This window comes from Nicotiana tomentosiformis, chromosome 1, assembly GCF_000390325.3.
Source record: "Nicotiana tomentosiformis chromosome 1, ASM39032v3, whole genome shotgun sequence".
In the NCBI taxonomy this organism is placed as follows: Eukaryota; Viridiplantae; Streptophyta; class Magnoliopsida; order Solanales; family Solanaceae; genus Nicotiana; species Nicotiana tomentosiformis.
The window spans coordinates 135,155,409-135,227,497 of record NC_090812.1 but is presented as its reverse complement, the minus strand read 5'-3'; positions in this window follow the sequence as shown (position 1 = coordinate 135,227,497).

Genomic DNA, 72,089 nt, shown 5'->3' with positions numbered 1-72,089 from the left:
GTTCAATATTGGGAAGATTTAGTGATTGCATAGTGGTTGTGGGCATGAAATGTGGGTTAAAGATATTGCAATTTGAGTTTGGATCACTTGAGGAAGTTGGCTTGACTGTCACGAGGATGAATATGAGTGTTGCAAGTGATTTGATGCCTTTTTATGATTAGTGCTACATGCGTTCATGAAGTGTGTGTTCCTGGAAATTATGGAGTAAGGGTATTGTAGGATATCATATGTTATGTTCTATGGCTTTGAGCAAAGCGGCGGAGCTTGCTATCGATGATCTGATTGCCTGGTCATGTGTAGTTTTGGTCTAAGGTCTACCTGTGGATTGGTTATGACTTGAAGAGGTTGGTTTTGAGGGTGAGTTGAGCAAGGAAATTTTTGGATGTATGATATATTACACTCTAAGGATATATGGAAATCTTGGAAATGTAATGTGCTATGAAAAAGGGAGTCACTTGGTTGCGTTATGGTGGGGTTACTTCTTTGGATGTTGGGGTTCTAATGAGCACAAATGGTTCGGCTCGTTTGAGCGGTGTAATTGAGATTAGAGCAGACTGGATGACTTTAGAGATGGTTCTAATGGATCCAAGATTCATATGTGGTATTTGAAGAATTTATGGATTTGTAAATGGCAAAAATCTAAGACTTGCATTGGATAGTGTTGGGACTCGCGGTATTTCTATATCAATATGAATTTTACATTCAGTATCAGAGAGGTTAAGGAAACAACTTCAGATTCACATAAGGTCTTTTCAGAGTGGGTATCTCAGATGCAGTATTTTGGGTTCTTATGAGGGAATACAATAGTTTATGGGGTTTAGGGGCAATGTGGTTTCATGGTAGGATCTCTTGTGGTGGGATTTGGTTAAGGATCGTGGTGTACTGGCAAGAGGAAATGTCAACTTGATGGTAATACAGAAGGAACTCGAAGAAATACGACAACTTGGTAGTAGGTTGGATCAATATGGTAATTGATATGATCGGTGCTTTTGGGTCATATGATGTGGTGAGGCTTTGCTGGTGTTTTGTGGTAATACTCTTGGGTTTGGTGACCTGCGTGACTTGGTTGAGTTAGAGGGATTCAGTTCTGATTGCTTGTTTATGTGCATATGGGTTTCGTAGAATTTTTGACGGTGTCGACCTCAACTTGAGATGATTATTTTCTACAGGTATGTGGGGTATGTTGCGTGTTGTGATTTTTTTTGCAAATGGAGTATAGTGGTAGGTTTCTGGCTGATGGAATATGTATCCTGCTAGTGCTTCATAGTTGTTAATGAGATTCTCATACTTTTCATATCATGGCATGATAGATGCGGTGGGACGTGTTGGATTGAGGTTTGCATGTACAAGGTTGCGGTTCAATTTTATAGGGAAAGTCATGAAATTTAGATTGCATGGATGGTCTTAGAGGTTTAGATGAATGCTAGTACTACTTGGTATTACCTGAGAAGAGTGCACGTTTCAGAAGTCGAACTGTGTTTTGAGTTACAGATGCTTTAGTGGTATTATAGTACTCGCATGGTTGATCGACTGCTGATATTCAGATTTTTCTATTTGGCACAGAAGAATTATAGAAGTATTTCTCGTGTGATGATTGTGTAAGAGAGATGTGTTATTCATTCGAGTGCTAGAGTTAGGATCAGATATGGTGATTCATGTATTCTAGGGATTTGAAGACTGGGACTTCTCAGAGGCTGATTGTTCCTTGGTTGTGTCTTGTGAAGGTATGGTCAAAGTTAGACAGCTAATTATATGTGTTATGGTTAGGTTATTGTGGACTTTTGGAGGGTTATTTATTTATTTGTGGATCATTGAAGTTGATTTGAGGGCCCATGGTAGGCCTAATGAGGATGTGTATCCTATACCGGGTCAAATTTGTTGACTCGACACTGCTATTATTAGGGGATGTGTCATTCAATTAGAGTTGAGCTTGCTCGTGTTCTAATGTGTTCTATGTGTTACTCTTCTATGCTACAATGGGTTGTGATATGTTGGTTATTTGTTCACAAGATGCGTTTCTATTTGGGCCTTGTGGAGAAATTCGAACGAGATGGTTCCTGGGTGTGAATGGTTGATTGTGCCTTGGTTATGGTCTTTCCCATTTGAGGTATATTGTACTATCTGTTTCTCCATGGTTATAGTCACACACTTCGGGCGTTTGTTATTGATTTGCGTATGGTTGTTGATTTTGAGCATTATATCTCGAGGTATTTCATGTGGACTGATGTTTAGATTGGGTCATGCACTGCAGAGGAGTAATTCTGGGATATGATCCTTCATGTTAAAATAGTGTGTCTTGGTTCTACTATGTGTGATTGGTTCATAGCATTGCGCTTGTGGTTGTACATTATGAGCTCGCAAGATGGTTCTCTCATTTGTTTCACTTTACATTTTTGTGTACATTTGAGTTGTTTTTATTGGTGCACGGATTGCACGGTTTATGGCTCTAGGTAGTATTAGTGTGGCTGTGAGTAGAGCATCTTGTATTTTATGAGATTAGGTCATTGGACCAGGAGTGAGTGCTATCGAATTTGATTATGGTATATTTGGAAGAATAATATCAGAAGTCAGCTTAGAATTTAGGCTATGGTTCTTGTTCGTCGAGAGATCTACATGACTTGTTGATCTGATGAGTTCTTATGAGTTTCTGCACGTTTCTTTCATCATTGGTTATGTACAAAGGTTTAGAATTAGGTGTTATTCAATATGAGGTTTGTTACCGGTAGCAGGTTTGTTAATGGGCAACTGTTGTGGTCGGAAGTTACTAATATGGGTATCTGAGTTATGCGGTATATCATATGATTATATCTTGGGTTATTTATGGTTATGACTTGATACAGCTTGTTCAGGATTGCACATTATTTAATTGTGAGAATTGGGTCTTGTAATGGATTCCGGATCTTGGAGATTTGATTCTAAGGTTTATGGGTTAAGGTTGAAGGAAGGATCTTCAGTTATGTTATATTGTCAAGCTTACATGGATTAGGGTGACGTGGGATCACCCATGGGTATGTGCATGGTGATTTTATACAGTGGTATGATGGCTTTGTTATGGTTATGACTCTTGGCACATTCGAGGACAAACGTATTTTTAACTAAGGGAGAATGTAACGACCCGACCAGTTATTTTGAGCATTTGCACTCAGTTTAGTGGTTTGAGGTCATGAGCAGCTTCGTATGATATATTATGACTTGTGTGTATCTTCAGTTTTGGTTTTGGGGTGATTCAGGATTGATTTGGAAGAATGATTCTCATCTTAGAAGCTTTAGGTTAGAAGAGTTGACCAAGTTTAACTTCTGTGTAGTTGACCCCAGTTAGAGTTTTGATGATTTCGTTAGATGCGGATGATAATTTTGGACTTGAGCGTATGCCCGGATTTGCATTTGGATGTTTCTAGAAGGTTTTGGCGCTAATTGGTTAAAGTTTGCAATTTGAAAGTTTGAAAAGTTCATAGGTTTGAGCGAGAGTTGACTTTGATGATATCAGATTCAGATTGTTGTTCTGAGAGTTGGAATAGGATCGTTATGTCATTTGGAACTTGTGTACAAAATTTGAGGTCATTCCGAGTAGATTTGATATGATTCGACACGAATTTTGGAAGCTGAAAGTTCAAAAGTTCGTTAAGTTTTATTCGAGGTGCGATTATTGGTTTTGATGTGGTTATGTGTAATTTGAGTCATTGAGTAGGTCCGTATTATGTTTGGGACTTGTTGGTATGTTCGGACGGGGTTTTGAGGGGCTCAGGTGAGTTTCAAGGTGGTTTTGGTACCTTTTTAGGCACTTATCAACTGTTGTTTTTTAGCTACATGGGTGTACATGCATTTTGTGTCTAGTTTTCAGAAAAGCAAACCGTTTGTCTTTTGATGTTTTGTACAAAAACTTATGGTCGTTATACTACAGGCTGTCTGGGAAGAGTTGGGAAGGGTTAATGGAATTTGTTCATCGTGATCGCGGGGACATGGTCGCGATCGCGAAGGGTAAAAGATTTGTGCTGGATATTTTTGGAATCATGATTGCGACGTTGGTTACTGCAATCATGAAGAATGACCACTAAGAGTGCATTAAAACATAAAATTTTAGGATTTTGAGTTCATTTTCTTCACTTTTTGAGTTCTTGGAGCACAAGTAAGACGAGATTGGAGGAGCTAAACACCCAAATCTTGAGGATAAGTAATTTTATCTTTGTTTTGATTATATATATATTTTTTTTACATGAATTATTACACCTAAATTAAGGATTTGAATAGAGGAAAATAGGGGTTTTCGTCTAAACTTTCCTAAAGTGATTCCAAGTCGGATTTGAGTGAAATTAATATGGTTGGACTCGTAGTTGAAAGGGTTATCGAAATTTTTGAGTTTGTTCGGGTTCTGAAATGCGGGTCTGGGTTAATTGTTTGGTTGACTTTGAGTATTAGGTTAAAGATTCAACCTTTTTCGTTTGGGTTGTTTCCCTTGTCATTATTTGATGATTTTTAGTTGCTTTTAGCTAGTTTCGAGTTGTTCGGATGTCAATTCACTCGGATTGGCATTTCTAAAGTATTGTTTGGCTGGCTCGGCATTTGATTTGGCTTGATTGAGGTTATATTGGGCATGTGACCACACCGGGTGGATTGTCATATCAGCACGTGAGTTGTCCGTACATCACGTGAGTTGTCTGTGCGGATCTAGATATTGATATTATTGGCACGTGAGTTGTCCGTTCAACATGTGGATATGGACCCACTCCCCTAGGGTCACCCTCCCATGTTTCTCTCTTGATGATGTACACACGGATTGTGAATAACCGATGGGTTTCTGGTTGATGTGAGCTCTGGGATGGCTGGCCACTAGTTTGATTTGATTACTGAGATTCTAATCTGGGCCTGAGAGCTGTGAGATGATTTCTATTTGGATCGGGTTGTGTGCTGCAATAGATTGATATTTGGTTATTGCATTTCATCTTTAATTGCAATTTTCTTGATAATCTACCTTATTTACTTGTATATCTTCCTTATATGCTGGCTTGTTGACTAAGCAGAACAGTTTGAAAAGAATTGTTAGCACCAAGATGGTTTTACATGTGATTTCCTTATTTGATATATACTAGAAGCTCCGCGTTTATTTACAACATTAAAGACTCATATCCAATTCTTTTAAGAAATCAAGACTCTTTCTCTCTCTTCGAGAATCAACAATAACTTTCGACTTTCTGGTCAACTTGCCGGAGCCAGCACTCACTGAGATGCCCAGGTAGGCATTCTTTCCCCTATTCTTTCTCTCTTCACTCTCTGCCTTCCATCCTCTTTTCTATCCCCCTTTCTTCTTTTTCCTTCCCTATTTTGTTTTCTCCCCCTCCTCTCTCTAAAACATAGCAGGGGTATCCATAGCCGGTGATGGTCACAACCGGCGTCCCCCTTCCCCTCCTTACCTGTTGCGCCGCCCTACCTGTCTCCCCACAACTCTTTCTCCTTTATTATTATTTTTTTTCCTGGTATGTCAGCTCTCTATCTCTGCACTCGCCGACGACGTTTGGCGGTTTACGGCGGCATTAAATTACTAGGTAACTTGTGGCACCGACAACATCCCCCTCCCCCAAACCTTAGTTTCGTAGTTGTTTTGCATTTTTTTTTATCTTTGGCAGTGGTTTTTGGGAAAAAGCGGGAGACCTATGTACTAGCAGAGCAGAGCATCCCATGTTGGACATAGCAAGGGCCTTTGAAAGTGAGCCGTCAAATCCGCATTTTTGGGTGTACGCTAGGACTAGATTCCAAGTTCTACTTTCAAGTGTTGGTATCTCCAGCATTCTTGCCCCTTTTTTTCCTTTATTTCTTGTGATTTATTTAATATATTGCCATATTAGTTCCCATTTGGCCTAGATATACTACTAGCATGCCTGTACCTGTATCTTTTTTTCTTTAAAGATGGTCTGTTGCTTGTTTTTGCATTAGCAATTGCCTAAATTTACTGTAGATTCTAGGGGCTGTGGTCTATTATGGTAGATTAAAGTCATGTCCATGGATGTGGTAGGGGTGGGACGGGGGGCAGGGTGGGATAGGGGTAAAGGGGTTAAGGGGAATAAGAGAGTCTATATAAGTGGAATCTTCAAACAACCTCAAACCTCAAATTTGGATCAATACAATGTTCAAATAAATTTCCATATTTTAAGTCGGGTTTGGTGATACCCGGATCGTAAATAAATTTTGGAGAAGTACTTAGCACCTTGCAATTGGTCAAACAAATCATCTATCCTTGGCAGTGGGTACTTATTCTTGATTGGGATCTTGTTGAGCTGCAGATAGTTGACGCACATTTTCAGTGACCCATCTTTCTTCCTTACAAAGAGAACCGGTGCATCCCAAGGTGACACACTCGGCCGGATGAAACCCTTTTCTAACAAGTCCTTCAGCTGCTCCTTTAGTTCCTTTAATTCTTTCGGTGCCATTCTGTAGGGTGGAATAGATATAGTATGCGTGTCTGGCATCACATCAATCCCAAAATCAATCTCCCTATCTTGTAGGATCTCAGGGAGTTCATCCGGAAAGACTCCCGAAAATTCATTCACAACAGGCACGGACTCAAGTGTAGGTGCCTCAGCGTCGGTGTCCGTTACCCAGATCAAATGGTAGATACACCCCTTGTTAATCATCTTTGTGGCCTTAAGGTAAGAAATAAACCTACCCTTCGGCTCTACATCATCACCCTTCCACTCAATAACTGGCTCTTTTGGAAATTCAAACCTAACAGTCTTGGTTCAGCAATCAAGCTTGGCAAAACATGAATAAAGCTAGTCCATCCCCATTATTACATCAAAATCGACCATTCCCAATTCAATGAGATCAACCATGGTGTCCTGACCACGCAACGTGACAATACAATCCCTATAAACCTGCGCGGCCAAAATAGACTTACCAACCAGAGTAGATACAAAGAACGAGTCATGAAGTTGTTCCGATTATATACCAAATTCCATAGCAACATAAGGATAGACATATGACAAAGTGGAACCTGGATCAATAAGAGCATACACATCATAAGATTAGACAGTCAATATACCTGTGAAAACATCTGGAGAAGCCTCTTGAACTCTATGCTCCATAGCATAGAAACGGTCGAATCCTGGCGACCCCTCATAGCATAGAAACTGTCGAATCCTCCCGAACTCTATGCTCCACCCCTATCTGCACCACGCCCTGCGGGTGTTGGATCTCCTCGAGCTAGAAGAGGTGCTGCGGATGTAGTAGCTACAGAACTGGCTGGCTGTGACGAGCCCCTGCTTGCACCCTGACGGGACGAACGACAATCCCTCTCAATGTGACCCCTCAATCCGCATCCGTAGCATATGGGTAAGTCCATGTATCATATTCCTAGGTGCATATTTCCATACCTAGGGCATGGGGGCCTCCTCTACTACTGGAATCTACCACCATAACGACCTTGCTGGTAGGATCCCCTGTTGCCCTGACTAGGTCTGAAACTACTCCATTACTATTGCTGGCTCGGCCCTGATTACGGTGCACTAATCGAAGACTGAGCAAAGGACTGAGATGGCCATGATGACCCTCCACTGAATGTTGACTTGCCACCACTAGAAGAACCACCCAAGTCGCCCGCAGACCTGGCCTTATTCCTACCCTCTCGTTCCATTCTGTTCCTCAATTTGGGAGTCTCTGTTGCTTGAGCGAATGCCATCATATTTCCATAGTTCATATCAGAATTCAAGGTTGTTGTAGCGGCCTCATTAATTACCAAAGGACTAAGGCCCTATAAAATTGGCGCACTCTAGGCTCCATAGTGGGCAACATGTAAATAACATACTTAGACAGGTACGCGAATCTCATATGGTAATCCCGCACACTCAGGCTACCGTGCCTCAGGCTCTCAAATGTAGCAGCATGGGTTGCTATAGTCTCGGCAAGCAAAAAATGATCAATGAAGGAATCGACAAACTCTCTCCACCTCGTCGGAGGGCTCCCTTCTTCACGGGACTCCTCCCATAGTTCAAACCAAGAATATGCCACCTCTTTCAGGCAGTAAGAGGCCAATTCCACTACCTCCATCTCAATAGCACGCATAACTCGGAAATTTTTGTGTATCTCATCAGTAAAGTCATGTGGGTCCTCCTCTGGGTTAGTACCCGTGAATACTAGAGGATCTAACTGGAGAAACCTATTCACCTTGGAACTAGTAGAATCTCCTGGCTGACTAGAAGAAGTGGGTGCAACATTTGATCTCTAGGCCTGGGATGCCACTATTTGAGCCAACATTTGTATGGCTCCACTAAGATCCCGATCAAAAATATTAGAATCGGAAGCTGGAGCTGAAGGTGGAACTGGTATATCAGTTGGAGAAACTGTTGCACCCTCAGTAGGTGTAAGGACAGGTGCGGTCTGATCAGTTGTAGTAGAATCAGGGAGTGTAGTAACTGGTGGAATATTCTCACTCCTGGGGTGCTCACTCGCATCATTAAATATAGAATCAACTGCCACTCCTGGGGTGACATTGGCTCTTTGGCCCATTCTTTCCTTCTTCTTAGGCACCATATACTGAAAGTTAGAGCAAAGCACGAGTTAAAGGAGGAATAATCTTGCAAGCAACTTTATCGCACGATCGATAGCATAAAAGAAAGTTATTATTCCTAAATGCCCAAAAATAATCCTAATTATAGATCTGGTCGACAACACACCAATAAGAAGGACTATAATAGACACGGCTCCGAGACATCCTAGGAAACATTATAACATTAGGCCATGATACCAAGTTTGTCATACCCCGAAACCGGCGCTTAACCGAGTGAACCCGGCTGAGCAGGCCTATTAGATTTCCTTCCACCCAAACTCATCCATGAATAAATAGGATACACATTTTTGTTAATTAGACAATAAGATGATCATGTCTGCAATACCAATTTCTTACCATAAGTTACTTTATTTTAAAGTCTCAAATTACAAACATTTTCATGGTCCGAAGTGGAATAAGTAATTCAAACACAACATAAATAGTTTGACTTCCCCAACACCAATATACAACCCACACCATGTCTACAGAGCCTCTATAGATACAGAAGAGTACTATGATAATGCCGGCAATAAGGCCCCAGCTATACCTCAAACACAATGCAGAAGGAACAAAAGATACATGACCCCAAAATGAAGTGGGGCTCACCAAGTCTGATTGGAAGAGGGTGTACCGCTATCACTGATCAGTGTCTCCTGCTGTGGAACCACCTGCATCCATTGAAGATGCAACGCCCCTGGCAAAAGGGACGTTAGTGTTACAACCAATATTTGTGTATGTTAGATCACGCCGTAAGTTAGTCGACGTAAATCCAAGAATATATTATCTTTGAGATTATAAGAAGTTAATCCTATTGGTCTTAAACGATACAAGGGTGTATAAGAGTGGTTAACAAGCATTAGAAGTTAGACGAATCAAGGATGTTATAATCCATATTTTCGGGTGAAACTAGAGGTGATTAATATTCCCAAGAAGTCGTATTTTAATCATATAATATCCGTATCATTATTCTTGAAGTCAAGCGGGTTATGAAACAAAAGTTGTCGTAACTTACGTTCATAATTTTACATAAACTTTAGGTTATATGTTACTAAGCTTTTCTCCCATTTTAATTGGAATAACGGGGTGATCGACCCAAAGCATTGAAGATCTATGAGTCTATTTTCCAACACATTAAACCGTTCATCAATACGATCTCGGAGTAGAGAGATATTCGCGGTTTTACGAGACTACGCCAAGTAGCTCTCTATGGGGCCCACATAGGCGGTTGAGACATATGGATATATATAACACGCCTCAACCGCGTTGTAAGTCATTCTTTTACAGTATATTCAGACCTTATAACCCTATAAACACTCTCTCAAGATTCTCTCATGATCCAAGACCAAAACAAAGGGCAAACAACACAAATCAAGTGTCGGGAATCCCGTGGCGCTTGTAAGTTTCTTGTTCTTCTTGTTGTTGCTGATTTTTGTGTTGTTCCAGCTCGTGTGGGAGGTTGTTTTAAGTGGTTTAGGTTCTGTAAAATACTCCCTCAAGTTTTTAATATCAACCCTAAGTTATTTCAAGTCTTCTAAAATGATTCTAGTACCGAAAAACCTTAATTGATTGCTAGTTTTGCTTCCTTGTTCTTGTGGCAGCATTGGAGGGATATTCCGTGGTCAATTAAGTCAAATTGGAGTTGTTCTTTCTGTTTAAAGGTATGTAACATCTTACCCTACATGTATTTAATATTATCCAAGTTACGGCTAAGTCGTTGAAGCTAGAACTTGTGTGATATATATCGAAAGACTTATTAGTAATGTTATTGGTTGGTGGACTGTTTAGTGAGGCTCAATATGATTATTATTGATGTAATTTGGTCTGTTTGGTGGTTGTTTTAACTTGTGGACATTCATATTAATAGGGGAGGTTCTGTCTCTTTCATCGTAAAATAGTTTGCGGTCGATACATAATAGTTGTGACGCTTAAACGATAACGATAGTGTCATTTCTCTTATTGCAGACTAAGGAGTCATGACATTTGCATAGCTTGAGGTTGGGAAGTATATACAAGGTATTTGAGGCTATCCCTTTCCTTCTTTTGCACAACTCCGATTGTACATAATGTAATGAACGAGCTTCCAAAGATACTCCACTCTTAGAAGCTAGCAGTACTTACATTGTTTCCCTTCTTATGGAACGATTGATGTTGATGTTACTTCTCTTATTATTATGTTATCAATGTTGTTGGTACTTCCTGATTCTTATAGGATTCTTGATGAAGAATTAATCCTAATAACGTGTACGGAGGATACCGACCTTACGTAACCCCGAAAGGTTCAAAATGAGATTCTAATGAGTCCAGCACGCATCATATATATGTATTTATTTTACTCTACCGAGCCACTCTATAGTCGGCCGGGTACGGTACCTATTGTATAACCACTGATCAATTGGGTTTCACCGAGCTCCATGTGGTCGGGTACGGTTCTACCGAGCCTTATGATGGCCGGGTACATTTTTACCGAGCCTATTACGGCCGGGTATGATATGATGATGATGATGCCCACAGAGGTGTATGTTTTATGAGTTTATGTGTGTATATATATATGTGTGTGTGTGTGTGTGTGTGTGTGTATATATATATATATGTATGTATCATGCATTTTATGTCAGTAGCCCTCAGAGGTACCCAGATGTTACAAGTTGTAGATTCTCTATCCCTGTTTATATTACTGTTCTTACTTATGCTTTCCTGCCTTACATACTCTATACTTTATTCGTACTGACGTTCTTTTTCTTTGTGGACGTTGCATGTCATACTGCATGTCCCAATAGACAGGTAGGCGAAGCTCCCCCAACATAGTAGGCTGCCCAGTTCAGCGGTTATTGGCGAGATCCCTTCTCCGGACTTGTCGTGGTCTTGGTATGCATTTTTGTTATAGACATTATGGGTATGTTGGGGCCCTGTTCCGGCAATGTTGTAGCAATCGTTTAGAGGCTCATAGACAATTGTCGACTCATGTAAATTTTTGATTGCCTTGTCGACTGATTTTTGTTGTATAGTCTCTCATGGCAGCTTGTCAGCTCGTACCTTATACATAACCTCATGTTATATATGTTCATGCCATTACTCCATCAATGTTGGTTGTTTAGGATTCATGTCTACCATTTATATTGATCTCGTCGACCCTTATAGATAACAAGAAAGGTTAGACAAAATGTGCGTTGGTGCTCGGCAGGTATGGCCAGAGTGCCAGTCATGGCCCTCCAGTTTGGGTCGTGACAGTTAGTACATATGAAATAGTAATAGTATGAATGATAAAACACCCTCTCAATAGAATGATAAATAATACGAGCAAGTACATCCATAATATCAGTGGAATCTTCAAACAACCTCAAACCTCAAATTAGGATCAATACAATGTTCAAATAAATTTCCATATTTTAAGTCGGGGGGTCTCTAGTACCAATTTGCCACCATTCACAATTCCAATATTTACAATACCAGTACCACCGTACTTTAAGCACGGAGTCCAATCACGACCTAATCGGCTAAGCCATCTCATTAGAGACATAAACCACAATCACTCTCAATACCAATACCACCGTACCTTTAGCACGGAGTCCGATCATGACCCGATCGGCTAGGCCATCTCATTAGAGAGATCAACCACAATCACAATTTCAATTACAATTTCCAGCACAATCACCACCATGAGTGCAGCATGGTGTCCGATCATGACCCGATCGACTAGGTCATCTCATTCGAGGCATCAACCTTTTTATATTAGTCATCTCATTTCATACTTCTCTCACATCCTTTTATTTCATTGGCACTAGTGGCAACAATTATAAAATCAATATTGGCACATTGGACGTATTTAGTATTTCATGCTCACCTTTTCACTTTCTAACATCTTCATCATCAACAACATCAACAAAAATTCAAATCAAGGTATGTAGTACATATGTGAGAAATTAAGAGTCTATGGCACATAGAGATTCTTCACAAAATTTGGCTTAATAGCCTTCGTTTGGACTTGACTTGAAGTCGAACATTATAATGCACAACCTATATTTTGAGCAGATCCTCAATTGAAAACATAACATAAATAAAGCATTTGGGATACTTACTGAACATATATCTTTCAACACAATCTTACTCAGAATAACCAATTTTATAATGAACCACTCGGGACTTGCATAAATTACATGAATGTCGTGGGATTTAATTCTAAGAGAAGAGTTTAGCCAACATACCTCAATGGAGCTTCCTTAACTCTAAAATATTTTGGAATTCTTAGCAACTTCAATCTATTTTAGAAATATAACAAATTGAACAAAATTAGGAGGATGATCATGGTTCTAGCTCATTTGTGCATTTTATCAAACACTAGGTGTGCATTGGGGTTTCAAGGTCATTTTTGTGGAGGATTCCATCATCCCAAAACCCATTCTGTACCATTCTTAGCTCAACAATCTTCTTACACCCTTTTGATAACACATGCATGCAAGATGAACAACTCCCAAACCAAAGAATTATTTTACTAATTACCCATTTCTAGTTAACTTTCGAAATTGAGGGTTAGGGTGTAGAATCTTACCTTTAGGATGAGTACCTTGTGGGTTTTTGTCACGCCTCGAACCTGGGGGACAAGACCGGCACCCGGTGCCTCACCTATCCTTGCATACCAACTTGTGACTAAGGGAATCTGAACATATAATGTCACACCTTGGCCATGGGCCACATTGCTAGACAATTTGCGAACGCTGACTAGACATCAATATAAAGCTGGGTCGACAAGGCCGTCATAACTACTACAGCTGACAAACCAACAAAATATACATACAAGACATACAAGGCCAACATACTGCACTAACTGATAGGATATGTCTACAAGCCTCTACTGATGGATATACTGTGATCGGGATAGGGCTCCGACTTACTCAAAACATATATACCTATATACACACAAAATGAACGTAAAGTTCTAGACTCGGCAACTCTGATGGGCATGGAGCTTATCAATCAAGCTGAACTCAGGCAATACCTAATGAGGAGGTCTGCCCGTCTATCTGACTGAACCTGCACGCATGAAATGCAATGCCCCCAGAAAAGGGACGTCAGTACGAAATAATATACCGAGTATGTAAGGCAATATACGAAAAGATGAAACTGAACTGATAGTATAATAACTGAAAGTAACTGAGAGTCAAAGATAATTTGAAGATATGCTTACCTGATGATACTGACTCAACTCTCTCAATATAGTAAGTAAAATAGTTGTCCGGCCTTATAAGGCTCGGTATATATATTACTGCTCTACCGTAATAGGTTCGCTCATAGGCACTCGGCCATACTAAGCTCTGTATCTCGGCCAACTGGGCTCTCTTATAGGTGCTCGGCCACAGTAGGCTCGGTATATAACTTACCATCTGATCAGCGGTTGCCTAAAAGGGGCTTGCCCATCGATTATAGCTCCATAATAATGAAAATAATGTAATATTATGTATATAGGCTCTCTGCTATCTTGACTGGAAGAAGACAATACTTAATTAAATATGAAGTCCCGATAAGGAGAATATTGTAATTTATGAGACTATGATAATGTATATAAATTCGGGAGTATGAACTTCTCTTTATGCCTCGTTATCAAAGACATGTAATTACGAGATCATACCAAAATGAAGGAAGGGCTTAGCCTTAACATACCTGACCCGATTCTCTTGACAATCCCTTTAACACACGTTGATTGCGACAACACGTAACGGCAGATCGAAGTAGGGGAAAAACCATATGATATTCTTGAGAAAGATTACACCGTACTTCCTTAAAATTGCAAAATCTCACATTGCTAAGGTGCTAAGAAATCTCGTTGGAATTTATGTTTCAAGAGATTCACGTTACAGCTACCTGAATTATTTTTTCAAGAAATCTCGTTGGATTCACGTTGCTAACGTTGAAATCCTTGTATGAATTAGTTGAAGATGTTATGAAAAATCCTCACGTTACTTAAGAATGGATGTATGATTCTCATGTTCTTAAGACTTACAATGGCTCTCTTTTAATAAATAGAAATGTGACTCATGTTCTTACGACTTACCAAATCTCACATCTATAATCTTGCAACATATATAATGACTTAAGAGTCACAATTCTTGGGGTGGCTTGCTTCCACATGTGGGAGGGTCTAACCTTATCCAATTCTCTAATTAGTCACCCAATAATTCCTTAATTAACTAGGTAATTTCCCATTACCCACATAATTAAGAATTATCTCAAATTTCTTGAAATACTACTCACTTTTAACATACTTTATACACCTTATAATCATGGTCATGTGGTACCTTATATGGAACTAGTCCATAAATACGGGGTATTATAGCCTGAACCGTATTTTATCCCAAATTGCTAAACTTCGACAAAACTCATTTCCTTCGATTGGCTTAACCTCTCTCCTTCATGAATTTACTCATCACGTGTTTGAAATAGCATAATGCTTATAATCTCCAAATAATCTTGTCCTTGAACTGAGGTCAATTATCATACGACAATTTCACGTACAATACTATAGGGCATAACATCGCCGTAATATAATACTGCGGAGCGTAACATCATCATAATGTAATACTACAGTGCGTAATATCGACATAATACAGCGGGGTATAACACCATTCCCCCCTTTGGAACATTCGTCCATGAATGTTGACTGATTCACTTATCATTCTCATAACCCATAGCCCTTGCAAATACATTAATATTCTCCTTTCCATTTAGGCAACTATTCTTTGAATAACTCCAAAGGTCAGGGAGTTCCCACCTTTAAGGCTTTTTCTCACACCAAGACTTATAGTCGGAATCCTTCTAATTTCGTAACTGTTGCTACCTTCTATCATGCAGCCTGTACGACTCTAACTTTGTATGTGCGCCTATGCGACGCTTCTCTCCTCTTTCCTCTCGCTCTTAGCCCATCTCTAGGCCTCACTTGTGAACATATACAAAATTATGTCAAGTTGACCCTCTGGGCATCATTAGCTTTACTACATCTAAGTAGGCCATACTATACACTAACTCTTACTTCGATTTGTTGTTACTAAGGTCTGCGACCAAACTCCAGGTTACTCTTGTTGCTTATCATATCATGCATAAAGCTAAGTCTTTTAACGCTCCTTCATTACTGTTCATTTTAAGACTGATGGCCTAATCTCATCTCGTACTTTGTATCTATTATCCATCCATTGTCGTTTCACCTCAATGTTGATCTACAATCTTCCATTGATAACTTGAAATTTCTTACGTAATACATTGCCACTAGGGCTTATGTTGCATCGAGGAATATTTGAAGTGATTTTCCTGATCCACTTAGGGTAAATATTGTTCCTCAATAACCATATTTCATAGCATCCCAATGTGATTCACTTATGTGGGTATTTTAATCCTGTACAATTCTTCAAATCCCTTTTTTTTTCTTCTTCTTCAAATCATTACTCAATCGAAGGCCCAAACGTCATCCTTTATTTATCACAATTACACCCTCATTATATTACTAGGGCATCATTCCATCTCTTCTAAATGCTACTAGTCTTAGACTCCTTTGAGTTCATTCAGGCTATGCTGAGCTTTCTACAACTTAGAGAAACCATCATCTCTCTTGTTTTCATGGACTTAATCCTCAGGACATATTCATTCTCATCACATTCTCACTCGCCCTTTCTTATCCTTACTCCTGTCTTCCTTAAACCTTGTCGGTTTACCATACTTTAGCTTGCGATCGACTTCCTTATATTTTTCTAGAACATCAAGCGAGACATCACATCGTCTCTACTCTTCTTTTACTCTCTCAACTAGACCTTTCGATACCTAGAAACCATAGGCTGGAAGATATGCCACTGACGGTGCCACTATCACTCCTGGATATTGAATCCTCACGCTTCTAGCCTTCTATCTGATGTATGGACTATTCACAACCTTTTGCATTTGAGTATCTCGTATGGTATTTACCTTTACCTTACATACCTTAAAGTCTCATATCACTTCTTGTATCTCTTTCATGACCTCCCTTCCATATAGGTATAATTCATATCCACAACTTAAATTTCTATAATAATATTTTCACCTCTTTACATGGTTTGGTGAGAGCTTCATACTGACTTTTTATGAGGCTGGTACTTCTCTAACTGGTTTTATCGTAGAGTTGTTATAAAATATGGCTATTGTATTGTCTCTCTTGTACCTCTGATATTAAGAGTTATTCTGCAATGTTCTCAGTCACGATGTCCATAATTTTCTAGGTCAAATAATCAAACTCCTGATTTACTTAGTTGATGTAGCTCTTTAGTTTCCTCTGATCAACCTTTATATAGGGTTAAGGTATCTTCCGACCTGCGGCTCATGGTATTAGTTATTACTTTATCCTTTCATGGATGCTATGGAATATCCATGATACAATCTTCTAACAATTCAATCCTTTGTTTATGACCTGGGCTCAATTCTTTATTTTAACTTATACCGGAATCTTCTACAGCTGTATGATTGTCAGCATACATGCCGCATGGATAATACTCCAAACACTTAAGTGCGTTCATAACGTAACTAACTCTGGATCATTGATCGAATAATTTTTTTCGTCCCTTCTCAACATTCTGTAAACGTAACCTTATTACTTTTTCTTGGTCTTTCTGCCACCTTTTTGCGTGCATACTTAGCTTATCTTAGTGCCCACGCATATTGGAATTCTATACAGCTCATATGATCTCGAATATCACTTATGATTTTACTTCCCGTTCATTAGCCACGGTAGGTGCCATCTTCTCATGGAGTGCATATAATGTTGTTGTGAGACTATTGTTACATGACCATTTCCTCTTTAGGTCACTGTGCTTAGGTTGAAGCCTTCTTCCTTATTTCCTCAACTAGTTTTTCATTGTAGTACTTAGGGGAGACCTTCTGACTCCTCCACACTCATGTGCTCATACGGTCGCTTCTGAAGTTTTGACTGTCTTCCTAGTGGGGATTTATTTTATTTCCATAACACTCATACGGTATCTTTAACTACCCCAACTCCTATCTGAATATTTATCAAGTATTATAATAACATTACTGCAAGGCTGAATTCACTATATTGGGTTTTAGTAAGTTTATCTTGCATGATCTGCTAACTCGTTTGTAACCTCATGTCTAGCCATAACTAGGCTCTTCCTAAATATTCCGCAATAATCGTTCTTGGGTTATTTCCTTGTCTTAACTTACGTACCACACTGGCTCCTTATCTATCAATAACATCTCGGGCAGGAACCCTTACTTCCTTTCTTTGACGTCGTGTTTGCATAATGTTCTGGAATCGTAGCATATCTGTAGGATTTGAATAAGTGCAATCTCATCCCTTTCTCATTTTTTTATCGTATTCCTCCTTTACCATTCCATAGTTACTAGAACAACTTAATTCTGACTTAATGCCACATCACTCCATATTCCCCTCTTTATGGGAGTACTAAGATTTAGTGCTACAATGATCTACATATAGATGTTTTACTTCTTTGTCTTTGGCTTCTTTTTACATCATCCTTAACCCTTACTCGCCTTGTGGAAATCCTTCTGTACCAAGGATAACGAAATTCCTTATTCACGAGGGTGACACCTAGTGTAACTAGCACATATAGTCCCTTAAGCATAACTTTGCTCATATTGCTTACTTTAGGGAAGCGTCCACCTTAATGACCTTTAATGGTTATTCTTCTATTATCCATTCTATTATTGCCGAAACGCAATCTAAAATTCTCATGATGTCGACCATTAACAAATCACTCAGTCCCTAATTCATGTTTAGTTTATCTTGTTCATCCATCCATACTGATTTCTATTATTCTGGGATCTAAATTTTCCTTATGGTAGTCGCGTTGGAGTCACAGACTTATTTCTCGAAATGATGATATGACTTTATGGCCTATACTCTTTTGTTGTCTCAAGGTATGTCACCTCTCATCTTTTCCTTCACTTGGCTATATACTCGATGATACTGTCATCTACCGTTGTCGTCCAGGTATCACATCTCACTCATAATGCTTCATTATCTCTCTTCTTATTTCCTTGCTAATATTTTGTCTACCACTTTATTCTTAAACTTCAACAAGACATTCTTTTGCTTTTAGCTCCCATTGCTCCGTCCCCTGGCTCTTCGAGTTGACTAATATTCTCGCTCTACTAGGGACGAGAGCCATACTAAGGTAATATTTATCCCTAACAGGATTTCAGTGCCTATCTTTGTAGTACTCATAACCAGCTGTATCATTTTAGAGTGCACTATCTGGGTGTCTCACAAGGCGATCTATTAGCACATCTGCAATGCCCTTCGGAAATGTCAACTAACGCAAACAATCCATTCACCATTTTGGTTTACTCTAACCCCAGCCGGATCCTAATACCCTGTCCTTCTCTTAAACTACACCTGTTAGCTACCATAGAGCATAATTGAGATGGGTGTGATCAATTATATATATCTCTGTTATTGTTGAAGGTACTCAAAAGGCTTATATTCCTCTATCTGAATTGTAAATACTGATATTCTTCATTAATTGGGTGCCTCGTACCCTTCTTCACCTTGCTTCTTTTACTTGTTGAAACTTGTATTTACCTTCTGAATCTCTTATTGCTTTTCACCATATGGGTGAATAGATATTCTTGCCGTAAGGCACCTCATCAAAGAGGCTTACACGTCTTAGTACACATATGTTCTGCGGAAGACCTTATATTTACTCATCAGAATCATGATGCAAAATCGAGTTCCTCTGACTCAACTCTTCCACAGCCACATGCAAACTCTTACCAACTGTCTTTATGGATGTAGGTATTGTCCTACTACGAATATAATAGAAGTTAGGAGTTTGAATTCATATAAGTGAGCTCTACCACATGATTTATAGTAAAAAGAAATAGTGACAGTCCTAATCTGCTTATAAGAATGGTGCACAACACACCCATAAACAAGACTCTACTAGACACGGCTTGTAGCCACCCTAGAATAGAACTACTCTGATACCACTTTTGTCACGCCCCGAACCTGGGGGACTAGACCGGCACCCGGTGCTTCACCTATCCTTGCATACCAACTTGCGACTAAGGGACTCTGAACATATAATGTCACACTTTGGCCATGGGCCACAGTGCAAGACAATTTGCTAACACTGACTAGACATACATATAAAGCTGGGTCGACATGGCCGTCATAACTACTACAGCGGACAAACCAACAAAATATACATACAAGGCCTACAAGCCCAACATACTGCACTAGCTGACAGGATATGTATACAAGCCTCTACTGATGGATATACTGTGATCGGGATAGGGTGCCGACCTACTCATAGCATATATACCTATATATACACAAGATGTACATAAATCTCTAGACCCAGCAACTCCAAAGGCATGGAGCTTATCAATCAAGCTGAAATCAGGCTCACCTAATGAGGAGGTCTACTCGTCTGTCTGACTGAACCTGCAAGCATGAAATGCAGTGCCCCGAGAAAAGGGACATCAGTACGAAATAATGTACCGAGTATGTAAGTCAATATGTTGAAAGCTGAACCTGAACTGATAGTATAATAACTGAAAGTAACTGAGAGTCAAAGATAATCTAATGATATGCTTACCTGCTGATACTGACTCAACTCTCTCAATATAGTAAGCAAAATAGTTGTCCGACCCTATAAGGATCGGTATATATATAACTTCTCTACCGTAGTAGGCTCGCTCATAGGCGCTCGGCCATACTAGGCTTTGTATCTCGGCCAACTGGGCTCGCTCATAGGCGCTCGGCCATAGTAGGCTCGGTATATAACTTACCATCTGATCAGAGGTTGCCCAATAGGGGCCTGCCCATCGATTATAGCTTGATGGTAATGAAAATACTGTAATACTTTATATATATGCTCTCTCCTCTCTTGACTGGAAGAAGACAATACTCAATTAAATATGAAGTTCCGATAAGGAGAATACTGTAATTTATGAGACTAGGATAATGTATATAAATTCGGAAGTATGAATATCTCTTTATGCCTTGTTATCAAACACATGTAATTACGAGATCATGCCAAAATGAAGGAAGTGCTTAGCCTTAACATACCTGAGTCAATTCTCTTGACAATCCCTTTAACACCCGTTGATTGCGACAACACGTAATGGCGGATCGAAGTAGGGGAAAATCCATATGATATTCTTGAGAAAGATTGCACCGTACTTCCTTAAAATTTCAAAATCTCACGTTGCTAAGGCACTAAGAAATCTCGTTGGATTCACATTGCTAACGTTGGAATCCTTGTATGAATTGTTTGAAGATGTTATGATAAATCCTCACGTTACTTAAGAATGGCGGTATGATTGTCATGTTCTTAAGACTTACAATAGCTTTCTTTTAATAAATGGATATGTGACTCATGTTCTTAAGACTTACCAAATCTCACATCTCTAATCTTGCCACATATATAATGACTTAAGTGTCACAATTTTGGGGGTGGCTTGCTGCCACGTGGGGGAGGGTATAACCTTATCCAATTGTTTAATTAATCACCCAATAATTCCTTAATTAACTAGGTAATTTCCCATTACCCAATAATTGACCAATTACCCACATAATTAAGAATTATCCCAAATTTCTGAAAATACTACTTACTTTTAACACACTTTATACACCTTATAATCATGGTCATGTGGTACCTTGTATAACACTAGTCCATAAATACGGGGTATTATAGCTTAGACTATATTTTATCCCAAATTGCCAAACTTTGACGAAACTCATTTCCTTCGATTGGCTTACCCTTTATCCTTCACGAATTTACTCATCACGTGTTTGAAATAGCATAATGCTTATAATCTCCAAATAATCTTATCCTTGAACTGAGGTCAATTATCTTACGACAATTTTACGTATAATACTATAGGGTGTAACATCGTCATAATATAATACTGCGGAGCGTAACATCATCGTAATGTAATACTGCAGGGCATATTATCGACGTAATACTGCGGGGCATAACAATTTTCCTCGTTAATCTTCCATGATTTGGGCAACCATTGACGAATAAATTAGCCTAGGGTTTCCCCTCTCTCTAAAACACTCCCACTTCTCTCTAAAACATCAGATTTTAGCTCAAAAATAGTCCATTGCGTCTATTTAACGAAGTAGGGTCGGGTTATAAAACCCCAAAAATTAAATTCCGGAATAGGATATGCTGTCGCATATGCGACCGCATAACGGTTATGCGGTCCGCAGAACATGCCACATAATTTGCCTCCAGAACTGGGAAAACATCTGCTTGGGTTTGCGATCTCTATGCGGCCCGCAGACCTGTTCTGCGGTCGCATAATGAACCACAGAATAGTTCTGCGGTAACGTAGTCGACCACAGAATGGCATCCAAACCTGCCCATACCTGTCTCACTCTGCGTCCATTATGCGGCCAGCAGAGTGATTCTACGGTCGCATAATGGACCGCAGAAACGCATTTCTCTACCAAAAATTTTCCTTTACTCCTCAGTGAATTGTTCAACCCAAAAAGTCCGAGCGGCAGTGAGCTTGCTCGCCGCGAAAAATTTCTAAAATCCTTAAACACGTAAGCCTAGTCTGGCACCACGAAACCTTACTTTCCTTATGCGAAACTTTATGGGGCCTTACAATATGCATGTCATATAAGAGCCTAGTGTAAATCTCCAGCAGAGTCTCCATGTTGTCGCGACCCATTTTCTCGCTAAAGCAGGCTTCGACGTGTGACAACTCTTTTAAAATAGGTATTAAAAGAGAAGAGTCACCACCTAACGATTTCCAAGGCGTGTTAGGGCAAATAACTCGGTACTAAAGATCGGGTAAGGGCTCAAATTACCTCAAAGAGAAGGTGTTAAGCACTCTTCGAGGTCCACAACAGTGGGTCCCGGACGAAGTTTATTCTATGTGGATTATTTAATTATAATTAAGCTAGGTGATCATATAAGTGACGAAAGACATGGAATTTAAAGGCTCTATTATAATATAAGCAAGTGTAAAGAAAAAAGCACAAGAATTAAATTATATAAATAATCAGTACAAGTCTAAGAGTTTACAAGGATACGACTGTGTTGGTCTATATTTGTTAATAACAAACATATAAAACGGGGGGGGGGGGGATCCTATGTTTTTTACCCTTAAGGATCACCCCGTGCAACATAAATAATACTTCGCAACTCCCTTAAGATAAGTCAAACATACAGCAATGCAACACAATTGACAAATCAATAATAACAAGAAGTAAAATAGTTGAAATCTATACAATAACCCAAGGATTGGTAGTACCAATAACGAGCCAATAAGATTTAGCTTTACAAACTAGTACGAAAAACAAATACAACATCTGTTTGGTATAAACATTAACACACTACGAATCCAAAGCTACCAAGGATAAGTGGTAGCTTTATCCGAAAAGTAGGTGCATCTTCAATGCCAGCTTCCGTCATCCACAACAGCTCAGCTCCAAGATCTTTACACAAGGTGCATAAGTTTAGTATGAGTACAACAAACCTCATGTACTCAGTAAGTATCCTGATTAACCTTGGTGAAGTAGTGATGATGTCTCATATCAAGGTTACTAACTACATATATATATATATATATATATATATATATATATATATATATATATATAACCAGCGCAACACAATTAACATATTTGTGTACCTAGCGTCAATAATGAAGTCTAAACAGGATATACAGGTACCCCATAGTGCACATGGAGAAGATGAGTGAAAGTCTCTTAACAGATAAACATGTAAAGAAGGTATGCTTTGGACAACAAATAACACATCAACAATTGCATATAGAGAAGATTTTCCCAGATACAATTCCAGTTCAACAACTCAGCATATAGAGAAGATATGCATCCAACATCATTAAATCATCAAGTTTACATATAGATAAGATATGCATAAAGTATCAAATAATCTTTCCAAGGTTGCATATCGAGAGGATATGCGTGAAATACCAGATAATCCTTCAACAGTGCATATAGAGAAGATATCCATCAAATAGCAATTAATTCTTCATCAACTACGTCTAGAGTACATATACATGATTACTCAATTAATCGTTCATCAATTGCAAATAGAGAAGATATGCAAGATTAAACTAGCCAAGTCACACGGGTTCACATATAGAGAAGATGTGTACCGTGTCTTATCTCATCAAGTAAGGTAGCATATACAGAAGATATGCATAAGGGCATGTATACATTCATGACATTGTAGATAGAGAAGATATGCAGAAAAAATAAGTAAACATCCAAGGAGTTTGCAAATAGAGAAGAGATGCGTCCAACCAATAATCAACTTTGCCAAGATCCATAACAACCAAAAAACCATTAGTTTCTAACAACCTGCATGTACACCATCAAGAAATAAACATTATAGGTTGACCATAGGGGGATGGATCCTTATCCACACGCTACATGGACACCTCATTAACAACCGTACGGATAAGTCATGCGCCATAACCATAATACCGCACAAACCAATCACGTGTTTCTAATCCAGTCCATCACTAATAAGGCATATACATGAATGAATGTATACAAACAACGAATATCATAATCACATACTCATGGACTAAAGAAGATAGCGTACTAAGGTGTATGCATTTGCGAGTGTACAACTATAACTCAAATCAGGCGGATACGCCGTACAACAACAATTGTGATACTCGACATTAAATCAACACATATACATGATCTCTAGTATGATTCACGGAATTCATGTAATCATGCAAACATATAAAGCATGATAGCAAGAAGCACAGTATCCAAATCAAGGCATGGTACAACCTAAAGACTACTCTATTCATGAATCATACATCGCACCTGTATATAGGCTCGTCACCTCGCATATATGTCGCTTCTCATACATTTGAATTAGACAAACAAATTCACGTCATAAGGGTTATTCCCTCAACATTAATAGGAAATATACTTACCTCAAACAAGCCAATACTACTCTAGAAAAACCAAAAACAACTCAATAACATCAAATAATGCCATAGGAATCAAACTCAAATGATAATACTCGAATCTTTAATGAAATACAAAAAGTCAACCAAAATGTCAATGTGGGCCTGCACCCCAAAACAAAATAAAACTCAGAAATCTCAAACAGCCATTCTTACACGGGTCCAAGTATACAAGTTTCATTCAAAACCAACTCAAATCAGGGGTCAAATCTCCATTTTACACTTTAGAAAATTTTAGCCAAAAACCCCAATTTTTCTCTCTAAGATCCACCAACCAAATGTTAAAATCACGAATAATAATCCAATGTGACTCAAGAACACATACCCCAATCCATGTAGTGAAAATCGCCCAAACAGTTGCGTAAATCCGAGCTCCCAATCTAAAAATGTGATAAAAAGATCAAAAGCTTCGAATATAAGCTTCTGCCCAACTAATTTCGCTTATGCGATCCATCAGTCACTTATTTGGGACCGCACTTGTGGAAAAACCCTCGAAGATGCAGAACTCACTCATGTCCCCAAATTTTGCTTCTGCGAAATAAAACCTCACGACTCCGGAGCCGCTTCTGCAGACTCTTGTCCGCTTCTGCGGAATTGTAGATTTGCTACCTTTTTGCATCTGCGCAAATCCCAGCCTCAGCAAATATCATTTCTGCAAACTCAAAAGAGCTTCTGCAGAATTTGCACCTGCGGATCAAACCTCGCAGATGCGATTACATCATACAAGAACCGCCTTCAAACTTCAAAATGATCTGAAACTCATCTGAAACTTAACCGAGCCCCTCGGGACCCAATCCAATCATACCAACAAGCCCCAAAACATAACATTGACGTGCTTGAGGCCTCAAATCCCACAACATAATATCAAAGCCACAAATCATACCTCAATTCAAGCTTAATTAACTATTTCAAATTTCCAAATTCATAACTTACGTTGAACAGTCTAAACAACTCGGAATGACTCCAAATTTTTCACACAGCTCATAAATCACCATACGAAACTATTGCAAGGCTCAAAATCCCAAACATACATTAAGAAACACAAAGTCAACTATGTGTCAAAACTATCAACTCTCCAAACCTTCAAGCTTCCAACTTTCGCCAATTTAGCCTCAAAATCATCTAGGAACACCGGAACTCAAATTTGGGCATATGCCCAAGTCCAAAATCACCATCCGGACCTAATGGAATCATCAAAACTCTGATTCGAGGTAAATACATAAAAGTCAAACTTGGTCAACACTTCCAACATAAGCTTCCAAACTAAGAACTAACTATTCAAAATCTCTCTGAAATCTATACGCTGTATAAGTCGAAACATGTTGTATCTAGTCATAACCATTTTTCAAGATATAATCACACGATATACCACATAATTCATGTACTCATAGTAATATCTTCTGACCATAATACTTGCTCGTTACTAAACCCGGTACCTATAACAATCATCTATCAAATAGAACCTAGTCTGAAACCATCGCGCACTTCCAACGTTGAAAGAAACACATAGAAATTCAAACCACTCATCTGATCGACAAGTCGTGGAACTCTCTCACCTGACAAGAATGATTACCAAATTCTAAGATGACTAACGGCATTCCCCTCCAAGCATACCTTATCCATATCTGATTGCACTACTCCAAGGTATAATAACCTTTTCTCCTTTAGTAGAAGATGCTAGACCGATAGGCCACACCAAATGCCCCTAGTGCCATATACAACGCCATCCGTGCACGAAACAAGCAATAACTAGAATGTAACCAATGAATAAAGGAGAACAAAAGGAGAGAACCATCCCACAAGCTCAAACGATACAACAACAAGGCACAATGTTATGACCCATCCCATAGAGCAGAAGCAAAACACACAAAATAAACACAAAGGATCATATCCCAACATAACTCCATTGTGGTGCGTAAGTTGATCCTAACATACCGGTCAACATGGAATACCCAATTCCAAAATCCATATATCCACCAAACACGTGTTTATCAACAACAAGCATGTGAGGTGCATGACCATAACCATGGAGAAACGGATACCACCACATGATATCAACGTAAAAGCACAACCAAATGCAATAGGCAACTCGACCTCGCAAGAGCAATCTTGCTCAAATTTCGCCACAAAACCCAAGAAAAACCACATTATGTGTGTAAATAGTCAGCAGTCTAACGACCCATCATAGCATAGAAGATTAACGACCCATCATATCTGGTCATGAATAAGATAAATGCTAGTTAATTACACACCCTTCAATAATAGTTGTGCTGAGTAAACAAACTTGATCCGATGTAGAACATACATTCTCATTAGGCCTACAAATGGGACCCCAAATAAATTTAAATCTAACCGAAATTGGTAAATAATCTTCCAAAAGTCCATAGTCACCTATCTATAACACATACAATCAGTTGTCAAACTCTTAACACACATTCCCAATCTATAACTAAGGAACAGTCTTCCTCTGAGAACATCTAGTTTCTAAACCTCAAGAATACAGGAACTTCCACCTCGAAACATAACTCCACAACTCATCTGACTAACACATCACTCATACACAATGATCCCACGGGAAATATTCCCATAAATCTTTTGCCATGTAGCTAAACCTGAACATAAGTAGTCAATAACCAGGTGATTTCTATACTACCAGACGAGCATCCATAAATCATCAAACAGTGCATCTACCACCATATACTCGTACTCAAGCGATACAAGAAAATGCTAACATCTCCTTATACATCTAAAATCTCCCACGTCGTCTAAAACTCATGACCTTCCTTTCAAAACCGAACTGCAACCTTGTACCTACAACTCTCAATCCCACATGGTGCACTGTATCTATTATGCCATCAGATGAAAATTATGAGAATCTCATTATCAACATTGAATCACCAATAGGATAAATACTCTATCAGCCAGAAATCTCCCACTAAACACATTTCAGGAGAGAACATTGCAACACGCAACAAACGTTTAGTACCCATAGAAGTCATCCATCTCAAGCTGTGGTCAAAACCATTGAGAACTCTTCGAAACCCATTTGCACATAAGCAAGCCATCAGAACTGAATCCCTCTAACTCGACTAAGTTGCGCAGGTCACCAATCCAAGAGTATAGCCACAAAATACCTATAATATTGCACCACACCGAAGGTACTTATCATTTCTTTTACTATGCTCATCCAAAGTACTACCAAGCTAACCCATTTCATTGAGTTCCTATTGATATATCTTCAAGCCAACACTTCTCCTTGCAAGTACACTATGGTCTTTAATCAAAGCTCACCCCTAATGATCCTAGCATGAAAACACGTTGTCCGAAGGCCCATAAGACAATGTATTCCCTCTTAAGCATCTAATAGTAAGGCAACCAAAGTGCCAACTCTGAATAGTCCTTCTATGAATCTGATGTTGTTTCTTTAACCTCTCTAATACTGATATATAGGATCAATAATGATATAGAAATACAACAAGTCTCGGTGCCATCCAGTGAAAATCTCAGACCTTATCCATATACAAATCCGGGGAACCTCAATTACCACCTATGAATTTTGGACTCATTAGAACCTTCCTGGGAGTCATCCACTCTGTCGTATTCTCCGATGCACAACTAATATGGGCCGAACAACTTGTGCTCCATTAGCATACAAATACCTTAAAAATTAATGCCATCTTTAAGCAACTGAGTGAATCCCTTCTCATTGCACATTTGTCCACAACTAATATCAACCCTGAATCAACTTTTTGCTATAAAGTATAACACATCATGCATCCAACAATTTACTTACTCAAGTCATCCTCAAAATCAGCCCCCTTTAAGTCATAACTGATCCACAAGTGTGTCTCTGTCGAAAAATAAAATAACACATGACCATGTAATCCGATCGTTACTAGTAGACTCCCCTACTAGCTCGAAGAAATAGAACATAGCATCACCCACAATACCTTTTTTACATAACTGCCATGATCTCTTACTGTTATCAACCTGAATATTCATAAGCTCATGTAACACCAACCATAAAATACTCCAAATTATCTGCCACATGAATACTCATCCTTATGACTTTCATGCGAACTTCCTCAAGCTATTCGAACTCAAATTACAACACATATAACCCACTGGGTAGAAAGACAATACTCCACAGAAACATCATAAGGATCACACAAACCTAAACCATTTCACAGGAAATAACCCACTTGGTTAGCCTCAAACTGGCATCTCTCTATGAACTTGTCATGGTCACAACCACTATGCAATCACTTAACCTTCTAGAGTATAAACTCGTCAACACGTCCTAAGAATTTACTTCATTTCACAAATAAACAATTGAAAGATCTCTCATCACACTCATAACTTGAGACTGTACAGCACGCCAAGATAGAAATCAAGTATCCATAGTCCTTTGCACCACAAGCAAATTGTTCTCGTCATATCCAAACAATATTAGCATTGTCCTCAGTCACATAATGCTCATAATATAACTATCTCGCAACTCAGTGAGCCAGCAATCCAACTCTTAGGGATACTACCAGACATATAAATCCAAACACATATACTCATATAACTCAAACTACCAATCCCAAGATGTGGTCTGAACTTGGCCTCAAATCCTCCAGAATGTCCTACCCCCACAACACAGAAAAACACATCCCGCACCTCATCCACGACATCACAAGCCACCGATGCAAAGTTAATGATCAAACATAACATAACTGGCTTAGCATTCCCAACACCCATATACAACCCACATTGTGCCGTATCACCACAATGTCGTATTGGTCGACATTACATCTCATCTAGATAGCAATAATCTCATCCCATTTAAGGGGAAAATATCTCAACACACCAATCTCATCCCATATAAGGGGAAACAGTCTCATCACGTTAACACACAGATTTACCCCTCAATCACTCCTACACCGGCTCGTGTAGTTTCGGGGTAAGAATTTTTCGACCTACCCTTCCTCGGTGGCTAATCGATAATACCAAAGCATTTGTTATTAAAAGTATTTACCTCTCAATTCATATTATTTTACATATCATTCATTTTATTGGCATCATTGGCCATAATGCAATATCATTCTTGGCATATTGGCCGTACTTCATAATGCAACTCACTTTCAACCATTATCATGGATAATCAACAACAAGGCCTTTCAGATTAAGACTTTAATCACATTCTTGAGCAAATTAGGGTCTTAGGCACATATGACTTCTTACACAATTGACATGGTAGCTTTCATAAGAATTCACGCTTTCGAATCATAACAGAGTAACACATCACATATGAGTGAATGGTATGAAACCAAAGATATAAGCTTCATGCTAAAATAAAGTTGCTCGAGAAGGAAAGAAAGAAGGGGACTTTTCTAGATGCCATGTAACCTCTCGAAGATAAGTATGGACGTCATCATACCAATCTGCGACTCTATTAGAAACTTGCTCATGACTCGCAGAACCTATAAACCTAGAGCTCTTCTACAAACTTGTCATGACCCAAAATCCACTCAGTCCTCATGGCACCTATCCCCAATATTCTACGTAAGCCAAACATAGAGTAATGCAACATAATTGACAAATCAATAATAACAAGGAGTGAAATAGATGAAATCTATACAATAACTCAGGGATTGATAGTACCAGTCACGAGCCATATAGATTTAGATTTATAAAGCCGGTACACAAAATAAATACAACATCAGTTTTGAATTACAATGAATCTAACGCTACCAATGACAAGCGGTAGATATATCCGGAAAGCAAGTACATCTTCAATGCCAGTTTCCGTCATTCACAACAGCTCAACTCCAAGATTTACACGCAAAGGTACAGAATTGTATTATGTGTACAGCTGACCTCACATATCTAGTAAGTATCCTGACTAACCTAGGAGAAGTAGGGAAGAGGTCTCAGGTCAATGATACTCACAATATATATATATATATATATATATATATATATATATATATATATATATATATATATATATAACATATGCAGCTCAACAACATATTCGGGTACCCAGCAGTAGTAACGAAGTCTATAGAGGAAATACATGTAACAAATAGTGCACATAGAGAAGCTGTGTGGAAGCCTCTTAGAAACTCAACATGTAAAGAAGGTATGCTTCGGATAACAAATAATACATTAACAAATGTATATAGAGAAAATATTCCCATATACTATTATTGTTCAACGACTCAGTATGTAGAGAAGATATGCATCCAACATCATTAAATTATCAAGCTTGCATATAGAGAAGATACGTGTAGAGTATCTAATAATCCTTTAACGGTTTCATATAGAGAGGATATACGTGAAATACCAGATAATCCTTCCGCAGTGCATATAGAGATGATATATATGAAATAATAATTAATCCTTCAACAAGTGCATATAGAATACATATGCATGACCACTCAATTAATCCTTCATCATTTGCATATAGAGAAGATATGCAGTATTAAACAAGTCAAGGCATACGGGTTCACATATAGAGAAGATACGCACTGGTCTCATATCATCAAGTAAGGTGGCATATAGAGAAGATGTGCATAAGGGCATGTATACATTTCGAAGCTAGCATATAAAGATGATATGCAGAAAAAAATCATGTATATATCCAAGGAATTTGCAAATAGAGAAGATGCCCTTGTAGCAACCAACCACAAGTTGTTGCGACAACTTCAAGTTAATTCTAACTTGAATAATACAACTCGAGTACCTAACACAATTTGATTCTAAGAAAGTTGAAAGGTACAACTTAAAAGCCCTACTACAATTGAACTAGAATAAAAGACAGACATATGGAAGTGGTTCTTCTATTTGGTTCATGTAGCTTCAGGTCCGCACTTCTTGAAACACACAGGTATTGCTAGAAAAATACCTTGCTATTTTACTCTCAATTCTTACTTAGCGTTAGTGCGTCACATTTAAAAGAGAACATAACTGAAATATATAGAGTTAGTAGGATTTGGATTAACTAGAAACCTAATGCTTTACTCTTTCTTGGTAGAAGAGTTCTAGTTAACTTTAATCTATAACTCTTTCCTTATCTAGGATAGAGTTCTCTTCAAGTAAGGAGTCCTGCTCCTTATCAATTATGCTACCTTTTTGTTAAGGGAATATCATATATAACTATCTATACTTATCCATTACATGTGCATGCATTTTGCTTAAATCTGACCGTGCCCTATGTACATTATCTATGGACCTGGTTCAAGCATGTGTTCCTTTGTCAATCATCAAAACAAAAACCACTCAGGCCAACAAATTCTCCCTTTTTGATGATGACAAACTCTGTGCTTTTCATAAGCATGGAACCCGTTTAACTCAGCTCAACATCAACATAATGTTAGAACACTTTCCATTTTAAGTCACAAATCAGCAAGGACCAGGTTCATTAGGTTATAAATATCACAGTCCAAAGCAAAAGTACAACCTATCTTCCCCCTTTTAGCAGCATCGATATGTTGCATAATTAAGTTAAATAACCAGATTTTAGCAGATCATACTCATGGCCACTGAGGCTACTACAAATACAATCATGGATTCAATTTTCTCTTATTAATCTAAGGATATTAGTCATATAAGAAATGTCAACAAACAATTAGAGTATAAACAATTAATTTCATTGATACGATTCTCGCACAAAGCATAAAAAGAAATAAATTACTAAACCATGAGCAAAAAAGCAAAAACCGAACATCCCACTTGGGTCACTAGTTACAAACTAGGCTTATGAAGGGTTTTGGATTCGGAAGGACCAGGTTCTTTGTTTCTGGCCTAAAGTAGTTTCAGCATGTCTTGAATAATGCCTTCATTCTTCTCTTTCTCCTTTTCAAGCTCATATTTGAGAAAGTATGTCTCAACCTCTACTTCAGCCAAGCTAGTCTTCAATCGTTCAGTCTCAGCATCCTTAACTCCACTCTCATGCTCCAATGCTCTCACTTTGTTGTTCTTGGGCACCCTCTTGGAAGAACTAGGTTCTTTAGGAGAAGTAAGGACTTCATAGTCACAGTCAGTCAAAGTGTTGGCTCCAAAGTATTCTTTACTCGTGAAAATATCCCATTTCTTAAGGGGAACCTTAAAGTGATCAAGCACAACAGTGAGTATAAAGCCATAAGGTATGGCATGAGTTTTAGTGCCACAAACCACCCTATTAAGGAGCTGGATTATGAACCACGACCAATTTATTTGCTTTCCCTTATCCAAGCACTTTATAAAGATTAGGTCCATGAAGGTAGCAATGTGTCTTCTCTCCTTCCTGGGCAGAACCACTATGTTGACAAACTCAAAGTGTACTCTATGGGCAGGTTTCTTTTCACTTTTATATACAGCCCTGGGTTCTTGCTCCAAGTCCCTATGAGCAATCTTCGTGGTAATGGCCAGTGAGGTAGGAAGACCTTCTAGGCTAGGCCACTTCAACTTGGTGTAATCATTATACCCCTCAGCAGGTACACCTAGAATCTCCCATAGCTCTTTATCATCAAAGCTCACATTCACTCATTTCACTTAACCATTGACCTTTTCATGCACAATATCACAATTTTATTTGCAAGGAACTCAACAATCTCAGATCGGACTAACCTTCTTTCCAACTGAAGGGCCATGTCCTTCCAGCCCTGAATCTCCAATTTCTCTAGCAACAACACCATACCTTCCTCTTCAGAATTGTTCTATTGTGGAACTTGACCACTTTGTCTTTTTCTTCATCAATCTCCTCTTCTTCATTCTCTTCCTCCACTATTTTCACTTTTCTTGATTTCCAGGCAGACCTGGTTCTTTTTGATTAGGTAGAGCTCTCTGTATCAACAGAATTTTCTAAAGACTTCTTCTTAGAATTCTTTCTTTTCTAGGAAATGGGAGTCACAACCTCCACATATTCTACCTCTTCCTCATTATGAAGGACCATGTCCATCTCCTCTATCTCAATGGTTTCACATGTTTCACCCAACTTTTTCTTGCTTGTAGCAGCAACTTTCTTTGCACTCTCAGCTAAGGCCTTTTCTAGGTTGGCCTCACTCTTCTTCCTCTAACTCCTTGTAGTTCTTACTTTTATAGGAGTAGTCTCTACGTGGATAGAAGATGCAACCTCTGTCTTCTTGCAACCCATTGCCTTTCCAAGAATCTTAACTCCAACACTCTTTTTCTTCTTGGGATTGTAACTATATGTCACTCTCTTCAGTAGGTCATGGAGAGGTTCCTTGCTAAATGGAGCAGGTTCTTGGAACCTCTTTGTTAATCTAACCAGCCCTTCCATTACAGAAGCATCCCCAGACCCACTTCCTCCTTCTTTTCTCATACTATCTTTCTCTTCATCACTCTCCTCACTCCATAACACCTTTGCCCCTGTTTCTTCTGTCAAACCAACAAGAGTGGGTGAAGAAGGTTCAACCACTCTTTCTTCTCCCTTTTCCCTCACATCTACTTCAACACCCTCACTCACTTTTTCTTTTCCCTTTTTATTTATTTTTACCACCTATTTTCTAGTCTCAAATTCTAAACCAACAATTGTATCAACTAGAACAAATATTTTTTTAAGATTTTCAGCAACTTCAGAAGAAACATCAAAATATTTTAACCTAGAAGTTACCTGTTTAGTTTTAGATAAAACCGGTTATTCTCCCTCAGTCGCAGACTTGAATAACTCATCTGATTTTTGGGGATCCTCTGTTTGACTGGCCTGTAGCTTCTCATTCAATTTCTAGGCATGTTCACTACCGTCTACTATTTTATGAGCAGGCATCTTGACACGCCCTTTCATAGGAGTTTGGGTGGTTAAAGGTATGGGTGAACGTTGTTTGGGTGGTGAGGTTGGGTTTTCAGTGTTCTTGGTATTTTCAAGTAACGAGTTCATTGAATCACTATAGATAGATGAAGAAGGTTGAGAGAGTTTTAGTTTTTAGAGGCTTTGGTCTTTTAGAAAATATGAGATGAGAGAAGATGATAATTGCAGATCAATATAAAGGAGCGCATGTTGAGTGTATAACCGCATTTTTTGAAGTCTAGAGGTCTAATCACTTTGGGAGTTTATGTTTGAAAAGGCGTTGGGCTCTTCCCTAGATTTTCGGTATTTATGGCGCGTGGGACTCTTGATGAAACTGGTTTGTTTGTAACTGATTGGTTCAAAAATTAGTTTGGGACAAAGTGGGACTCATTTTATATCATGGTCCGAATACAGTTATTTTAAATTATGCAAAGTGTAGAATACATACCTTCCTAGATGGAGCAGGTTCTTGGAACCTCTTTGTTAATCTAACCAGCCCTTCTACTACAGAAGCATCCCCAGACCGACTTCCTCCTTCTTTTCTCATACTATCTTCCTCTTCATCACTCTCCTCACTCCATAACACCTTTGCCCCTATTTCTTCTGTCAAACCAACAAGAGTGGATGAAGAAGGTTCAACCAATCTTTCTTCTCCCTTTCCCCTCACATCTACTTCAACACCCTCACTCACATTTTCTTTTCCCTTTTTATTTATTTTTACCACCTATTTTTTATTCTCAAATTGTACACCAACAATTGTATTAACTAGAACGAATATTTTTTCAAGATTTTTAGCAACTTCAGAAGAAACATCAAAATATTTTAACCTAGAAGTTACCTGTTTAGTTTCAGATAAACCGGTTCTTCTCCCACAGTCACAGACTTGAATAACTCATCTGATTTTTGGGGATCCTCTGTTTGACTGGCCTGTAGCTTCTCATTCAATTTCTAGGCATGTTCACTACCGTCTACTATTTTATGAGCAAACATCTTGACACGCCCTTTCATAGGAGTTTGGGTGGTTGAAGGTGTGGGTGAAGGTTCTTTGGGTGGTGAGGTTGGGTTTTCAGTGTTCTTGGTGTTTTCAAGTAACTAGTTCATTGAATCACTATAGATAGACGAAGAAGGTTGAGAGCGTTTTAGGTTTTAGAGGCTTTGGTCTTTTAGAAAATATGAGATGAGAAAAGATGATAATTGCAGATTAATATAAAGGAGCGCATGTTGAGTGTATAACGGCATTTTTTGAAGTCTAGAGGTCTAATCACTTTGGGAGTTTATGTTGGAAAAGGCGTTGGGCTCTTCCCTAGATTTTCGGTATTTATGGCATGTGGGATTCTTGATGAAACTGGTTTGTTTGTAACTGATTGGTTCAAAAATTAGTTTGGGACAAAGTGGGACTCATTTTATATCATGATCCGAATACAGTTATTTCAAATTATGCAAAGTGTAGAATACATACCTTCCTAGATGGAGCAGGTTCTTGGAACCTCTTTGTTAATCTAACCAGCCCTTCTATTACAGAAGCATCCCAGACCCACTTCCTCCTTCTTTTCTCATACTCACTTCCTCTTCATCACTCTCCTCACTCCACAACACCTTTGTCCCTATTTCTTCTGTCAAACCAACAAGAGTGGGTGAAGAAGGTACAACCACTCCTTCTTCTCCCTTTCCCCTCATATCTACTTCAACACCCTCACTCACTTTTCTTTTCCCTTTTTATTTATTTTTACCATCCATTTTCTGTCTCAAATTCTACACCAACAATTATACCAACTAGAACGAATATTTTTTCATGCTTTTCAGTAACTTCAGAAGTAACATCCAAATATTTTAACCTAGAAGTTACCTGTTTAGTTTGAGATGTAACCGGTTCTTCTCCTTCAGTGGCAGACTTGAAGAAATCATCTAATTTTTGGGGATCCTCTACTTAGCTGGTCTGTAGCTTCTCTTTCAATTTCTTGGCATGTTCACTACCATCTACTATTTTATGAGCAAGCATCTTGACATGCCCTTTCATAGGAGTTTGGGTGATTGAAGGTGTGGGTGAAGTTTATTTGGGTGGTGAGGTTGGGTTTTCAGTGTTCTTGGTGTTTTCAGGTAACGTGTTCATTGAATCACTATAGATAGCCGAAGAAGGTTGAGAGAGTTTTAGGTTTTAGAGGCTTTAGTCTTTTAGAAAATGTGAGATGAGAGAAGATGATAATTGTAGATCAATATAAAGGAGGGCAGGTTGAGTGTATAACGACACTTTTTTAAGTCTGTAGGTCTAATCACTTTGGGAGTTTATGTTTGAAAGGACGTTGGTCTCTTCCCTAGATTTTCGGCATTTATGGAGCATGGGACTCTTGATGAAACTGGTTCATTTGTAACTGATTGGTTCAAAAATTAGTTTGGGACAAAGTGGGATTCATTTTAGATCATTACCCAAATACAGTTATTTCAAATTATGCGAAGTGTAGAATACATACCTTCATAGATAGAGCAGGTTCTTGGAACCTCTTTGTTAATCTAACCAGCCCTTACACTACATATGCGTCCCAAGACCCACTTCCTCCTTCTTTTCTCATACTCTCTTCCTCTTCATCACTCTCCTTACTCCACAACACCTTTGCCCCTGTTTCTTCTATCAAACCAACAAGAGTGGGTGAAGAAGATTCAACCACTCTTTCTTCACCCTTTCCCCTCACATCTAATTCAATACCCTCACTCACTTTTTCTTTTCCCTTTTTATTTATTTTTACCACCCATTTTCTAGTCTTAAATTCTACACCAACAATTATACCAACTAGAATGAATCGTTTTTCATGATTTTCAGCAAATTCAGAAGAAATATCAAAATATTTTAACCCAGAATTTACCTGTTCAATTTCAGATGAAACTGCTTCTCCTCCCTCAGTCGCAGACTTGAATGACTCATCTGATTTTTGGGGATCCTCTGCTTGACTGGCCTGTAGTTTCTCATTCAATTTCTTGGCATGTTTACTACCAGCTACTATTTTACGAGCAAGCATCTTGACACGCCCTTTCATAGGAGTTTAGATGGTTAAAGGTGTAGGTGATGGTTCTTTGGGTGGTGAGGTTGGATTTTCAGTGTTCTTGGTGTTTTCAGGTAACGAGTTCATTGAATCACTATAGATAGACGAAGAAGGTTGAGAGAGTTTTAGGTTTTAGAGGCTTTGGTCTTTTAGAAAATGTGAGATAAAAGAAGATGATAATTGCAGATCAATATAAAGGAGGGCAGGTTGAGTGTATAACAACACTTTTTGAAGTCTAGAGGTCTAATCACTTTGGGAGTTTATGTTTGAAAAGACGTTAGGCTCTTCCCTAGATTTTTGGCATTTATGGCGCATGGGACTCTTGATGAAACTGGCTCGTTTGTAACTTATTGGTTCAAAAATTAGTTTGGGACAAAGTGGGACTCATTTTAGATCATGATCCAAATACAGTTATTTCAAATTATGCGCAGTGTTGAATACATACCTTATAAGGTTGACGAACCAGGTTCTTCGCTGAAAGTTCTCTTGTGTATGTAAGACTGAATTTTCCAAGAAAATAAGGGTAATATCATTAGACATCGTTGAGAAATTTTAGCACATGGCACAAGAGTATACTAATAAAAGTATGAGACTGAGCAATATCTAATCTAATTATTTACAAATTTCTTAAATTATCTAACCAATTATTGAGTTAGAACCGGTTCCTTTTAGGTGATCTTAATCATCACTAATTCTAACCTGTTCCTTTCAAAGTAATCCTCCAATGTCAGCCTTACATTGATGTCCTTTCCATTGCTAGATTTATGTTAATATCTTGCACAAGTTTTATGTCTAGTGAGTGTCTCGACTTACCTTATTGTATAGTGTCATACCCTAACCTCGGGGAGCGCGACCGATGCTCAACTGAGATAACCTGGCCGAGTAAGCCTGTACAATACCTTTTACTGGAACTCACTCATAATAGAGAAAAGATCTATCTCATTAATTAGACAATGGGGAGGAGCATTAACAACACCAATTCATTATCATTGGGTACATCATTTATAATTCTCAAAATACATACACTTTCATAGTTTGAAATGGAACGTGTGTACATATACAACATTACTAATTTCACTTTCCTAGCACCAACATACCACCCACACTATGTCTACGGAGCCTCTAATAGATACAAAAGAGTACGATGACAGTGCCAGCAATAAGGCCCCGGTTATACCTCAAAATATAATACACAAGGAACAAAAGATATATGACCCCGATATGAAGTGGGGCTCACCAAGTCAGCTGAGAAGTGGATGTACCGCTATCAATCATCAAAGCCGCATGTTGTGGAACAACCTGCACCCATTAAAAATGTAGCATCCCCGACAAAATGGACGTTAGTACATATGGAATAGTACTAGTATGAATGACTAAGCACCATCTCAATAAAACAAGTGATAACACAAGGAAGCACAATCATACAATCAATGGGAGCCTCAACAATGCCAAAACATCAAGTTAGGAGCAGACAAGTTTCAAGTAAATATTCATATTTTAGGTTGGGAGATCGTAGCACCGATATACCACCGTAATTTTAGCACGGAGTCCGATCACTGCCTGATCAGCTAGGCCGTCTCACCCAAAGACCTCAAAAAACATCACAATCATTATCTCAATCTCAATCATTGATTCAATCATAATCTCAAGCACAATCAACACCATGTGTGAGGCATGGCGTCCGATCAGGACCCGACCATCTAGGCCGTCTCACCACAATGCCGTGTGGATTGACATCACCCTTTTTCCAGCAATCTTCTCATCCCAATTAAGGGCAATATTCTCATCATATTAATCCCATCCCAAACAAGAGGAATAATCATAATTCCCTCTAACACCGACACGTGTAGTTTCGGGGTTAGGTTCTTTCAACTTACCCTTCCTTGGTGACTAACGATACTCCCAAGTTATTTAGTATTTAAAGAACTTTCAACACATTTTAATATCTTTTACACATCTCTCCATTTCATTGGAACTAGTGCCCCCAAAATGTAATATCATTCTTGGCATGTTGGTCGTATTTCATATTTCATGCTCACTTCTTTTCACTTTCAAACATCATCACAGATTATCAACAACAAAGCATTTCTATTCAAGACTTTAAGTCCACATGTGGGCAAGTAAGAGTCTTAAGCACATAGAGATTTCTTACACAACTTGGCATAATAGCTTTTATTTGAAACACGACTTGAAGTTATAACATTTAGATATGCAATCCATACTTTGAACACATTCTCAAATAGTAACACAACATAACAAGAACATTTGAAACACATATTGAACATATATCTTTTGTCATAAAGCTTTATTCGGAATAATCAATTTATGATGAACAACTCGGGACTTACAAGGACATTGTGGGGTTTAATTCTAAGAGATGAGTTTAGCCAACATACTTCGCCTCGAGCTTTTTAAATTACTAAAATATTCCGGAAATTCTTAGCCATTTCGATCTATTTAGAAATATAGCATAATTGAATACAAATTAGGAAGGAGTTCATGGTTCCAGCTCATTTGAGTATTTTACCAAATACTAGGTGTGTATTAAGGTTTCAAGGTCCTCCTATGGCAGATTCCTTTATCCCACTACCCAAAGTTTACCCATATGAGCTCAACAATCTTTTCACTATCCTTGATGGTACATGCATGCATAATGAACAACTCCCATACCCAAGAATTACTTTTCTCATTACCTATTTCCAATTAAATCCCGGAATTGAGGGCTAGGGAGTAGAATCTTACCTCTAGGATAAAGACCTAGTGAGTTTTTCTTGTGAATTTTTCAACTTTGAGCAAGAGTTGATGAACAATAACCTTAGGAACTTCCCCTCTCACTCTAGACCACTCCTCTCTCTATAAATATCAGTTAGGACCAGCCAAAATAACCCACAAGTTGTTTTTATGAAAATGGGATCGAGTGAAATTTTCCAAACATAAACTCTACGAAGTCGGGTCTGCGGTCACAGACCAGGTCGCAAAATAGGTATGCGGCCTGCAGACCAGTTCTGCGGTCACATAATGCGCCGTAGAACTCTCCCCCAGAAACCTTCATGATGGGTTTTGCGACTGATGTGTGGCCCGCAAAATGATTATGCTGCCGCATAATTGACCGCAAAATAACATCCAAAATTTGCCCAACCCTATGCTTCACTCTACAGTAGATCTGCGGTCTGCAGACCAGTTCTTCGACCGCAGAATGGACCGTAGAAAATGCCCTACTCTTCCAAAATTTTCTCCAACTCCCTAACGCACTGAAAGTCTGTACTGCTACAATCATCACCACATAAATCTATCTTGGCACCACGAAACCCCGGGTTTTAGGTGAAATTTTACGGGGCCTTACATATAGGGTGAAATTGGTTTATAATAAATGGTCGAATGATAGCATGGCATATGAAATCGTAGGTAGGCAAAAGGTGAATCAAGTAACAACCAATATCGGGGACAACGACTGCAACTAACATCGGATAAACCCTGAAGAGAGCATGGTCAACGGAAGTAGATTGAATATTTATCATCGGATAACATTCAATGAAGAATATTCTCTAACATTATATGGGAAGCCGTTGCAGAGAATATTTGCATTCATGATCAGCCATTACATATTCATCAATGGCTCCTTTAATATCATTTAAGTAGGGTTTTATCCTAGGATCTTGTTTTCATAGGTATAGCTAAAAATAGTAGGCTCAACAGCCATTGTAAGAGAGGAAATTCTTGGCAAAACATATGTTGTATTCCATTTTTGCTCTCAATTAAACAATTTTATTTGCTCTTTTATATTATTCTCATTTCTATCTTCGAAGACGCTGTTCTTGGAGCCAAGCTTATCAACTTCTACAATTTTAATAGCTAAGTCTTACTTTTAATCTTATTTATTTACTATTTTTGGATCAAATCAATTCGCTTGTCTATAAATCACGTAACAAATTCAACTATACTATTTTACGGATAAACAGTTTGGTGCCCACCGTGGGGCTTAGACAGTTGCGTAATTGCTTTGATCCTTACGTGTATTACTAACTTATTTGATTTTTCCTTAGCAAGAAATTGAAAATGGCAGCTAATGATGTCAAAAACTCACACAATGTTGACAAACATGAAAATCTGCCTGAACATGAAGATTTAATCAGCAACACCCGTAATGAAGGGGACGAGGCATACCCAGTTCGTGAATGATAGTACCCCCATCATGTAGGGGAGCCAACTCCCGATGATGCAAAAGAGGAACACATTGCAGAAACGGTGAGAATTCTAAGATAGCAACAAAAAGCCATCATGGGCCATCTCTCAAGGCAGGATCTGGTGATGACAGAGTTGAAGCAAGCATTGTCAGGAGCTTCCAAAAATGCAAACGAAAGGGGCCCAGCTCCTCTCGGCGTTCTTGCGAATTATATGGCTCAACGACTTGATAATAATACCCCAAGGGGTGAGTTCAATTTCGACGGTGTCAAGGGGATCGGTAGTAGATCTGGTACCAATAACGGGTATGACCGCTTCAAAACCAAGCTCATGAGATTTATAAAGAAAATGAACGAATGGATGGATAAAACGTGAAGGAGTTTCATGCCCGAATTCATCAGATTCCTGGCGCACCGCCAGTTTTGAAAGGTCTAGATTCAAAAAATACACTCAATTACTATTTAAACTAAGTGCAATACCAAAAATGATTCCAAAGAGGTTCAAAATGTCGGACATACCAAAATACAATGGGACTTCGGATCAGCAAAAGCACATCACAACCTACACCACAGCTGTAAAAGGGAATGATTTGGCTCAACATAAGATCAAATCGGAGTTGCTGAAGAAGTTTGGTGAAACCCTCACTAAGGGGGCCCTGACATGGTATCCACTCTTACCCGAGCATTCAATTGACTCTTTTGAAATGCTTGCAGATTAATTCATAAAGGCCCATGTCGGGGCAAAGAAAGTCTAAGCCATAATGGCAGATATATTTAGGATAACGCAAGGTGTTTCCAAGTTGCTGCGAGTGTTCGTGATTAAGTTCCAAAAAGAGAGGATGTTGCTACCGGCTGTACCAGACAAGCGGGCAGAAGGCATTCACAAAGGGTTTGCATCCAAGGAGTTTCGACACCTCCCGAAAGCTGAAGGAAAGCCTTCTCGAATTCCAAGCGACCACATGGGAAGATGTCCATAATCATTCTGACTCCAACATAAGGATAGAAGATGATCAGTTCGGGTTCCCGACATCAACCAAGGGATGGACATAGACAAGAACCAGGATAAGTTCTAAAGCGATTTCGATGCGGACCAGCGATCTTCTAAAGGTTGTTTCTTGCTGTATGAGAGAACCGAAGGATGTGGCAGCAAAGGGTTCCGGTCCTCAGATAGGTTTGCTCCCGATAGAAGATTTGATCGTGGCCAGAACTGAAGATCATTACAAGAAAAGAGGTATCGAGGGCCCAGGATTTCAAATATCCCACGTTGTCGGATTATAATTTCAAAAGTAGTGTAGTGGAGTTGGTATTAGTAATGAGAAATATCAAAGAAGCATGATTCTGGAAGACAATTTGATATGATACCAGCCATAGGGATCCTAACTTATAGTGTGAATATCATGGGACTCACGGCCACAGAATTATGGACTGTCAGTATCTACGTGAAGAGGTGGCAACATTGTTAAAGAATGGCCATCTCATGGAGTTCTTGAGCGACCGCACCAAGAACAATTATGGCCGTAGCCAGGACAATGCGAAGCCTTCGAAGATAGCAGAAGACCCTCCTTGTTGACTATCAATATGATTTTCGGAGGGAATGAAATTAATGGAGTAACCTTCTCGGCGACCAAGAAAACAAAGATATTAGTGACCCACAATAAGAGACTCCCGGGAAGTCGCGGAAGATGATATCACCTTCACGAAGGTAGTCGCCAACGGACTTCTTCTGCCATATAATGATGCCCAGTTAATTTCTCTCAATGTCTTGCATTTCTAAATTAAGTGTATTTTGGTTGACCTAGGAAGCTCGGCCAACATTATTCAATAGAGAGTGTTGGAACAAGCAAAGTTAATCGAAAGCATCATTTCGGCAACAAAACTCCTTGTTGGGTTCAACTTGGCAAGTGTGACAACTCGAGGAGAGATCTTGCTGCCCACGAATGCTAAAGGGGTAACCAAGACCTCCTTATTTTAAGTGGTAGATAGTGACATGGGTAACAACATAATCCTCAGAAGGCCATGGATACATGAGATGAAGGTTGTGCCCTCAACATATCATCAACTGTTGAAATTCCCGACTGCATAAGAAATCAAGCAAATAAGAGAAGATCAACCGGCAGGAAGAAAGATGAATGCAGTGTTGGTTTCAAGCAGTAAAGGGAAGGAACCCAGCAAATAGAATTTACAGGAACTGACGCCTTCTCCCTTGAACAACAAAGATGATAATGGCGAGGAGTTGTCGGAATCCCACCAGGTGTCGAGATATTTCTAGGTACCGGAGGAGACAGATGCAACCAAATCCACTTCATAAGAGCTCGAGCAAGTGGCTTTGTTCAAAGAATTCTAGGAAAGGAAGTTTCACTTGGGAATAGAACTCAATTATAAGGCCCCATAAAATTTTACCAAGAACTCGGGGTTTCGTGGTACTGAGGTAGGCTAACATGTTTGAAGGTTATAGATAATCTTCGCGGCGAGCGTTTTTGGGTTGTGCAATGCATTGGGGAGTTGGAAGGAAATTCGTTGTAGAACATGGCATTTCTGCAGAGTATTATGCAAATGCAGAACTACTCCACTGACCGAAGATCCGCCGCATAGTGGAGCAAAAGAAAAACCCAATTTTTGGAGGTCATTTTGTGATCAATTATGCGACCGCATAATCATTTCACGGGTCGCACTTCCGTTGCAGATTAAGCATGAGAAATTCTAGAGGGTGATTTCGCGGTCTATTATGCGGCCGCATAACTGATCTGCGGATCGCAACCCTATTCCGATCAGCCTAATTTTTGGGTTCATTTTTGTGGTCCACTTTCTGGACCACAGACCCGATTTGGAGGCTTAAGTTTGAGAAAATATATACCCGAACCTATTTTAATAAATAGACTTAAGGGGTCGTTTTTGAAGGGAATTTCTGATATATTAAGAGAGAAGGGAGGAACTAGAGAGTGAAGGAGGATCCCCAACACCTTCCACTTCAATTCCTTGCTCAAGCCTTGGAGAATTCACAAGCAAAGCTTGCAAATAGTCTACTAGAGAGGTAAGGTTCTAGTCATAGCTTTTAATTTCGAAATTGGGCTGGGAATAGGTATTGGGGAGTGTGACTCTTGGGAGTGGGAGTGTTCTTTGTGCATTCATGTACCAATAAAGGTGTTGGGGAGGTTGTTGAGCCGATTTGGGTGAATTATTGGTGTTGGATTGGTTGTGAGGTGAGGTAAATCTTATAAGATAAACTTGTAGTCAAATTTGCACACCTAGTGCTTGATGAAATGCCTAGGTAAGTTGAACCCATGAATATCTTCCTAATTATGGTTCAATTTTGTCATGTCTCTAATAGATTGAAGTCGCTAGGATTTTTGGAACATTGTAGTAGTTTAAGGAAAGCTCAAGCGAGGTATGTTGGGTAAACTTCTCTCATAAAATCGAATTCCATGATGTCCTCGTGCGTTTCAAGCGCGGTTGGCCCAAGTTCTTATTTTCTCATGATTCGGGCCATTCCTAGTATATTCAGTTATTCCAAATAAGTAGTGTGTAATAAATTATATGCTCAAAATGTGTTTCAATTGCTCCTATCACATTATGCTCTCCTTCAGGAATATATTCAAGTATGGTTTATGTATCAAAATGTTATGACTTCAATTCATGTTTCAAATGCAAGTTTATTATGCTTAATGTTGGAAGTAAACTCAAGGTGCTTAAGACTCTTATTGATCATATACATAATTAAAGTCTTGATTCCAAATTCTCTTATTGTTGATAACCTATGATGACGCTTGAAAGTGAAAGAAGTGAGTATGAGATATAAAATGTGGCCATCGTGCCAAGAATGAAAACCACACGTGTGGTCAATAGTGCCAATGAAATGAATGTGTGAAAGATTTTGAAATGAGTTTTAACTCCTATATATAATAAATGTCTTGGGAGTATGGTTAGTCACCGAGGAAGGGTAGGTTGTAATAATCTAACCCCGAATCTACACGTGTCGGTGTAGGGGTGATTGAGGGGTAAAATCACTATATTAATGTGTTGATATTATTCCCGTTAACTGGGGTGAGATTGATGTGTTGATATTATTCCCGTTAATTGGGATGAGATGATTGCTAGCGGAAACTGATGTTGACCCACATGACATTGTGGTGGGACGTCTTAGCCGATTGGACCGAGATCGGACGCCATGCCACGAGCATGGTGGTGTTGTCGTTCGAAGTCTTTGGGTGATCTGGCTTAGCCGATCGGGTCGAGATCGAACTCTGTGATAAAAACATAGTGGTGTATCCATACTGAAGATCTACCAACCTAAAAATATTGATATTTACTTGAAAATATATCTTCCTCTCAACTTGACACTTTAATATTGTTTGAGACTCTCATTGATTCCATGTTTATTTCTCCTTGTACTGTTACTCGTTTCATTGATAGGGTGTATGTTCTTACATACTAGTACTATTCCATATGTACTAACATCCCTTTTTCTGGAGGCGATGCATCTTTAATGGATGCAGGTGATTCCATAGCAGGCGACATCAATCAGTTATAGTGATAGACCCTCTTCTCAGCTGACTTGGTGAGCCCCACTTCATATCGGAGTCTGGTATCTTTGGTTCCTTATGTATAGTATTTTGAGGTATAGCCGGGGCCTTACTGCCGTCACCGTCATATTACTCTTTTATATCTATTAGAGGTTCCGTAGACATAGTGTGGGCTATATTTTGGTTTGGGTAATTCAAACTTGAAATGTTGTACTTGTAACACATGTTTCCACTTCTAAAACTACGCATGTGTAATGTATTTTGGGAATTGTAAATGAAGTAACTAATAGTAATGAAATTTGTGTTGTTTATGAATTCCTCTCATTGTCTAACGAATGGTATGCGTCTTCACTTTTTTCATGGGTAAGGTCTGGTATAACGCGTCAAGTAGGCTTGCTTGACTGGTATATCTTGGTTAAGCAGCGGTCACGCTCCCCAATGCCGGCGCGTGACAAGCTTGGTATCACAGACTAAGGTTTTAAAGTGTCCTAGGATTTTTCGGAGCCGTGTCTAGTAGAGTCCTTCTTATCGGTGTGTTGTTGACCACGTCTATAATTAGGAGGCTACTTTGGGATTAAAAAATGTCACCATTCTCTTAGGTTGTAGATCGTGCGATAGAGCTAATTGTAAGACTGTTCCTCCTTTAACTCGTGCATTATTCTAATTTTTAGTATATTGCGCCTAAGAAGAAGCCAAGAACTGGCCAAAGAGCCAATGCCACCCCAGTAGTGGCAGTTGATCCTGTACCTGGTGATGCGGGTGAGAACCCGAAGGGTGAGGTTAATCCCCCAGCCACAATACCGGCTGATTCTATTACTATTTCTAAGACTGGACCAATCCCTACTCCTACTATGGGTGCATCGATTCCTCCTCCAACTGATACTTCGATTCCACCTCCAGCCTCAGCTTCCGGTTCCAGTGTTCTTGATGGGGACCTCAAGGGAGCCATACAGATGTTGGCTCAGATAGTCGCTTCCAAGGCCCAGAGAACGAATGTTGCACCTACTTCTTCCAGCCAGCAAGGGGATTCCGCTAGTTCCAAAGTGAACAGGTTTCTTTAGTTAGATCCTCCAGTGTACACGGGTACTAATCCTGAGGAGGACCCCTAATACTTTATTGATGAGATACACAAGACTATCTGAGTTATGTGTGCTACTGATATGGAAGCAGTGGAATTGGACTCCTACCGCCAGAAAGAGGTGGCATATTCTTGGTTTGAGCTATGAGAGGAGTCCCTGAGACAGGGATACCTCCGGTAAGGTGGAGTGAGTTTCTCGATGCCTTCATTGATCATTTCTTACCACCGAGACTAAGGTAGCCCGTGTCGGCTAAATTGAGAGCCTAAAACAAGGTAACATGAGTGTGTGGGATTACCATATGAGATTCGCGCGCCTGTCAAAGTATGCCATTTACATGTTGCCTACTTTGGAGGCTAGAGTGCACCAGTTTGTGTAGGGCTACAACCCCTTTGGGTATTAATGAGGTCGCTACAGTTTCCCTGGATTTTGATATGAACTATGGAAAGATGGTGGCATTTTCTCAAGCCATAGAGACCCGAAAATTGAAGAATAGAATGGAGTGAGAGGGTAGCAATAAGGCTCGGCCCGCGGGCAACCTTCGTGGTTCTTGGTGGTAGTGGAGGAAGGTCAGTATTAAGGGGAGGGTCATCCGGGCCATCACAGTCCCTTGGTCGGTCTTCAGTCAGTGCACTACTATCAGGGCCTGGTCAGCAGTAGTGGAGCCGTTTCAGGCCTAGTCAGGGCAACATGGGATCCTACCAAGAGGGTCGGCCTGGAGGGAGATTCCAGAAGAAGCGGAGGCCCACATGTCCTAGGTGTGGGAAGATACATTTAGGGGCCTGCTACATGGACCTACCCATATGGTACGGATGCTGTATCAGAGGTCATATTTAGAGGGATTGATGTTCATCCCTCCAAAATGTGGGAAGGGGTACGACACATCCATCTAGTTCTGCAGCTACTACATCTGCGGCACCTCCTCCAATTTTAGGTACTCCAACACCCGCATGGCGTGGTGTACAAAGGGGTGGTGCACAGAGTTTGGGAGGACCCAGCCAGTTCTACGCTATGAGGGGTCCCTAGAGTTCAGAGGCTTCTGCAGATATTGTCACAGTTATATTGACTATACAATCTCATGATGTATTCTTATTGATCCCAGTTCCACTTTGTCATATGTCACTCCCTATGTTCCTATGGAATTCGGGATAGAACCGGAACAGCTCCATGAGCCGTTCTCCATATCTATTCCAATCGATGAGTCTATTATGGCCGCACGAGTTTATATGGAATGTATTGTCAAGGTGCATGGTCGGGACACCATGGTCGATCTCATTTAATTAGGAATGGTTGATTTTGATGTGATAATGGGGATGTATTGGCTTTATTCATGTTTTGCCAAGCTTTATTGATGAACCAGAAATGTTGGGTTTGAATTTCCAAATGAGCCAGTTATTGAGTGGAAGGGGGATGATGTAGTGCCGAAGGGTAGGTTTATTTCTCACCTGAAGGCATCAAAGATGTTCAACAAGGGGTGTATATACCATTTCGTCCGAGTTACAGACACTGATACTGAGGCACTTACACTCCAATCCATGCCAGTTCTGAATGAATTTCCAGAGGTCTTTGTTGATGAGCTCCTTGGGATCCCACCAGACAGGGAGATTGATTTTGGGATCGATGTGATGCCAAGCAAGCAAACTATATCCATTCCATCCTACAGAATGGCACCAAAAAAATTGAAGGAACTAAAGGAGCAATTGAGGGATTTGTTAGAGAAGGGTTTTATCCAGCCGAGTGTGTTGTCTTGGGGAGCACCAGTTCTTTTTGTAACGAAGAAGGATGGGTCACTAAGAAAGTGTATTGACTATCGACAACTCAACTAAGTCACAATCAAGAATATGTACCTACTACCAAAGATAGATAACTTGTTCGATCAATTGGAGGGTGCTAGGTATTTCTCCAAGATTGACCTAAGATTGGGGTATCACCAATTGACGATCAAGGAGCACGATATTCCTAAAATAGCTTTCACGACCCGGTATAGGCACTTTGAATTTTTGGTGATGTCTTTTGGGCTAACGAATTCCCTGACATCTTTCATGGACCTTATGAATCGAGTTTTAAAGCCTTTTCTCGACTCCTTTGTGATAATTTTCATTGAAGACATTCTTGTATATTAAGGAAGTCAAGAGGACCATGCTGCCCATCTCGGCAGTTATGCAGACACTATATCAGGACAAGTTGTATATGAAGTTTTCGAAGTTTGAATTTTTGCTTGAATTCATCACATTCTTGGGTCAAGTCATCTCTAGTGAAGGAATCAAGGTTGATCCTCAGAAGATCGCAGTTGTGAAGAATTGTCCTAGACCTACAACCCAAACTGTGATTCGTAGTTTCTTAGGCTTAGCTGGGTATTATAGGAAGTTTGTGGAGGGGTTCTTCACTCTTACCTCTCCATTGACTAAATTGACACAGAAGGTGGTTAAATTCCAATGGCTAGACGCTTGCAAAAAGAACATCCAAGAGTTGAAGTCAAGATTGACTACGGATCCGGTATTGACCTTACCGGAGGGTACATATAGGTTTGTGGTTTATTGTTATGCGTCAAGGATCGAACTTGGGTGTGTATTGATGCAACATGGAAAGGTGATTTCTTATACTTCTAAGCAACTCAAGAATCATGAGCAGAACTATCCAACACATGACTTACAATTTGTGGCTGTGGTGTTTGCATTGGAGATTTGGCATCATTATTTGTATGGGGTCCATGTGGATATATTCACGGACCACAAGAGCCTTCAATATTTTTCAAGTAGAAGGAATTGAATTTGAGGCAGAGATGATGGCTTGAGTTACTCAAGGACTACGACATCAATATTCTATATCATCCAGAGAAGGCTAATGTTGCGGCAGATGTTTTAGCTCGAAATCCATGGGTAGTTTGGCTCAGTTAGAGGCACATCAAAAGTCGTTGGCCAAGGAAGTTCACCAGATGGGTAGTTTGGGAGCTTGTCTTACGGACTCTAGTGAAGGGGGGTTGGTTGTGCAAAATAGGGTTGAATCATCACTTGTTGTGGAAGTCATGGAGAAGCAATACGACGATCGGTTGTTAGTACAGTTGAAAGAGGGGATTCATAAGCATAAGACCATGGATTTTACTCTTGGCATGGATGATGGTACACTAAGCTACCAAGGGCGATTATATGTTTTAAAAGTAGATGGTCTCCGGGAAAGAATCATGATCGAGGCTCACAATTCCAGGTATTCCGTGCACCCAGGCTCTACAAATTTGTACCATTATCTTAAGGAGGTCTACTGGTGGAATGATATGAACAGGAATGTAGCAGATTTTGTGACATGATGTCCAAATTGTCAACAAGTGACGGTCAAACACCAAAGGCCCGGTGGGTTAGCACATAACATAGAAATTCTAATATGGAAGTGGGAGATGATTAATATGGACTTTGTGGTGGGACTAACTCACATGCCTCGTAAGTTTGACTCGATTTGGGTGATTGTGGATCGACTCACAAATTCAGCACACTTCTTACCTGTTAAGGCTACCGAGACAATAGAACAGTATGCTCAGTTGTATATCAAGAAAATAGTCAGGTTGCATGGAACTCCAATTTCTATTATCTAAGATCGAGGGGCACAGTTCACATCTAATATTTGAAGAAATTTCAGCAAGGTTTGGGTACTCAGGTGAATCTTAGTACAACCTTCCATCCACAGACGGATGGGCAGCCAGAGCAGACTATTCAGACACTCGAGGATATGTTGCACACTTATGTTCTTGACTTCAAGGGTAGCTGTAATGACCATTTGCCGCTCATACAATTTGCCTACAACAACAGTTACCGTGCCAGAGAAGCAGAATTGATAGGCCCAGACCTCGTACATCAGGCTATGGTAAAGGTTAAAATCATTAAGGAACGGTTGAAAACTGCTCAGAGTCACCAAAAGTCCTATTCGGACGTGCGTCTCAGGGATTTGGAGTTCAAAGAGGATGATTGGGGTTATTCTTGAAGGTTTCCCTGATGAAAGGTATAATGCAGTTTAGGAAGAAGGGGAAATTGAGTCCCAAGTATGTCGGGCCGTATAGAATCATTCAAAGGGTTGGTCAGGTGTCTCAGAGGCTTAACCTACCACCAGAGATGTCGTTGGTGCATCCGGTGTTCCATGTATCTATGTTGAAGAAGGCAGTTAGAGACCCGACACTCATTGTCCCAGTTGAGGCTATTAAGGTTAATGAAGAATTGACTTATGAGGAGATTCCAATTGCCAATCTTGATAGGCAAGTCTGAAAGCTGAGGAATAAAGAGATTGCCTCCGCTAAAGTGCTATGGCAAAACCAACATGTAGAAGAGGCCACTTGGGTGGCCGAGAAAGATATGAAGAGGAAGTACCCTCATTTATTTGAATAACTAAGTAGTTGTGTTCTATGAGAATAATAAGAGCTTACTTTCCATAAATTTTGTTCAACTTGTAAAGTTTTTGTTAAGGATGCTCCTTTTGGTAATATAATACTTATGACGTTATGGTCGATGTAGTTTTTATGTTGTGATATATTGTTGTGTTATGGTTAGGTTCTTAGGACTGATTTTGGGATTCTCTGACAGGTGGATAGGCCCAAATACAGGGTAGACTCTACCGAAATATTTGAAAATTTGGGGAGTTGTTCAAAATTTGGAACTGATGGTGTGTGAATCAAGAACTGAGCCACATTGGATGTTGATGGAGGACTTTGACCTTCATTCGAGGTCAAATGATCCTAAGTGGGAGAGGATGTAATACCCCGTAAAACTTTACCATGAACCTGGGGTTTAGTGGTACGGACTTTTTTGGGTTGTGCAATGCGTTGGGGAGTTGGAAGGATCGCTTTGCGGACTGCATATCTCGTTGCAAGCCATTGTAAGGATCGTATATCTCTTTTTTTTGGTTGTGCAATGCGTTGCGAGCCACTTTGCGGATGGAATATCTCTTTTGTTGTCCGGTTTACGATCGCAGACTCGGTTCAGAGGCTTAAGTTTGAGGAAATGTTTACTCGACCCTATTTTAATAAATAGACTTAAGGGACCCTTTTTGAAGGGAAATTATAATATTTTAAGAGAGAGGGGATGAACTAGAGAGTGAATGAAGAGCTCAAACACCTTACACTTCAATTCCTTGCTCAGGCCTTGGAGAATTCATAAGGAAAGCTTGCAAATTGCCTACTATAGAGGTAAGGTTCTAGCCCTAGTTTTCAATTTCGAAATTGGGCTGGGAATAGGCAATGGGGAGAGTGACTCTTGGGAGTAGGAGTGTTCTTTGTGCATGCATGTACCAATAAAGGTGGTGGGGAGGTTGTTGAGCCGATTTGGGTGAACTATTGGTGTTGGATTGGTTGTGGGGTAAGGGAAATCTTATAAGAGAACCTTGTAGTCAAATTTGCACACCTGGTGCTTAATAAAATGCCTAGGTGAGCTAAACCCATGAATTTCATCCTAATTATGGTTATATTTTATCATATCTCTAATAGATTGAAGTCGCTAGAATTTTCAGAATGTTGTAATAGTTCAAGGAAAGCTCAAGCGAGGTATGTTGGCTAAACTTCTCTAATAGAATCGAATTCCATGATATCCTCGTATGTTTCGAGCGTGGTTGGCCCAAGTTCTTATTTACTCATGATCCGGTCCATTCCTAATATATTCAGTTATTCCAAATAAGAATTGTGTCGGAAATTATATGCTCAAAATATGTTTCAATTGCTCGAATCACATTATGCTCTCCTTCGCGAATGTATTCAAGTACGGTTGATGTATCATAATGTTATGACTTCAATTCATGTTTCAAATACAAGTTTATTATGCTTAATTTTGGAAAGAAAAGTCAAGGTGCGTAAGACACCTATTTCTCATATACATATTTAAAGTCTTGACTCCAAATGCTCTTATTGTTGATAACATATGATGATGCTTGAAAGTGAAAGAAGTGAGTATGAGATCTAAAATGTGGCCATCGTGCCATGAATGAAAACTACACTTCTGGCCAACAGTTCCAATGAAATGAAAGGACGTGTGAAATATTTTGAAATGCGTTTTCACTTCTATATATAATAAATGTTTTGGGAGTATTGTTAGTCACCGAGGAAGGGTAGGTTGAAATAATTTAACCATGAAACTACACGTGCCGGTGTAGGAGTGATTGAGGGGTAAAATCTCTGTATTGATGTGTTGAGATTATTCCCCTTAAATGGGATGAGATTGATGTATCGAGATTATTCCCCTTAATTGAGATGAGATGATTTCTAGCTGAAAGTGATATCGACCAACACGGCATTGTGGTGAGACGGTTTAGCCAATCCGGCCGAGATCGGACGCCATGCCGCGCACATGGTGGTGTTGTGATTGGATTTTTTGGGTGAGACAGATTAGCCGATCGGGACGAGATCGGACTCCGTGCTAAAGATCTCCCGACCTAAAAATATTGATATTTACTTGAAAACTTATCTTGCTCTTAACTTGACATTTTAATATTGTTTAATGATCTCATTGATTCCATGTTTCTTTCTCCTTGTACTGTTACTCATTTCATTGAGAGGCTGTTTGGTCTTACATACTAGTACTATTCCATATATACTAATGCCACTTTTCATGGGGGCGCTGCATCTTCAATGGATGCAGGTGGTTCTACAGCAGGCACATCAATCAGTGATAGCGGTACACCCTCTTCTCAGCTGACTTGGTGAGCCGCACTTCATATCGGGGTCTGATATCTTTTGTTCCATATTTATAGTGTTTTGAGGTATAGCCGGGGCCGGCACCGACACGTTACTCTTTTGTGTGGATTGTATTTTCATTTGGGTAAGTCCATTTGAAATGTTGTACTTGTAACATATGTTTCCACTTCTAAAACTACACATGTGTAATGTATTTTGGGAATTGTAAATGAAGTAAATAATGGTAATGAAATTGGTGTTGTTTATGAAGTCCTTTCATTGTCTAACGAATGGTATGTATCTTCACTTTATTCATGGGTAAGGTCATGTATAAGGCATAAGTTGGATTTCTTGACTGGGATATCTCGGTTGAGCGTCGGTCGCGCTCCCCAAGTTTGGGGCATGACATCAATCCCGAACTCAGGTAAGGATTTATTAATTTCCTTAAAGCTAACATTGATTGTTTTGCATGGTCGCACTCAAATATGACAGGTATCCCATTAGAGGTGGCCATGCACAAGCTAAGCTTGGACCCAAATTTCCCGCCAGTAAGGCAAAAGAAACGCCCAATAGCCGAGGAGAGAAACACGTTTGTTGAAGAAGATGTTACCCGAATAGTCGAAATCGGTTCAATCTGGGAGTTAAAATATCCACAATGATTAGCTAATGTAGTTGTAGTTCCAAAGAAGTTTAGAATGTGTGTAGATTATAAGGACTTAAATAAGGCGTGCCCTAAAGACTCGTTCCTATTGTCAAACATTGATAAAATGATTGATGCTACGGTCGGGCACGAGTTAATTAGTTTCCTTGATGCCTACTTCGGGTACAATCAAATCAAGATGAACTTGGAGGATCAGGAAAAAACATGGTTCATAATGAACTTCGGCACATATTGTTACAATGTGATACCATTCGGGCTTAAAAATGCCGGAGCCACTTATCGGAGGCTCGTGAACAAGATGTTCGAGAAGCAAATAGCCAATAAAATGGAAGTATATATTGATGACATGTTTCTCAAGATTAGCCGCTATAAGGAGATTCATCTGTCGATCCTCGGAAAAATGTCATCACTTCTTAAGAAGAAGAACAATTTCAAATGGACTCTGAAATGCCATCATCCCTTGAATGACATGAAACAGTACCTATCAAACCCCCTACTGCTATCAAAACAGAGGGAAGGTGAATATTTGTTGATATATCTAGCGGTATCAAAAGTAGCGGTCAGCACCATTTTGGTCCGAGAGGACAAAGGTATGCAATTTAATATATGTTATGTTAGTAGATTATTGTCAGGAGTGGAGATTGGCTGTCGTACCTTGAAAAGCTGGCCTTAGCTCTAGTAGTCGCCTCTAGAAAGCTCAGGACTTATTTTGAGTGCCACTCGATAGCCTTCACAAGACTGAGTTGTCTGGATGGCTGGCTAAATGGGCAGTCAAAATTAGTGAATTCGACATTGAGTACAAGCCCAGGAATGCGATCAAGTCATAGATTTTGGCCGACTTCGTAGCCGATTTCAGTCCCGGGCTAATGCCCCTGGCTGCTAAAGAGGCAGTACTGGTGTCGAAAACAACATTAGGAGTTTGGACCTTGTTTATGGATGGAGCTTCCAATATAAAAGGGTTCGGGCTCGGGGTAGTTCTAGTTACGCCCTCGGGAGAAACCCTGAGGCAGGCCATTAAGATTATTCCATTAACTAACAATGAAGCCGAGTATGAGACTTTGGTTACAGGACTTGAAATGGCCCGGGGACTTGGCTCCGAGGTCATTGAAATCAAATTTGATTCCCAGTAGATGAAAGGATCAAATTTGATTCCCAGAACATGCAACAATATGTGAACAAGGTTCAGACATTGCTTGCACGATTCAGGGAATGGTCGATCATGCACATTTCGAGAGAAGAGAACGTGGAAGAGGATGAATTGTCGAATTTGGGGTTGTCCACGGAGATGAAAGGATCTGAATTTTTTACTGTCGTTCAACTTATACATTTGGTACTAGATGTGGATGGTTATTGTGAAGTGAATACAACCAACCTAGTCCGGGACTATAGGAATAATTCATCGAATATCTTCGGCATGGAAAATTGCCTGAAGACCCGAAGGCGTCCCGGACACTACACACCAAAGCAGCTCGTTACTGACTCATGTATGTGTAATTATACAAAAGATTGTATTATGGTCCATTGGCCCGATGTCTGGGGGCCTCGGAGGTGGACTACGTGATAAAAGAAGTCCATGAAGGAATTTGCAGGAACCATTACAGCGCAGATCCATTGGTACTAAAGCTAGTTAGGGTAGGATACTATTGTCCTCGGATGGAACAAGACGCAAAGATGTTCATTCAGAAATGCGACAAATGTCAATGCTATGCACAGTTGGTACACCAACCGGTAGAACTCTTACATTCGGTGTTGTCCTTATGGCCATTCATGAAATGGGGGATGGATATAGTTGGCACATTGCCACCGGGTCCCAGAAAGTTCAGATTCCTTTTTATTTTAATCGATTACTTAACTAAATGGGTTGAAGTGGTCGATTTCCTACGGGAACACCTAATCTGTCGATTTGCAATACCGAAGGAGATTGCATACAATAACGGACCACATTTCATAGGCTCAAAGTTCATAAAATTTCTAGAAGATTTGAAAATCAAGAGAATTACATCCTCACCATACCATCCAAGATCTAATGGATAGACGGGGTTAACTAATAAGATAATCATCCAAGACCTCAAAAAGAGGTTGGAAGCTGCTAAAGGTAAATGGCCCGAAGAGTTACTAGGTGTATTGTGGGCGTACCGAAAGCTGCTAAAGAGGTTGTCCAACACCTTTCTCTCTCGTATATGGCGTGAAAGCTCTAATACCAGTGGAAGTAGGGGAGCCAACTTTACAGTTTTCCCGAGTAAACACAGAAGCAAACAACAAGGTGTTGGTGGTGAATCTGGATTTGCTCGATGAATGCAAGGACTTGGCCTACATGAGGATGGCGGCTCAAAAGCAAAGAATGGAAATATATTATAATCGGAGGGCTTTTCTCCGCTACTTGAAAGTAGAAGACCTGGTCTTGATAAAGGTGACTCAGAGCACTCGGGAATTCAACGTTGGGAAGCTGGGTCCAGCACGAGAAGGTCCCTACTGGGTTTCAGCTATCACCAATAAAGGATCGTACGAGCTAGAAAATCAAGATGGAGTAAAATTGCCCAGCAATTGGAACGTGACTCCCTCAAAAGTTATTACTGTTGTTGGAGCCTATCAATACTGAAAGTACGTATTGCACTCATTATCCCTTCGACCCGTTTTTGTCCCAATTAGGTTTTTTTGGCAAGGTTTTTAATGAGGCAGCAGCGAAAAGCATACTATGAGAGGAGCGTCATCGGCAAGGTTAAGACCTTTAAATGAAAAGGCATTAAAATCATGAACCATTATGGGATGGTTAAATAATCTTTGGCTCGATGGAAAGTTCCTAATGGGAAACAATAGTTTCTATCAAACCAAAGACTACGAGACCTGGAAAGTCCTAATGGGTTTGATGGAAAGTTCCAACTAGCTACATCACAATCGCATACTGGAGGGGCGGGGAATAGTATCAGATACGGCAATAAGAATTCCATAAAAACTGGGGACTGCAAGATCCGAGAACAATAGTATCTTATCGGTACTTGGGACTGCACGGCCAGCCTCATAGAAATAAGTTATACAAGTTAGCCAAATGTATTCTTTTTTCTTTTATGAAATGAATGCTTATGTACTTTTAAAGATAGAAGGAATAAAATAAAGTCTTTTAATTTTTATCTTGTTTCTTGTCCAAACGATGAGTTGATTTTATTATTTGAAAGTTAACCAAAAAAACTTCAAATGCTTGTGCTGGAATGAATATGAGATGTCCTCTTCAAGAGCATCGTAAACATAGGAGGGCAATCTCTTATGAAACCCTCATGGTAAATGGTTGATTCCAGAAGAATTCATGCCCGAAATCAGAAGCTATCAGATGAAACTATGCACGAAGCTTTAAATAATTCAACGTAAAGAAAATGTATCTTACGCAATGTTTGAGTAAAATTCTAAAGTAAAAACTCTAAGCATTATCGCCGCTTGAGCCCGGGGGGAGAGAGGCTTCTGCGTCCCCACGGTGGAAGAGGGCGGATCAGCTACTAGTTTGGAGCCTGGACCTTCACCATCATCTTCTTCAATTTCATCCTCTATTCCCAAATACTCGAAACCGGTGCTCAAAGAGTCAGTTGCAGCGGGCCGATCAAGGAGGCATTTTCATGCAGTTAGCTCCAATTCTCGAGCCTTGGTGATGCAATCTTCAATGTCAACGATGCCCGCCTTGGAGTCTTTCAAGGTTTTTCTCCTCATATGATACATAGCATACGTCATCTCAAATACGATGGAATCCCCTTGGTATTAGAGCTTTACCTTAAGTCTGTCAACCTTAGCTTGAAGGTCGTCGCTCTCGGATTTCATGGCACCAAGGCTAGAATCAAGATCACGGGTGGTAGATAGATGGATCCGATTTTGCTCCATGATTTTGTTAAATCTCTCCTCCATCCTGGCCCTCTTCTGCTCGGCGGCATTGGCCTACTTGGTTTTGGAGCTCAAGGCTTCATTTAAGTAATTCATTTGTTCCTCGGAGGCAGACTCGTGCTCGGCAGCAGCATGCGCAGTATCTTGGAGTTCCGTCCACTTAACATTAGCCTCTTGAAGTTGTGCATGTAATTGAGTGGCTTCTTAGCTGTGGGTTATCACTTTCTGTTCACTTTGCTGCAACCGAGTCTCAAGCTCTCTTACCTCAGCAGATGTTGCCTCCAACACCGGGAGGCGCGTAAACATTGGTCCCTTTCGTCCAAAAAATGGTCCGTTTCGGAGGCGAGTCATTGCTTATCAAGGATAGATTTCTGCAGGCCCTCAGAAGCAATAAACGTGGCCTGTAAAGAAGGATATCAAGATTAGAAATCTCGTTACAACAGATAAATAGAAAACAAGTAATAAGATAGCAAGCACGGTACCGCTGCTCCATTATACATTGCATTATTCAACAAACACTCCCCGAAAGGGAGCATATTGTCTTCCTATCTTTCTCTGATGCGAGCGGCTTCATGTAGTTGGCAAGCTCCACTAGCCTAGACAGTAGATGGCACTCCTTTGAAACCGAAATAGTAGCACTCATAATCCCTCAGGGTTTTGGGGAATTAGGTGAGTAATTGTGCCCCAAATTCCCGTTGTCCGAATACCGGGAAGTAGAATCAACCCCCCCAAAGTCTGTTGCCGGTGGAGAAGGCACAATAGGTGCAAGTGGCAAAGGTGCAGCTGGTGTAGAGGGGCATGAAGCTGCTAGCATTGAAGGTTGAGAAGCATCTGCAGCAAGAGCAACACTAATCATTGGTTGCTCAGTGTTCGAAGGCAGAGGAGGATGGGGGTCCGAGCTCCCTGTACTAGAAACCGCAATGAGGACAGGACAACAGGAATCAGCATTTTCTACCAGATCCATCTCGCTCAAAAGTGTTTGGACCTCATCTTCAGTCGGGTTTTTAATCTCTCCTAGCTAAGCATTCGGTTGCGCTGATAAAGTTATCCTTCTTCTTTGGAGGAGAGCCACTTCATCACTGGCTTCTACGTTTTCCACAACAACTACTGTGGCCGGCTCGGTCGTTGTGGTCTTTATTTTCTTATTTTTGTCCCCAACCGAGGAAGAACATCGCCTTTTTGGTTGCTTGTTCTCTAGTTGGGGACTCCGAGCTGAAGCACCCTCACCGAAAGCAGATCCGCGAGCACTGCTTCGAGCAAGGGCACTTTTTAGCACTCTTGCGGCCTTCATGGGGTTAGCCAAAACATCAATCTCGGGGCAGGTGACAGAGCCCTGTGGGAGTCCAAAATTAAGGAAAATATGGATTTAGCAATAATACCTTTGTTCATACAAAGACAAAAGGAAGAAGGACTCGGTTTACCATGGTTCTCGGCTTTCCACCCATATTTGGGGGCCATTTCCTACCACTGGCGGGATTCTGGTGTTGTAATGTCTAGAATCTTCTGAAGCCATTGGTCCAGGCCTTGAACCCATGGTGGTTCTCGTGGGCAGCTGAAATAAAATATACGAAGAGGTCAACGATAATGAAAAACAAGCTTTTCATAAAGAAAGGACCTGAATAGAAAACCTACGAAAATGGTTCCACGACTCAGGGAAAGGTAGAGATGTGGCCGGGATGATGTCCCTGGATACGATGATGTCAAATCGCTCCATCCATCCACGATCATTGTCATCATCAACGTTGGTGAGAAAAGCGTGATGGCCGCGATTGCTTAAATTTAGTACTCCCCCACTAAAAAATTTCGAGGAGTAAAGATTCATCATGTGTGTCAAGGTTAGGGTTTTCACAGTCTCCGTGCACAACTGGCGTAGGCAAGCCACCATTCGCCATAAAATGGGCCTAGTTGTGCCAAGCAGACCCGGTACCAGTGGCAAAACTCAAAAAACACATGGTCGAGCATCCCAAGGAGAACTGACCAAAGGTGAAAGAATACGTATAGACATACGTAAAACCTTTCTTGTTGAAGGTAACCCACTCTATCATATCTAGAGCAAGGATGTCAAGGTTTGGGTAGTTGCAGTCCTCCTTCAGATCAAGTGTTGACACTCAATTTCGACCCTCCGTATTTTAAATTATCTTTTGCAGGCTTCAAAGTAAAAAATAATAATAAAAATATAGTGTTTACGCATTATTTAGCTTTAATGCAATTTATTGGTAATTACTCCTATTTTCACAAAATGTAGAAATTTTTATCATTTTATTGCAATTAGTTAAATACTACCATTTTTTTGCATTTTCATAAAGTTTGAACAATTTATTGATAATTATCCTATTTTTCAAATATTAGCATATTCTATCAATTGATTGTGTTTTCAAAAAAATAATACTTACTACAATATTATTGTAGTAATGGGTATTTTTAAATAAATATTATAAGTTGTAGTTTTAAAATAAATAATCATCTTCTAATTTGAAGCATAGTGTATTAATTACATGGAAGCCGGTAGAATGTATCTCAGAATCCAGATGAAATACAGTTAAACCCAATGTATCATCAACATCCGATGTGATAAGATATCTGATGTGACAAAACATTGACACGACATTACATTTACGTGACATGAGAAGCGATGCGACATGACTTTGTTTACACTACATAAAAATATCTACTAATACACACCCCCTGTAACGATCCGTCCGGCTATTTTGAGTATTGTAGCCCTGTTTCCCTATTTATTGCTTATTCTATGTTCGTTTGTTGCTATGTGACTTGCTGGGGTGGTTGGTTTGGTCCCGGGGATATTTCGGAATGAATTGGGACACTTAGCCCCAAGATTGGAATCCTAAGTTTAAATAGTTGACTGGTTCTTGACTTATGTGTAAACAACTCTGGAATAGAGGATTAATAGTTTCAATAGCTCTATATTGTGATTTTATACTTAGGAGTACCTTCGGATATTGATTTGGAGGTCCATAGATTGTTTTGGCTTGAATAAGCGAAAGTTGAAAAAAATGAATGTTTGGAGAATTGAGAAGTATAACCGAGAGTTGACTTTATTGTTACCAGGCTCAAACTTTGGTTCTGGAAGTTGGACCTCAAATTTTGGTTCAAATTTGGGGCCGCATGTGCGGCTGGTTGGGCGCTTAAGTGATTTCCGCAAAAGAAGGCGTTCTTCCGCAGAAGCGGAGCTGTAGGTGCGGTTGGTGGGTCCGAAGGAGCGAAGAGGCTGGCAAAGATTTAAAATCGAGGGTTTGAGTTCTTATTCTCATTTTGAGAGTTTTGGAGTGCAGACTTAGGTGAATTTAGGAGAGGTTTTCACCTTGATTGAAGAGGTAAGTGATGTTTAATAACTTTTATCCATGTATTTTGATTCCCGTTGATTATTTCACCTATTTATCATAAATCTAAGTTGGAATTTGGGGATTTTTGACCAATATATTGGACAGTAAGATTTGAGGGTCAATTTGCGGTCGGAATTGGATGCTTTTGGTATGGTTGGACTCGTTATTGAATGGGTGTTCAGATTTTTAAAATTTGTCGGGTTCCGAGATGTGGGCCTTGGTTTGACATTTTGGGTTGACTCTTTGACTTTGGTTAAAGATCTTAGCTTCATCATTTGGGATCAATTCCTATAGCTTTTGTTGACAGTATTACGTTATTTTTGGCTAGATTCGAGTCTTTTGGAGATTGATATGCATAGGAGGGGATTTCTAGCGGAGTGAATAGATTTGCTTGAGGTAAGTATCTTATCTAAACTCGGTTTAGGTGCTAGCTGCATGAATTATTATGATAGTTACGTGTTATTGGGTGCGCACATGCGTGGGGTTGAACCTATGTGCGGACATCGGGGATATTTATTCATGTTCGGGTTGTGCTCAGGCTCTTATTGGCCTAGAATTTGACTGTTAAACCGTAAGTTATGATGTTATGCATATTTGTGACATTGTTGTGAACTATTCGAGCCATGTTTGAGGCCACTTAGGGGTTTAATCCCCGAATGAACTGATAAATGTTATTCCTTGTAGAAATTGCCGGTTACAGCTATGATAATACACTTGCACATGCCTACACATTAACATGTCGTTTATACCAGTCGAGGAGCATGGGAATTGTTATTCACTCGTTTCATACATGTGTACTTGTTTATTTGCTCCTATATAATATGATTGGACTGGTTGCATGTGACCACGCCGGGTGGATTGTGTTTGTTGGCACATGAGTTGTCCGTGCGGATCCAGATATTGATGTTATTATCATGTGAGTTGTCTGTGCAGCACATGAGTTATCTGTGCAACGTGTTGATACGAATCCATCCCCCTATGGTCACCCTCTTATGTTTCTTTCTTGATGGTGTACACGCAGTTATTGAGGCACTGATTAGTGGTTTGGTACGGATATGGAAAAGTTGAGCAAATCTGGTCAGTGTTTGTTTGGATTTTGGATTTCATCTTTACTTGCAATTTCCTTGATCATTAATCTGATTTAACTGCATGTAATCTATGTATGCCAAGATATTGACTGAGCTGAATATTTGTAAAGAACTGTACACTTACACACACAGATGTTTTCTTACTGAACTTATGATTCGATTCAACTATTGTTCTGTACCGGTTTTAAAGAGAAATCTACACAGGTGATAGCTAGCATCATTAGTAATTTGTGTTTCTATTACCTGGCCGTGTTTATTTACGATACTTATTGAGTACATTGGGTCGGTTGTACTCATACTACACTCTACACTTAATTGTGCAGATCCGGGTTGTTACAACCCAAATTCGCATACCATAGATCACATCGTAAGTTAGTCGATGTAAATCCAAGAAGAGATTATCTTTGAGATGATAAGAAGTTAATCCTATTGGTCTTAAACGATACAAGGGTGTATAAGAGTGGTTAACAAATATTAGAAGTTAAACGAATCAAGGATGTTGTAACCCGTATTTTCGGGTAACACTAGAGGTGATTAACTGTCCCAAGAGGTCTTGTTTTAATGTATTTGAATCATATAATATCTGCATCATAAGTCTTGAAGTCAAGCGAGTTATGAAACAAAAGTTGATAAAAGTTGTCGCAACTTAGGTTTATAATTTTACTTAAACTTTAGGTCAAATGTTACTGCATTTTTCTCCCAATATGCTTGGAATTATGGGGTGATCTACCTATCAAATTGAATATCTATGAGTCTAGTTTCCAACGCATTAAACCGTTCGTTGATACGATCTCGGAATAGAGAGATATTCGCATTTTCGCGAGAGTGCGCCAAGCTGCTCTCTATGGGGCCCACAAAGGCGGTTTAAGATATATGGACATATATAAGATACCTCAACCCCGTTTTAAGTCATTATTTTTCAGTATATTCAGACCTTATAACCCTAAAAACAGTCTCTCAAGGTTCTCTCATGATCCAAGACCCAAACAAAGGGCAAACAACACAAATCAAATGTCGGGAATCCCGTGGCGCTAGTAAGTTTCTTGTTCTTCTTGTTGTTGCTGATTTTTGTGTTGTTCCAGCTCGTGTGGGAGGTTGTTTTAAGTGTTTTATGTCCTGTAAATACACCTTCAAGTTTTTAATATCAACCCTAGGTGATTTCAAGTCTTCTAAAGTAATTCTAGTGCCGAAAAACCCGAATTAATTGCTAGTTTCGCTTCCTTGTTCTTGTGGCAGAATTGAAGGGATATTTCGTGGAAAATTAAGGTCAAATTGGAGTTGTTCTTTCTGTTTAAAGGTAAGGAACCTCTTACTCTATATATATTTAAGATTATCCAAGTTGCAGCTAAGTCGTTGAAGCTAGAACTTGTGAAATATATATCGAAAAGCTTGGTAGTAATGTTGTTGGTTGGTGGACTGTTTTGGAGGCTCAATATGATTATTAATGATGTTGTTTGGGCTGTTTGGTGATTGTATTGACTTGTGGGAAGTCATATAAATAGGGGAGGTGCTGTCCGTTTCATCGTAAAATAGGTTGTGGTCGATACATAATAGTTACGACGCTTAAATGATAATGATAGTGTCATTTGTCTTATTGTAGACTAAGGAGTCGTGATATTTGCATAGCTTGAGGTTGGGCAGTATATACAAGGTATGTGAGTCTATCCCCTTCATTCTTTTGCATGACTCCAATTGTACATAATGTAATGAACGAGCTCCCAAAGATACTCTACTCTTAGAAGCTAGCAGTACTTACATTGCTGCCCTTCTTATGAAACGATTGATATTGATGTTACTTCTCTTATTCTTATATTATCAATGTTGTTGGTAGTTCCTGATTCTTATAAGATTCTTGATGAAGAGTTAATCCTAATAACGTGTACGAAGGATACCGACCTTACGTCACTCCGAAAGGTTCAAAATATGATTCCAACGAGTCCAGCATGCATCATATATATGTATCTATTTTACTCTACCGAGCCGCGCTATAGTCGGCCGGGTATGGCACCTATTGTGCAACCACTGATCAGTTGGGTTTTACCGAGCTCCACGTGGCCGGGTACGATTCTACCGAGCCCTATGATGGCCGGGTACGTTTTACCGAGCCTATTATGGCCGGGTACGATATGATGATGATGATGCCCACAAAGGCATATGTTTTAAACGTTTATGTATATATATATATGTATGTATCATGTATTTCATGTCAGTAGCCCTCAGAGGTACCCAGATGTCACAGGTTGTATATTCTCTATCACTGTTTACATTATTGTTCTTACTTATGCTATTCTGCCTTACATACTCAGTACTTTATTCGTACTGACGTCCTTTTTATTTGTGGACGCTGCATGTCGTGCTGCAGGTCTTGATAGACGGGTAGACGCAGCTCCCCCATCACAGTAGGCTATCCGGTTCAGCGTTATTGGCAAGATCCTTTCTCCGGACTTGCCGTGGTCTTGGTATGCATTTTTGTTATAGACCTTATGGGTATGTCGGGGCCCTGTTCCGGCAATGTTGTAGCACTTATGTTCTTTTAGAGGCTCATAGACAGGTGTCGACTCATGGTAGCTCGTACCTTATATATAGTTTCTTGACAGTCTTGTCGTCCCATGTTATGTATGTTCATGACATTATCTTTCATTGTTGGATGTTCATGATCCATGTCTACTATTTATATTGATCTTGTCGGCCCTTAAAGATAATAAGGAAGGTTAGATAAAATGTACGTTGGTGCTCGGCAAGTATGGCCCGGGTGCTAGTCATGACCCTCCAGTTGGGTCGTGACAAACTTGGTATCAGAGCAAGTCTGTCCTAGGGGTTGTCTATGAGCCGTGTCTAGTAGAGTTTTGATTATGGATGTGTAGCGCGCCACATTTATAATCAGGAGGCTACGTGACATCTAGGGTTGTTACCTTCTTCCTGAATCTAGATCGTGCGTAGAGTTGAGTCGTAAGTGTTCATATCTAATATTCACCTTGTTTTCTTTTAGCGATGCCTTCGACTAGGAAGCAAGCGATTAGTAAACGGCTTGATACAGCTGTAGGAGAGGGTAACATTCAGGTGCCTCCAGCCATAGCAGGCCAAAGTGAGCCTCAGAGTGAGATGCCGTCTCATACCTCTCTGTCTCCTCCAGAGGATATTAGGAGGCACCCAGTACATCCAGTTCCTCCGTCTGGCACTACAGACCACGATATGCGCAGTGCAGTGCAGTTGTTGAGTAGCTTAGTAGCTGCTCAGGCTCAGAGGCAGAATACCGGTGCTGCTGATAAACCGGTTAGTGCAGGAGTTCGTGATTTTATTAATCTAGACCCTCCAGTGTTTACCGGATCAAGCCCCAAGGAGGACCCGCAAACATTTATTGATCAGGTTCATTGTACATTGCGTGTTATGCATGCTAGTGATACAGAGGCAGTAGAGTTGGCTTCTTATCGGTTATGGGATTTAGCAATTTTATGGTATGATAGTTGGGAGAGATCTAGGGGTCCGAACGCTCCTCCAGCCGTGTGGAAGGAATTTTCTGAGGCCTTTCTTCATCACTACTTACCAGCTGAGATACGATGAGCTAGAGCTGATAAGTTCTTGAACCTTCGACAGGGTAATATGAGTGCATGAGAGTATAGTATATAGTTTGATTCTTTATCAAGGTATACTCCCCATATGGTGGCCGAGATGAGTGATAGGGTGACCACATCTGATAAATGAGTGCACAACAGCCTCCTTGGTAGAGGGCATGGATATTTCCCGTATTCAGGCTTATGCCCAGACCCTTCCGGATCATAAGTTATATGTTAAGCTCTCTAAATGTGAATTCTTGCTGAACTCAGTAGCATTCCTTGGCCATGTGGTATCTGATGCGGGTATTAGTGTCGACACTCAGAAGATCGATGCAGTGAAGAATTGGCCGAGACCTACAACACCGTCAGAAGTCCGCAGCTTCCTGGGGCTAGCAGGATATTATAGGCGATTTGTAGAAGGGTTTTCCTCTATATCAGCACCATTGACTAAGTTAACACAGAAAACTAAGTTCCAGTGGTCTGATGCTTGTGAACATAGTTTTCAGGAGCTAAAGAATCAATTGACATCCGCGCCAGTGCTCACTCTCCCAGAAGGAACAGAAGGTTATGTGGTATATTGTGATGCCTCAGGTATAGGTTTGGGGTGCGTATTGATGCAACGTGGGAAGGTGATTGCTTATGCATCAAGACAATTGAAGAAGCATGAAAAGAATTACCCGACTCATGATTTGGAATTGGCTGCAGTAATATATGCTTTGAAGATATGGCGGCACTACTTATACGGCGTCCATGTTGACATCTACACAGATCACAAAAGTTTACAATACATCTTCAAGCAGAAGGAGTTGAATTTGAGGCAGCGTAGGTGGCTTGAATTACTGAAAGACTACGATGTCGAGATATTGTACCATCCCGGTAAAGCTAATGTTGTGGCAGATGCTCTCAGCCGTAAGTCAATGGGAAGCTTAATACATATTGAGGCAGGTAGACAAGGGTTGACCAAAGAGCTTCACCAGCTGGCCAATATGAGAATCAGATTGTTGGACTCTGATGACGGAGGTGTTACTGTACAGAATACAGCAGAATCATCTTTGGTAGCCGAGGTAAAAGCACGGCAATATGAAGATCCTACCTTAGTAAGATTGAGAGAGGGAATTCAGTAGTGTAGGATTACAGCTTTCAAGATCGGACGAGATGGGACACTGAGATACCAGGGCCGATTATGTGTGCCTAGTGTGGCAGGGTTGCGAGAGAAGATTATGATTGAGATTCATCAGTCCCGATATTCTATCCATCCTGGCTCGACAAAGATGTATCATGACGTTAAGGAGCAGTATTGGTGGGATAACATGAAGAAGTCTATTGCAGAATTTGTAGCCCAGTGTCCTAATTGTCAACAAGTAAAGATCGAGCATCACAAACCCAGTAGATTGATTCAGAATATAGAGATTCTGACCTGGAAATGGGAGGTGATTAATATGGACTTCATTATTGGATTACCTCGCTCTTATCATAAGTTTGACTCCATCTGGGTGATAGTTGATTGACTTACAAAATCTGCCCATTTTCTGCCAGTTAAGACAACTTACACGGCTGAAGATTATGCGAAGTTGTATATCAAGGAGATTGTTAGGCTTCATGGTGTGCCGGTATCTATTATATCAGACCGAGGAGCTCAATTTACGGCTAACTTTTGGAGGTCTTTTCAGAAGGGTTTAGGCACACAAGTAAATCTCAGCACTGCATTCCATCCGCAGACTGACGGACAGGCTGAACGTACCATCCAGACGCTTGAAGATATGCTACGAGCATGTGTTCTAGATTTCAAGGGGAATTGGGATGACCATCTGGCACTTATAGAATTTGCCTACAATAATAGCTACCATTCCAGTATTAAAATGGCCCCGTATGAGGCACTGTACGGGAGGAGATGTAGATCACCAGTTGGATGGTTCGAAGTCGGTGAGACAGAATTATATGGGCCAGATTTGATTCACCAAGCCATTGAGAAGGTGAAAGTGATACAAGAGCGACTGAGGACGGCACAAAGCAGGCAAAAGTCTTATTCCGACGTCCGACGTCGTGATCTGGAATTTGAGGTTGGTGATTGGGTTTTCCTGAAGATCTCGCCGATAAAGGGTGTTATGCGTTTTGGGAAGAAGGGTATGTTGAGTCCGCGGTATATTGGGCCGTACAAAATTCTTTGACGAATTGGACAGGTTGCTTACGAGTTAGAATTGCCATCTGAATTGGAATTTGTCCACCCGGTATTCCATGTATCTATGTTGAGGAAATGTATTGGAGACCCTTCTCGGGTCGTCCCTATCAAAGATGTACAAGTTACAAAGGATCTATCATATGATGAAGTGCCAGTGGCTATATTAGATCGACAAGTCCGCAAGCTTAGAACAAAGGATGTAGCTTCCGTGAAAGTATTATGGAGAACAAGAATATAGAAGAAATGACATGGGAAGCAGAAGAGGAGATGAAGTCTAAATACCCTTACCTATTCCAGAGTGAAGATAACGAGGATGTCGGGGGAAAGAAGGATGCATTATAAGGTGAAACGGCTCTATGAGATAAGCAATAGCTTGTGAATACTCTTTTTTAATACAAAATGGTGATATGCAGATAATGTACATATCCATAATGCTTTGTATAGTCTTGTAAGGCCATAGGTTGGGTTTAACTGCTTGCAAGTTTGGCTAGTGTCCATTTTATGGGGGAAACTCAGCCGGAAATCTCCGTCGGAATCCACGATGAGTTAGACACCCCATAAACCCTTACATTCGAGGACGAATGTTCCTAAGGGGGAGAGGGTGTTACAACCCAAATTCGCATACCATAGATCACGTCGTAAGTTAGTCGATGTAAATCCAAGAAGAGATTATCTTTGAGATGATAAGAAGTTAATCCTATTGGTCTTAAACGATACAAGGGTGTATAAGAGTGGTTAACAAATATTAGAAGTTAAACGAATCAAGGATGTTGTAACCCGTATTTTCGGGTAACACTAGAGGTGATTAACTGTCCCAAGAGGTCTTGTTTTAATGTATTTGAATCATATAATATCTGCATCATAAGTCTTGAAGTCAAGCGAGTTATGAAACAAAAGTTGATAAAAGTTGTCGCAACTTAGGTTTATAATTTTACTTAAACTTTAGGTCAAATGTTACTGCATTTTTCTCCCAATATGCTTGGAATTATGGGGTGATCTACCTATCAAACTGAAGATCTATGAGTCTAGTTTCCAACACATTAAACCGTTCGTTGATACGATCTCGGAATAGAGAGATATTCGCATTTTCGCGAGAGTGCGCCAAGCTGCTCTCTATGGGGCCCACAAAGGCGGTTTAAGATATATGGACATATATAAGATACCTCAACCCCGTTTTAAGTCATTATTTTTCAGTATATTCAGACCTTATAACCCTAAAAACAGTCTCTCAAGGTTCTCTCATGATCCAAGACCCAAACAAAGGGCAAACAACACAAATCAAATGTCGGGAATCCCGTGGCGCTAGTAAGTTTCTTGTTCTTCTTGTTGTTGCTGATTTTTGTGTTGTTCCAGCTCGTGTGGGAGGTTGTTTTAAGTGTTTTATGTCCTGTAAATACACCTTCAAGTTTTTAATATCAACCCTAGGTGATTTCAAGTCTTCTAAAGTAATTCTAGTGCCGAAAAACCCGAATTAATTGCTAGTTTCGCTTCCTTGTTCTTGTGGCAGAATTGAAGGGATATTTCGTGGAAAATTAAGGTCAAATTGGAGTTGTTCTTTCTGTTTAAAGGTAAGGAACCTCTTACTCTATATATATTTAAGATTATCCAAGTTGCAGCTAAGTCGTTGAAGCTAGAACTTGTGAAATATATATCGAAAAGCTTGGTAGTAATGTTGTTGGTTGGTGGACTGTTTTGGAGGCTCAATATGATTATTAATGATGTTGTTTGGGCTGTTTGGTGATTGTATTGACTTGTGGGAAGTCATATAAATAGGGGAGGTGCTGTCCGTTTCATCGTAAAATAGGTTGTGGTCGATACATAATAGTTACGACGCTTAAATGATAATGATAGTGTCATTTGTCTTATTGTAGACTAAGGAGTCGTGATATTTGCATAGCTTGAGGTTGGGCAGTATATACAAGGTATGTGAGTCTATCCCCTTCATTCTTTTGCATGACTCCAATTGTACATAATGTAATGAACGAGCTCCCAAAGATACTCTACTCTTAGAAGCTAGCAGTACTTACATTGCTGCCCTTCTTATGAAACGATTGATATTGATGTTACTTCTCTTATTCTTATATTATCAATGTTGTTGGTAGTTCCTGATTCTTATAAGATTCTTGATGAAGAGTTAATCCTAATAACGTGTACGAAGGATACCGACCTTACGTCACTCCGAAAGGTTCAAAATATGATTCCAACGAGTCCAGCATGCATCATATATATGTATCTATTTTACTCTACCGAGCCGCGCTATAGTCGGCCGGGTATGGCACCTATTGTGCAACCACTGATCAGTTGGGTTTTACCGAGCTCCACGTGGCCGGGTACGATTCTACCGAGCCCTATGATGGCCGGGTACGTTTTACCGAGCCTATTATGGCCGGGTACGATATGATGATGATGATGCCCACAAAGGCATATGTTTTAAACGTTTATGTATATATATATGTATGTATCATGTATTTCATGTCAGTAGCCCTCAGAGGTACCCAGATGTCACAGGTTGTATATTCTCTATCACTGTTTACATTATTGTTCTTACTTATGCTATTCTGCCTTACATACTCAGTACTTTATTCGTACTGACGTCCTTTTTATTTGTGGACGCTGCATGTCGTGCTGCAGGTCTTGATAGACGGGTAGACGCAGCTCCCCCATCACAGTAGGCTATCCGGTTCAGCGTTATTGGCAAGATCCTTTCTCCGGACTTGCCGTGGTCTTGGTATGCATTTTTGTTATAGACCTTATGGGTATGTCGGGGCCCTGTTCCGGCAATGTTGTAGCACTTATGTTCTTTTAGAGGCTCATAGACAGGTGTCGACTCATGGTAGCTCGTACCTTATATATAGTTTCTTGACAGTCTTGTCGTCCCATGTTATGTATGTTCATGACATTATCTTTCATTGTTGGATGTTCATGATCCATGTCTACTATTTATATTGATCTTGTCGGCCCTTAAAGATAATAAGGAAGGTTAGATAAAATGTACGTTGGTGCTCGGCAAGTATGGCCCGGGTGCTAGTCATGACCCTCCAGTTGGGTCGTGACAAACTTGGTATCAGAGCAAGTCTGTCCTAGGGGTTGTCTATGAGCCGTGTCTAGTAGAGTTTTGATTATGGATGTGTAGCGCGCCACATTTATAATCAGGAGGCTACGTGACATCTAGGGTTGTTACTTTCTTCCTGAATCTAGATCGTGCGTAGAGATCATGACTCCGTACTTACCAGTTTTTGGGGATTTACTTTAGATTAGCAGTTTTATTGTATTGAGAACTCAGACTTATGCTATTTCTATAAATTTCATTATTCTATTGCCTTTGTTATCAAGTTTTATCTTGCCTAGCCGGTGTGTTAGGCGCCATCACGGCGGGTGGGGATTTTGGGTAGTGACAAATTAGTATCAAAGCCCTAGGTTCATAGGTATTACTAGTCATGAGCGGGTTTAGTAGAGTCTTGCATCTCGATGCAGAGATGTTTAAACTTATCTTCGAGAGGCTACTGAATCATTAGGAAAACTTAAGTTTCTTGTATTCTTGTCATGCGAGTTTATTGATTCCGGAAACTAAACTTCTATTATTCTATTCTCTCATAGATGGTGAGGACATGTGCTACTGGATCAGGTGGACGGCCACCAGTACCACTAGCTAGGGCTGCGAGAGGCC